The following is a 72,089-nucleotide window of genomic DNA, read 5'->3' as shown; positions in this document are numbered from 1 at the left end:
TTCCTTTTATCGGTCTTCGTTTGACTCACTTTAGGTCTTCTCGTGGCAAATATTTAAAGGGATAAAAAAATCTTAAATTCATAGCTCAAAGTTCAAAATATTATTTATTGTCGTAAAAATATTTAGCGATAATTGAGTGAAATATTTATATATAATACTTTTTACATTATTTTTAAATAATATATGTTATTCTCTTTGTCCCAATTTATGTAATAATGATAAAATTTTGAGAGAACCAAAAATTCAGAAAATTTATAAATCTTTTGAATATTTTAAATTGTTAATTATTGTAATTTATTACATTTTTTTCAAATAATATATGTTACTCCTTATGTCCCAATTTATGCGTCACTGATAAAATTTTGTGAATCAATTAAAAATTTATGTCTTTTTAATATTTTATGTTGTTAATATTGTTATTTATAATACTTTTGTACATTATTTTCAAATAATATATGTTACTCACTTTGTCTCAATTTACGTGACACTGATAGAATTTCAAGAGTCAATCAGATTTTTTATATATCTTTCAGATATTTTTAAGTTGTTAATTACCAATAATTTATTGTACGTCATATGTAATTTCAAGTAAATAAAAGACTAAAAAAAATAAGACAAACATATTAAAATGAAGAAAATATTAAATCGCCCTAGCTAGAAGCGTGCAAGTCGATGGATAGCTATCTCCTGTAGACCACTTAATTATTAATAATGATAATTATAAACTAATAATTGCAACATATAGATAATTTGCATACACATAATTATCACTTAGTTAGCCATTAAGAAGATTGATGTTTGAGATTTCGCTACGTCAATATCAACTGTATTCATTTTAATATTTCGAAAGAAATAATTCACAATCTCGAATACAAATTTCATGGTCTCAGATATTTGTTTAGTACATTTAATATTTTATGTTTTCTTTGTTCTTCTCTTATTCTTGTTGAACACGAAACCTATCCGTCTTTATTTAGTTTTTAATATTTTATTATTATTTACTCTACCTTTTTATAGTAGTTTTACCACGTATCCTACTTTACTTGTACGTTTATCATTCAAATTATTTGATGTGTAACATTATATAATGATTGAGAATGATACAATCTATTCAAATATTATATTCATTAAAATATAATAATATAATACATCACATACAATATATTATGAAATAATATGTAACACCCATCCAAAACAGTATGAAGATTATTATTTTTTTGGAATTTATGATCTAAAATATTATCATAAATACTGCATTATTATTCATAGTCTTATTAAAAGGAAAAAAAATATTTGAAAATTGAGTTATTACTAAATAAAAAATATTTTTTTTGAACGAAAAAAAAAAGAGCTCAAAGTTAGTAATAATAGAAAAGAACAAAGACAAAAGAATGTAAAGGGCCAATGTACTTTATCAAGTCATCAATTACTAATATATATCCCCAAAAAAGGAAAGTGGCAGAGAACAACTAAATCTTAAGTTTTAATTTTTTAATTTATAAAAGGGTCCAGGCAGAGAAGCAAACTCAAGCTATCCAAAAGGTTACTACTTGTTATTTGGACATATTAATCAAACAATAATTACTCATTCTTTATTTTAATTTATTTATAATTACTAAAGTATTTCTTTTCGTCGTTGTCTCTTGTTCTATGATATCAGCAAATAAAACATTTTTGTTTCTCAATCAATATTTAGTAAATTAGACAACTAATAATACAACTAACTCCATTAATTTGCGAGTTTTGACGTCACAAAAATTATATTAGTATAGTTTTATATTTGTCCAAGGTTAAAAATACATATTTATATCATCAGATTATTTAAAAGGTGATTATAAATAACTTTAGCATTGATTCAACAATTTAAATAAATAATAAACAATATGTTGTAACAGATTAAATAAAACTTATAATGTAAAAGATCAATTTTGCCATATTTACATGAGTTTGCGTTGCTGCAATAAAAATGATAGAAATATTTTATTAAAGAGTATGTGTGATTGAATGATACAATTGCTCAAAATTAAAAAAAAAATACTTGTTCATGATTTTAAATAGCTATATTTTTATGTATATTTTTTAAAAATCGACCCTGTTCGTCAGTATTTTTAAAAACCGACAAAAATGAACGAACATGATCAATTGTCCATCGATTTTCATCAATCACGTTTGTCGGTTTCATGAAAGAGGCGAAGGCAAAATCGATGATGTGTCGTGTCCGCCAGGTTATAAATTTTTAGTATTTCTTAATCCCTATTTGTTATAAAGTTTGGAACAAATTCAGGATTAATATTTGTAAACTTTACTTAAATCTCATAATGGAAAAGTCTAATTACTATACATCCCTCATCGTACCAAAATTACCCGATTTTCCCCTTTTTCAGTTTTGCTGATACATTAGTTATGTATCTGATACATCAACTTTAGTTATAGAATAGTTAATGCAGATCATCTATTTATAGATAGTATCTTAATATAAGGTATGATTGGTTTTTTAAATTAATTACTGATCTAATTAATGGGATTAATTGGTTAAAAAAAGTAATGGTTGTGTACATGAAGATTTAAGCCAAAAAATAGAGCATCAATTCAAACCAAAGTCGATTTCAATTTTTTTTCAGTTTTGTTGATACATTAGTTATGTATCTGATACATCATCTTTAGCTGTAGAATAGTTAATGCATATCAGTTATTTATGGATAGTATCTTAATATAAAGTATGATTGGTTCTTTAAATGAATTACTTATCTAATTAATGAGATTAATTTGTTAAAAAAAGCAACGGTTATGTTCATGAAGATTCAAGCCAAAAAACAGAGCATCATCTCGAATGGAAAAAACAGAGCATCAATTCAAACCAAAGTCGATTTCAATTTTTTTTTCCAATTTTGCTGATACATAAGTTATGTATCTGATACATCAACTTTAGCTGTAGAATAGTTAATGCATATCAGTTATTTATGGATAGTATCTTAATATAAAGTATGATTGGTTCTTTAAATGAATTACTTATCTAATTAATGAGATTAATTTGTTAAAAAAAGCAACGGTTATGTTCATGAAGATTCAAGCCAAAAAACAGAGCGTCGTCTCCAATGGAAAAAACAGAGCATCAATTCAAATAAAAGTCGATTTTGACTTTTCTTTCAGTTTTATTGATACATAAGTTATGTATCTGATACATCAACTTTAGCTGTAGAATAGTTAATCCACATCAGCTATTTATGGATAGTAGATTGAGATAAGGTATGATTGACTCTTTAAATCAATTACTGATCTAATTAATGAGATTAATTGGTTAAAAAAGGCAACAGTTATGTACATGAAGTTTCAAGCCAAAAAACAGAGCGTCAATTATATACTGTAGGTTTTGATACATCAATTATATATAAACTGTGTTAATTAGAGACTGATACATCAATTTTGATACATCAGATCTGTAGTTGATACATCAGTTGTGATACATATGTGTGAAGTTTATTTACTGCAGTTTTTTGATACATCAGTTAGGTATAACCTGTGCTAATTAAATACTGATACATCAGTTCTGTAGTTGATACATAAGTTCTGATATATATATATATATATATATATATATATATATATATATATATATATATATATATATATATATATATATGTGGATTTTATTTCCTGCGGGTTTTTAATACATCAGTTATGTATAAACTGTGCTAATTAAAGACTGATACATCAATTCTGATACATCAGATCTGTAGTTGATACATCAGTTATGATACATATGTGTGAAGTTTATTTCCTGCAGTTTTTTGATACATCAGTTAGGTATAACCTGTGCTAATTAAATACTGATACATCAGTTCTGTAGTTGATACATCAGTTGTGATACATATGTGTGAAGTTTATTTTCTGCAGCTTTTTGATACATCAGTTAGGTATAACTTGTGCTAATTAAATACTGATACATCAGTTCTAATACATCAGTTCTGTAGTTGATACATACGTTCTGATACATATATGTGAAATTTATTTCCTGCGGGTTGTTGATTCATCAGTTAGGTATAACATGTTCTAATTATATACTGATACATCAGTATAGATACATTAGTTGTGTAGTTGATACATAAGTTATGATACATATATGTGAAGTTTATTTCCTGCAGGTTGTTGATTAATCAGTTAGGTATAACATGTTCTAATTATATACTGATACATCAGTATAGATACATTAGTTGTGTAGTTGATACATAAGTACTGATACACATATGTGAAGTTTAATTATTACATATATGTGATACAAAGGTATATGTAACAGGTTCATTAAAAAATGATAAATGTTATTGTGATACATAAGCAAAATGCCCCGGGCAGTCAAGTTTGATACGTTAGAATATGATATATAAACTTTGATTTTATAGTCGAGTTTGACAGATGAGAAAAATATACAAATATTTTCAATTGATATATGGAAAGATTATTATATTTCAGTTGCTTACTGATGCTGATACATTACAGTTAATGTATCAGATACATTAAAACAACAGATACATCTAAAATATTTACTATTACAAAAAAAATGGTTACAATCTTCTTGATGGCATACTTCATTCCCTGCATTGACATGAAACATGGTTAAATACAACTTGAACTTTATACATAAATACGATGTATCAGACGCATTAAAATATTTGATACATGAAAATCTGATACATACAGAAGATGTATCAGAAAAAACGATATTTAAAAAAAACACTATGTATCAGAAACGTTAACGCTTGATACATGAGAATCTGATACATAAATAATATGTATCAGAATCAAAAAACCTTCATAAAAACGGCATTAAAAAAACTTAATTGAACTCATACCTTTGGGAGATTAGGGCGTGTTGTAACCTCTTCAATCTTGTTGTCTAGTTCTTTGGGTGCATGTTTAATTGGAGCTTTCGACTTCAATTTCTCACATAGCTTATCCATCACTGCTGGATCGTTACGATGTTTGAATGTAACCTCGTCGTAACCTTCCCAAGATGAATCAGAACCAGGTGAAACAAGAATTTCTTAATTTTTATTCAACTGTGTGAGACCATGAACGAATTCCATATGTATCATTGAAGATATGAGTTAAAAAATAGAAAGATTTACAGAAGAAAGCAAAGGATACCAATTTTAGAAGTTTTTTCAAAGATTTACAGAAGAAATCAAACGATACAAATTTTAGGAGAAATCAGATTGAATGAAGATGAAGTGAGATACCAAATAAGGAAAAATTTAAATATACCTAAGTTAGAACCTTGAAATTGAGTAACAGATGTACTCAGAAATTCAAAATCTCAAAAACTGATGAAGAGGAGCGAATTTAGGCGAGGATTTAGGGAGGAAGAGTGATGTATCAGTGAGGGAGAGAGAGAGTTAAAGGAAAAAGAGGGATTTTGGATATTTTTTGGTATAATAGGGAATACAAGTAAATATGGTATTAGAATATGTGTAAAAGGGTATTTTTTCCTTAATATTTAGTATTGGATATGTTATCCCTACATTTAGGTGGAATAAGAATTCTGAGATAACTGATCCTGAGAGATAAAATAATTAAAATGACAAAAATATCCTCTCAAACTCTTTTTATACATCACTTTCACATCCTTTACACTTATGGAGGATATTTTTATAAACAAACAATTTATTATTAGAAATTATGCAATACATATTATTTTTAATACAACAAGCCATTCACTAAAAAATAATATCAGAATAACTAATTTCAATATAACTAATTCTAACATAACTAATCTCAGCATAACTAGTCTCATTAATAATTGTCTTCAAATCAAACGATCCCTATATTTGATCACTAAGAAGGGTACTAAGAGAGAATATTTTTTTATTTTTTTCATGTTTGATTGGACAAAATATTTTGAAAAAAATTATTTTTTAGAAAATAAGTTCCTAAAAATGAGAAAAATAACTTCCCTAATGAAAGTGGGGGAAACAAGTCTCATAAATAACATTTCAAATTCATTGTCTCATCTCCATCCAAGCAACGTCCCCAACCTAGCGCTAATCATTGACCATCCCACCCCCTCGTCACCTCTAAACACAATTCCTCACCCTATTTTCATTCTTACAGTATTTTACTAGATTAAGTATAAATATTTTTGAAATAATATTTTTTTACTAAGTTACTCAATATTAGAAAATAAGTAAAAAAATTAACTTTGACATTTTTTTCATACCAAACAACCCTAAATAGAAAAAGGGGAGGAGAAAGGCCAAACTCAGTTGGCACCAAGTTTCAGTTAGGTATTTTGACTGAGTGATGTACACTTTAGACATCTCATGTAGGGTTTTGCTGTGTTATTTTGATATTATTTTAATAATCAGCTTAAATTACACAATGTGTATAATACACTCGCGAATGACCTTGCACTACGACTAGTTAAAAAATAACATGTGACATTTGAGTGCAACATAATACTTAAAAATACATTATAAGAAAAAAATAACTAAATTTCAGCCACGAATAATAAACAAAAATACCTATTTCTAAACTCCAACACAACTATCCCACCCCTCCTTCCTCCTTTCTTTTCAAACTTTCCCAGCACCTCCCCTCAACCCCCAATTTCTTCTCTTCTTTTTTCATTTTAGGGTTTTCGTTAAATTTAAATTTTCACTTTTTTTTCATAATTATAATTGTTAGATCTAAATAAAAGAAAGGAGAAGAAGATGATGGTTGATGTGATTTTCAAATCTGAAAAAAATAAAATAAAATTCTACAATAGTGATAAAATTAATGACAATGATAGGAAGAAAAGAGTGAGAAGAAGAAATAAAGAGAGAAGAAATATGAAATATGGATATTGGTATTCATTTTTTCGATAAAAAAGGTGGAGGGAGGTGGTGATAGATTTAAAAAGCAATATAATGAAGAAGGAAAAAAATGGCTCAATAGAGTCTTTCACGCGTTATTGTTGAGTGTATCACACTCACTTCGCCGTGTCAGCAAAAAGTGTCAAAATGACATAGCGAGATCCTACATGAGGTGTCTAAAGTGAATATCTCTCATTTAAGGTGTCTAAATGAAACTTGATACCAACTTTAAGGAATAACCGATGAATTTGACCAAGAAAAAAGGCAAATGAAAGTTGTTCATTTATTTTTCTATTCCCAATGGCAAGGAATGACGTAACAAAAGTTATATTATATACAATTTGAAAAGGTGATCGTATCTTGCAAATACATATTAGATAATATTCCAAGAATAATCTTAATACAAAAAAAAAAAGAGCAGAGGAAAAGTGAAAATATCTGAAATTAGTGGAGCTGTTCGTTAATATATCGTATCTTGCAAATACATATAGTACAAGATATATATTCCAAAAGGATATGAAAATAAATTAAACTAATTAAATGACCAACTCCAAAATGAGAAGAAGATGTTTTTCGTCATTAAAGAACATATATATGTAATATTGTCTTGATGTTGTAGATGTTAGTAACAATCCCACTACAAGAAAACATAAAATTTGCTACGGATAAAATTAAATTTCATGCTAATTTCATTTAGTTATGAATTAGCGATAAATTGTATGAAAATTTGATTAGTTAAGAATTAATTAGCGACATATTAATTTAAAATTATCGATTAATTTTGTAACTAATTTGGAATTTTTTTACATATAGCCATTCAAAAATATTTTATTTATGCTCCATAGCTATCATTTGCTAATTACAATTTGTAGTTATAGTTATAGTAGCATTTGTATAATTTGCGCAACATTTGTATATGTTTGTATAATTCTCTATACAATTTACGATTTTTGTATAACGTTTGTATATTTTACTATACAATTCATGCATAACGTTTGTATAATTCACTATATAATTTGTAGTGTTTGTATATTTTGCTATATAATTCGATTCGCGCACAGCGTTTGGATAAATCGCGCGAATTATACAAAACTCAACTGTATAATTGCGCGAATTATACAAAATTCAAACTATAATTACAGCTAGATATTTGTCGCAAGCTATAATTGATTCAAATTATAGCTATATTAGCTCATTAACTAATATATGTTTGCTTATCCGCATAATTTTTCCTTATATTTTCTAGTAGTAGACTAACTTTTGGTGGATGTCATTTTCCAAATTCAGGAAGATACGTACGTAAAGACCTAGTCAATCTTTGAATTTAATTGGAGTTGGGAGTCAAGTAGTGCTAGTGGATTGAACCTAATTAAACGTTGGAAAAATTACTAGGAAAAATATTTTTTAATAAATAATTACTGATTTTAGCGATATTTTTTATTTATTATCATTTATAGCAATATTATGATATATCTACTATGTATTAAAAGAGAATTATGCATGCAATATAAATATATTATAAGTGTTTCAAAATATATTATACTTGTTTGGTAAGAAATTGATACAATGTATTATAAGTGTATTAAAGTATGTGATAAATAAAGTATCCATGAATAAAACTTGTATTATATGAGTTTTATAAATTTTTCTCGCTAATATGTATTAAAACTGTATTATAATTGTATTATAAATATTTAGTGAAAAAAAATATTAGTGCTACAAAAAGTAAAATATTTCTTAATGTAGTACATTTATATAAATTTCCCTTAAACGTTTACTATAGTACCACTAGTAGAAATATTTGTTTGATCCAAAAGAGGTAATGAATATGGATATTAATATTATTAATATACCTATTTATTTGCTTGTGATTATTTTTATGAGCTTTTATTTTTTGGAATCTTATATTTGGCTTTTAGCTTATGTTTTCATTTGATCATTGGATAATATAGATATTCATATAATTTTGTAAGTTAATTCATTTTTTGTCTATACTAGTTAAATATAAAGTGATTTGAATGTTTTATCAATTTTTATTTAATTCATTTCTATCCTTTCATATTTGAGTCGATTCACCCGTTTGACACTCCTAATTGTAACCTCCAACCACATGTTACAACTGGAATATACTCAGTTATTTCTTCAACCTAGCTAGGTTCAATTGTGTGGACCTGCCACGGTTGGACCAAGACGTTTTCCTCGTCATAGGTATTAAAGAATAAAATATTTTATTTAATTTTAAAAATTATTTTTCCAATATTTTTTTAGCCAGTTCAGATATAGATCGAATATCTTGAGTGACCAATTCCACAGAACAACTCAAATCATTAAAAAAAAAACCTTAATCTCTCCATGCTTGTTTCAAGCTTGAAGTATCATTTATACAAAAGAAAATCCCTTTCGACATGATTTTTTCTTTATATAAATAGATATACAAATTACTTTTTCTCATCTTACTTAGTATTATTTGTTCTTGAAAGTACTAGTAAAAGATTAAAGATATAAAAATGGTAAACTAATTAAAAAGCTTTTTTATAATAAATATTTTTAAAACAAGTGTGTGAAAAACAAACACGATAACTAAAAAAATAAAAAGTGGGAGAAGTAAAAAAGAAGTAAAGTTGACTCTTTTGTTTATCTGTCTGCATTTATTGGTCAAGGTCAATAGAACACTTTGAGTTTGAATGTGATTAAATTATAAATATAGAATATTTTTTTAAAAAAAAAAAAGTAAAAAAATTGTCCCCAGTCTCCATTATATTAGTTGGAATTTTATATATTCTCACTTTTTATAACTTCTATGATGAAATATTTAAAGTTAATATAAAAGCTAAGTGCAAGTATTTACCCAAAAAGGATCATTGTGTAATAAATTTTCAACTGCCATTTAAGAAGTTTGGTCAGATTTGACCACACATAAAATAAGGGCAGGCAATTCTTTTACCGTGTTAGCTAAACAATAATTATTGAAAACTGGAAGATTAATAGTAATAAAAAAGAAAAAATCAATTGGGAATTAATGCATTTTCTAAAAATATATTTAGTGTAAAGTATGAACAACAACCACAAATTAATTAAACACGTCTTCTATATCACGTTCACGTCTTCATCACGTTCCTTCAAAAGTGACAATTTAATAATAATAATAATAATAATAATAATAATAATAATAATAATAATAATAATAATTGTTTCAATTACTATCCTTTCGTTCTTAGAAATTAAGCATAAACTTTCAAAATTAAGGATTGTTAATTATAGGTTAGAGGAATAATTCAAACGAGCACGTAAAAAAACAAATTATGAAACTTAACATCTGATTTTTTTTCCTTTTCATATATATAGAAATATAATATTACAAGGAATAGAATTGTTCACCTTTCTTTAGAATGCTGTTATTTAGATAATTTAACACACAAAGTATTTCGTGTTTACACAGAGTCCTAAAAATGATATTTCTTTTGTTTTGGATAATCTTAAAGTCGTATATATCTTATCTCACTTCTACATTTTATATAACGTCCAAATCACAAAGTATAAGATTTTAAAACTAAATCGAATTATTTGATGGTTATTGAAACCTAATTATAATATAGAATTTGAAAGGGTGCTAACCTACTAACTACTAAGGGGTAAGAAAGACAATATTTTTCGACAAGTTCTATAAAAATATGTTTTTTTCCCAATCACACTAGGTTTATTCTATTTTTGTGCTAGCAAAGGTAAAATGTCATAATTCTGGACTTGTTATAATTAGCAATAACTAATTAGATAAAGTTCCAAATAGAAGCTACAACCTGTTAGGTAACTCAATTAGGTCTTATCCTTTTTTTCTCTGTCCAAGTAAATGTTGGATTTATGTGAAGTATGAATCAGAAAGAAGAATTGGAAAATGTGGGGGAATCAAATGAAGGAAAAATGAAAAGAAGAAATGAAAAGTCTTGTCTTTATATTAGGAAAGACTTATTTTAACTCATAAAGGGTTAAGTAGAAGGTGTCTCCTCGCATCGTTGTCGTCGCCACTCGGCTTTGGCTTTGGCTTTGGTTTTGGCTTTTGATGTGATTAATTGATAATTTTTTAGACAAAATTTATTTACTAATCTCATTAAGTGATTTCCTTTTTCTGAATATTAATTCGAAATTATTGATTATTATGATTAATTAATTCATTGATTAATTTAAATTAATTAAATTCGCGGAATTAACTAAACAATCGAATTAACTAAACGGGATTATTTAAAGTTCGCAGAAATATTTTGGAAAGGACTTGTTCCTTCCGAAAAGACATTCCTTTCCCAAAAGACACTATGCCTATTCTGAACAGATGAGATTGTTCTGAACAGACATATTCTAACCCATTGTTGGCTATAAATAGAGAGGCCTCCTCTCAATTTTCGACGTCGAATTTTCTTCTCTATATATTTTTTTACAAACAAAGTTGTGTCTTTGTATGATTATGTTGTTGCTTTCTGAGTTCACTCAAATTGAAGAAGTTTGAGGTCCCACTACTTCTTTAATCTTCTATTCGTTTTATCCCGGGAGAAAATAATCCATAACCTCGGGTACAGTGAGGGGATTAAATTCCTTAAGGACACACAGTGAATTCTGTGGATTTGGATATTGTTTCTTTCTTTTCATCTTAATTATTTCTGATTTACTAACTTTAATATAGGAAATAACAATAAAGATCTTTATATAACGAATAAAGAATTTTGTGGCAATTAATTGTTGTTATATTAGATTTAGCGGTTACAATAAATATGATATTTATAATTAACATTTTATATAAATGTCGCTAAAGATTTTACCGACTGTAGATGTAATGATATTAACTCAATTATCGCTAAGTATTTTTGTGACTATAAAAATTACCGCTAAAAAAATAATCTATTGTCACTGAATGTCTCATTTGTTGTCGCGGCAAGAGATGTTAGCTTCTGCACCGGATCCATGCATTGTGTGCCTCAAGTCTGATTTGTCACGTGTCTATCCTTGTTTTACCCTATACAATATTAGGTATTTATTTTGAACCTAATTAATTTAGATTTGTATCAAATTTGAAATCTCTAATTAAAAATTAAAAATTAAAAATAATCATATATATCCATCACAACACTTGTGGTAGATTTTACACCTTAATTACCAAGTAATTGGTGTAGTTGCTTTTCTTATTTTTGTTGGAATTGAGTTGGTAAGTTTTGACACGTTACAAGGATCTTGAATAAAGTATTCACCTTTAGTCAACAAAAACAAATAGTGTTTGCCCAGAAGAAAAAGACATTACTATTATTTATTGATGATCCTTATATTTTTTTTTTAAAAAAATCAATTTTAATAAAAGTTGTGATTTATTAAACTATTCAATATATTATTTCTAAATACGTAATTAGTAAAGTCATCTTCAAAATTAATCTAATATGTGTTGATGTTGTGAATGGGTAACCAAAGATCATTGTATTGAAAACCTGATGTAAAAGTATAATGCACATAAAAAGTTATTCATTAACTCTGGAGAAAATTCATGTCAGTTTTTTTTCCTTTTAAAATACTGTATTCATAATGTTTACAAATGAAGAATTCAGTAATAAAATATCCAAAAGGCAGTGAGACTAAACATTTTTGAAGCTATTAAATAAAAGAAATTAAAATTCAAGTAGAAGTTATTATTCTCCCTCTTTGTTCAGAAACATTCAAAAGTTGTGCAAATAATTTCTAGCAATATTTTGGTACATAATTTGATCACCAAAGTATAGTGTGGTAAACAAATATCCAAACGTACTTTAATAATCATAGTTGAGACTAGCAGTAATATTTATTTTTTATCAAACATACTATAAAACTTTTCATTCAATCAAGTAACATACGTACACCGTATCACTAGTTTGTTTTGGACTTTAGAACTAGTCCTCAAGAGATCACCTATTTATCTATCTATAGCATTTAATAGTTGAAACTAGACAGGATAAGTATCTGATTGATCAAGAATTGACTTTCACTTTAGTTTGAACCGTCTCCTAATGCGCAATTGAAGGCAGATTTCCTTTGATATATTGGCAACAAGTGTGTAGTGTTGTGAGAATCGTCTTGAATTTCTTTCATTCCAAATATGATAGACACATGATGCATATAGCCAACCTTGAATTTCTGTGTGTGCTCCACTTTTATGGGCTCTATTCGACACCCATTGTAGTTCCTCCTCCTAACTTTCTATCTGTCTATAGCCATTTCATCCACGTCAAGAGTGAACCACATATCGTGATAGAATAGTCACACTCGAAAAATAGATGGTAGAATAGTTCCATCAAGCCTAACATATAATCATCAAGAACGATAATACCCCATCGGCTGAGTCTATCGATTGTGTGCAAGTCTTGATGGATGGTGAGCCATAATAAATTCGTGTCTTTGATAGCATACCTTGCCCTAGTGTAAGGAACTTTTGGGAATTGTAATTGGAATGACTTGTAATTTTTCTTGATACTTCATTTTAGTCTCGTTTGGTTTCGAAAGCCTCCCTTTCCCTATAAGTCAAGCCTCCTTTTCAGTCACTGTAATGATCTGTTCCCGTCGTTAGGGATAGGCCAATGGGGAAGAATTTCGGGCCAGAAAACTTTGGGTAGTAACTTCAAAAAATTTGAGCCTAGGCCATACTTGGACGAATTCTGAGTCAGGTGAAGTCTAGGGTGATCACGTGAATGATGGGAGGTCAAATCTATAATTTGATTTGGATAGGTTGATAGCCAAGACGATACAGAGTATTTACGACTTCGCGGAATCGCATTCGGGCGAGTAAAATTCTCGAAATCGAATTTGGCGTGAAGGGTATAATTTTAATGTATCTTTGGAATAAGTATATTGAGAAATGGGGGCTTGGAGCACAAACTCCAAGCTCACTATTTTTGCATATCCCGCCAGAGCGGGATTATTCCCGCTAGAGCGGGATCTGTCCCGTCGAAGAGGGACAGTCGTGACTTAAGTCATGAAAAAGATCAGAAACGGTCCTTTCTGCAACAAGTAGTTTCTAAAACCCCAAGAGGTGGCCTAGGGCGATTTTCATTTATTTTCCACGAATTTCCACTCTTAAGATAAGATTTTTACTCACTAGATTCATATTTTGATTCCTAGAAACTAGAAGTATGGGTGATAATTATTGGGGAAGGGTTTGAACTGAAAATCTATGGTGGGAAATACCTCTAGGGTAATGTTAGGATCATGAGTTTGGCCTAAGGAGTGAAATTATATTATTTTTCCTGATAGTTAGGCCATTGTATTGATCCTTGATATGTATTTAATATTTTCTAGACCAAGAACGAGAAGAACGAACCCGGAAAGGGAAGATTCTGAATGTTCTTGTGATTGTAATATCTTGGGATCGGGTGTCATGTTTCGACACATAATTTGATTCGGGTGTCATATTTCGACATTTATTTGGATCGGGTGTCTCGTTTCGATACATACTTGGATCAGGTTTCACGTTTCGACACAAAGTTGATTGTTTGTAGGTCCCTTGAGAGGACCCTTATGTGAAATCATACCATGTGGAAGACATTGAGTTGTGATATTGAGATGTTGTTGACTTATTTTGTATATGTATATGCCTATTGTATTGAATTTACTTGTCTATGATCCGCTTACTGACTAACCGCACAATCTTATCAATACACCGTTGTTTTTGTGTGCTGATACTACTCTTGCTCTGCCTTTTTGTTGAGTATAGGGCATATTCAGCCGACTGCGGGGAGACCTCGGTTAGAAGATTAAGCTTGTTCGAGTTCAAGAATGAGCTGCTTGTTTCAAGATGCTATGCATTCTTCCATATTCTAGTCTCTTTTCTAGGATTAAGACTTTAGACACTGTTTTATTATTATGTTTTCTTGTGGGAGTGTTTCCCTTTTCTTTTCAGATTTAGTTAGAGTTTTGGTACAGACGACTTTCAGTTTCCTAGGATGTTTCTGCACTTCTTAATATTTGATTTTTTTGCTGAGTTTATGGGGACTCAGTCATTATTCTAGTTTATATCCTGCTTCTGCATATCAAAGCTTGTGCACATATTTTGATTTTTATTGTTGGGCTATTAGAATGGTTCTCCCACCAGAGAGTTAGAGTGGATGTTAGTCACGGTAGGTTGGGGTCATGACAAACTTGGTATCGGAGTCTAGGTTCGTTGATCTCATCGTACCAAAATGAGTCTAGTAGAGTCTTGCAAAATAGTACGGAGACGTCTGTACTTTTCTTCGAGAAGCTACAAAATTTTAGGAAAAGTTTCATTGTCTTCCTTTCTTCGTCCTATAACTTGATTCCAATTGGTATCTGGTGATCCAAAATTGATATTTAATCTCTATCACTCTCTTGTCCGTAGATGGTTAACATGCATTACAACAGTGTCAGGCTAGTTGAGCCCGAAGAAGAGCTAGCCATTCGAGGGCATGTCAAAGGGAGAGGTAGGCGAGGCAGGGAAAGAGGGAGGGAAACACCTGCCAGAGTAGAGGTCCCTATTGAGAAGGTGCTGGCAGGTGAGGCTCCTCCGTCTCCCCAGAATGAGTTTGAGGGGGAGGTAGAAGCTAGAGAGAAACATGAGCAGGCAGAACAAAAGGAGGGTACCCAAACTGAGGTTGCTACTATCCCCCATCTGGATCCAATCTTGGCTCAGCAGATCATGGCATTCTTGAGTGGGCTAGCTGGCAATGGTTCCATCCCCACCATGCCCGCAGCACCAACTCCTATTGACCGTCTTTTTGCTGTTGCAGTTCAGCCAACAGATGAAGTGGTAGGCACAAATGCATTCTTCAGGCCACTAATGGGTACTGTGATGACTGGTACTGAGCATGACATGCTCATCAAATTACTCAAGCTCAAACCTCTAGTTTTCCATAGTACTAAAAATGAGGATGCCTACGAGTTTATTCTTGATTGCTATGAAAGTCTACACAAGCTAGGCATAGTGTATCTGCATGGAGTGGAGTTTGTGACTTTCCAGCTATAGGGAGAGGCCAAGCAGTGGTGGAGGGCCTATGTGGAGTATCGTTCGCCTGTGTTGGCCCCTCTCACTTGGGCTCAGTTCAATGCTCTATTTTTAGAAAAGTATGTGCCCAGCACCTTGAGGGATAGAAAGAAGGACAAGTTTATGGCCCTTGAGCAGGAAGGATTATCAGTGACTACTTATGAGGCCAAATTTTATAAACTGTCTAGGTACGCTACTCAGCTGGTCACTACTGAAGAGGAGAAGATCAGGTTGTTCGTGAAGGGGTTGAACCCCGAGTTGCAGGTACTTTCTGTTCATATGACTTCGTCCGACAGGAGCATCAACGAGGTAACATATATTGTTAAGAAAGTTGAAGGTGTGAGGAAGGATGGGCAAGCCAAGGCTTTAGCTAAAACGCCCAAGAGTGCAGGTAACTTCCAGGGGTCTTATTCTAGAGGGTCAAGCAGGCCAGTGATTGCTGCCCGGCCAATTCAGTCAGACTTGCCCGCTTCCATTAGCAACTTTTCAGGTACTCTGCAATAGCATCAGGTCCATGAGGGCTAGGGAGCATCATTTCCAAATAGCCGCCCATCTTTTAATCGCGACTGTTTTACTGTGGAGAGCCAATCCATATATGGAGGGAGTGCCCTTACCCTCGTAGGATAGTTTCAGCACCCCAGCAGACCAGAGCAGTAGTCCCAGTAGATGGAGGGAACGGTGCCAGATGACGTCCACAAAGTTGGCGAGGAGGAAATATAAGAGGCCGTGGGGGTCGGGGCAGTAGTAGTGTAGGTCAGGGAGCAGTCCAGCCAGGAAGGAAGGTGGCCCATCAGGATGACCGAGCTCAGTTTTATACATTCCCAGGCAAGACTGAGGCAGAGGCATTTGACGTAGTTATCACAAGTACTATTCTTGTCTATGACCGGATGGCTATTATTTTATTTGATATGGGTTCCACTTATTCCTATGTGTCTATAAGATATGCCTTGAGGTTTGATGCATTGTGTGATATATTGTATGCCACTGTTCATGTTTCTATCCTTGTTGGAGAGTCAATCATAGTCACCCATGTGTATCGTTCTTGTTCTGTTGTGTTTATGGGATACCAGACTTGGGTTGACTTAGTGATCCTAGACATGACATATATTAATGTGATCTTAGGCATGACTTGGTTGTCCCCCTATTTTGTTGTACTTAATTTCAATGTAAAGACTGTGGCTTTAGAGATTCTAGGGAGGGAAATGTTAGAGTGGGAAGAGGTGTACAAACCTAAGCCAGCTAAGGTCATATCCTTTCTCCAGGCTAGAAAAATAATGGGGCAGGGTTGTTTGGCCTATTTGGACCATATCCAGAATGTGAAGGTAGAGTCTCCTTCTATTGAGTCTATTCTAGTAGTGTGTGAATTTCTGAAAGTTTTTTCTTCAGACTTGCATGGTATGCCTCCTAACCGAGACATATGTTTCTACATTGATTTAGAGTCGGGTACTCATCAAATTTCCATTCCTCCCTACCGTATGGCTCCAGCAGAGTTGAGAAAGCTTAAGACTCAGATTCAAGAGCTTTTTGATAAGAGGTTCATTCATCCTAGTGCTTCTCCTTGGGGTTCTCCGGTGTTGTTTGTCAAAAAAAGATGGTAGTATGAGAATGTGCATTGACTACCGACGGCTGAATAAGGTCACCATCAGAAATAAATACCCTTTACGTTGTATTGATGACCTGTTTGACCAGTTATAAGGTGCTTCAGTCTTCTCAAAGATTGATCTCAGATCTGGGTATCATTAGTTGAAAATTAGACTTAAGGATGTGCCCAAAACAGCTAGGTATAGGCACTATGAATTTTTAGTAATATCCTTTGGGTTGACCAATACACCTGCAGCATTCATGAGTTTGATGAATGGGGTGTTCAAACCGTTCCTGGATTCGTTCGTGATAGTGTTTATATATGATATATTGGTGTATTCAAAGAGTGAACAAGAACATACAGATCATCTTCGAATTGTTTTGGGAGTTTTGGGAAGACAAATGTTGTATGCGAAATTGTCTAACTGTGAATTTTGGATGCCTTCAGTTGCCTTTTTAGGCCATGTTGTTTCAAAAGAAGGAGTAATGGTGGACCCACAAAATATTGAGACAGTTAAGAATTAGGCTAGGCCTAGTTCTGTGACAGAGGTTAGAAATTTTATGGGACTTGACCAATTACTATCATTGGTTTGTGAAAAACTTTGCTTTTATTGCTACTCACTTGACCTGATTGACTAAAAATAATGTACCTTTCGAGTGGACTGACAAGTGTGAAGAGAGCTTCCAAAAGCTCAAGACCTTCCTGACCACAGCACCAATCCTGACCCTACCGGTCGAAGATAAAGACTTTATTGTTTATTGTGATGCTTCACATTCTGATTTGGGTAGTGTGTTGATGTAGGATAAGAATGTTGTGACATACGCTTTGCGATAATTGAAGGTGCATGAGAGGAACTATCCGACTCAAGACTTGGAGTTAGCAGCGGTAGTGTTTGCACTAAAAATCTGGAGACATTATTTGTACAGGTTCAAGTGTGAGGTGTTTACTAATCATCGCAGCTTACAGCATGTGTTCACCCAGAAGGACTTGAATCTAAGACAGCGAAGGTGGATGGAGTTACTTAAAGACTATGATGTCACCATCCAGTACCATCCAGGTAAGGCCAATGTGGTGGCAGATGCATTGAGCCAGAAACCAGTGAGCATGGGCAGTTTAGCTTGTTTGGAGGTTCTTAAGTGGCCTCTGGCTAGAGAGATTCAGGCCTTGGAGGCCAAGTTCATGAGGCTGGTGAGCAAGTACTTCTACAGGTATCACCTATTAAATGGGTGATGAGGTTTGGCAAGAAGGGCAAACTCAGTCCTCAATATATTGGTTCTTTTGAAATTCTTGATTGTATAGGGCTAGTGGCGTACAAGTTGGCCTTACCACCTAGCTTATCTAGGGTACACCCGATATTCCATGTGTCTATGTTGAAAAAGTACAATGGGGATGGAGACTATATCATTAAATGGGACTTGGTATTATTAGATAAGGAACTTCAGTATGAGGAAGAGCCAGTTGCAATTCTTGATCGTGACGTCCAAAAATTGAGGACTAAGGAGATCAATATGGTTAAATTACAATAGAAACAACATTCGGTAGAGGAATCTACTTGGGAGACTGAGTAACACATGCGAGACAAATATCCACAACTGTTCGACGAAACAGGTACTATTCTATCTTTCCTTTAGCCCTGTTTTCCCTAGTTAGTCACTTAGGGATGAGTCATGGATATATTGGTATATATTGTAATGACCTATTTCCATCGTTAGAGAGAGGTCAATGGGGAAGGATTTTAGGCCAAAAAACTTCAGGTAGTAACTTTAAAAAATTTGAGCTTAGGCTAGATTTGGATGAATTCTGAGTCAGATGAAGTCTACGGTAATCACGTGAATAATGGAAGGTCAAATCTATAATTTAATTTGGACAGAATGATATCCAAGACAATACAAAGTATTAACGGCTTCGCAGAATCGCATTCGGGCAAGTAACACTCTCGGAATCTAATTTAGCGTAAAGGGTATAATTTTAATGCATCTTTGGAAGGGGTGTGTAGAAAAATGGGGGCTTGAGCACAAACTACGAGCTCACTATTTCTGCATATCCCATAAAAGCGGGATTATTCCTGCCAGAGTGGGGCCTCCAGAGTAGAATTTATCTCACCAGAGCGGAATTTGTCTCACCAGAGCGGGACAGTCGCAACTTAAGTCGTGAAAAAGGCCAAAAATAGTCTTTTTGGCAAAAATCAGTTTCTAAAACCCTAAGAGATGACCTAGGGCAATTTACATTGATTTTACATGGATTTTCATGCTTAAGGTAAGGTTTTTACTCCCTAGATTCATATTTTGATTCCTAGAAACTAAAAGTATGGGTGATAATCATTAGGGGAGGGTTTGAACTAAAAATTATATGGTGGAAATTAGCCCTAGGGTAAGGTTAGGATAATGAGTTTGGCCTAGGGAGTGAAATTGTATTATATTTTCTGATAGTTAGGCCATTGTATTGATACTTGATATGTATTTAATGTTTTCTAGACCAAGAACGAGAAGAACGGACCCGAAAAGAGAAGGCTCTTGCATTGTAAGGTTGTGAAAGCTTGAATTTGAGGTAAGTGATGGTCTAGTTTCCCATATGTGTTTTATATACTTGTTAAATTACTTCATGATATGCATGCGTGTATATGAATAGGTAAACATGCTAGATTATATATAAAATGACCATTTGCTGGCTTGTTATTCTGATGAACCTATTTTTGGTGGTATAAATATTGTAAACATTGAATGTTCTTGTGATTGTGATATTTCAGGATCGGGTGTCACATTCTGACATATAATTTGAATCGGGTATCATATTCCAACATGTATTTAGATCGGGTGTCACATTTCGAGATATACTTGGATCAGGTATCACGTTCCGATACAAAGTTGATTGTTTTAGGTCCCTTGAGAGTTACCTTGTATGAAATTATAGCATGTGGAAGACATTAAGTAATAATATTGAGTTGTTGTTGACTAATTCAACATATGTATATGCCTATTGTGTTGAATTTACTTGTCTATGATCCGCTTACTGGCTAACCTCGTGATCCTACCAGTACACCGTTATTTTTGTGTACTAATACTACTCTTGCTCTGCCTTTTTGTTGAGTATAGGGCATATTCAGCCAACTGTGAAGAGACCTCGGTTAGAAGATTAAGCTTGTTCGAGGGTGATCTGTTTGTTTTAAATTGCCATGGATTCTTCCATGTTCTAGTCCTTTTCCTGGACTAAGACATTATACACTATTTTATTATTATGCTTTCTTATGGGAGTGTTTCCCTTTCCTTTTCAGACGTTGTTAGAGTTTTGATACAGACGACTTTCAGTTTCCTAGGGTGTTTCCACACTTCTTGATATTTGATTTTTTTTGCTGAGTTTATGGGGACTCAATCATTATTATAGTTTATATCCTACTTCTGCATGTCTAAGCTTGTGTATATATTTCAATTTTTATTTTTGGTCTATTAGAATGGTTCTCCTATCAGAGAGTTAGAGTGAGTGCCAGTCACGGTAGGTTAGGGTCGTGACAGTCACCTTCTCCCCTCTCTTACTTGTCTTTTGAAAGCCATTATCCTAGATTTTCTTTTTGTATGCCGGGAAAAATACCTCACCCACACCCTTCTATATTTATTATTATATAGAATTTCATTAGATCTCGGTGAGCTAGTGTGATTCAAGTATGAATTGGAATTTTCTTCGATCCAAACTAATTACCTTTATCAATTCACTACCAGTGCCTCATGTGCTGAGTTTTTCCTTAAGCGGGTCACCCCGATGCCTGTAATGAAAGGACAGACTTTCAAGAGCTTTCTGTGGAAATAGATTTTTGGTTCGTTAATCGAATGTCTCACCTGGTGACTCTAGACTTGAGTCCTAAAATCACAGTTACCGCCCAAAGGTGCTCATAGAGTCATTCCTCGATAGGCTAAGATCATCTTAGAGCGTAATTCCAGCATCTCTTGATGTGTATATTTTCTTAACTCTTCAATAGTATATACATTCACAAATCATTTTCTAGCCTAAAGGATCTTTCTAACAAGCTAATATGCATGTTTAGGATCCAGTATTTCATTCAGGGATCTACTCTTGTTGTAGAAGTTGTGGATCCAACAAATCCATAATTTATCTTTCTTTAGAGCCACAACTCACAAAAATTTACATATGGTTGTCCTGTTTCATATGTGATAGTATATCAAGCTTAGGCCTCTAGAAAATTAGCTTACACAGGGTCTCCAAAGCTGCCAAAGCCCTTTTAGACTTCTCAGTGCTCCTAGTCTACAAGAAGATCCGACAAATATTGGTGAACAACTGAATCATTATTTTGGTAGGAAGAAAACTTGAGCCTAGTAAGTTTTCATCTCGAATAGCATGGTCTTAATTAGTTAGACTTGACCATTATATGACAAGAATTTTATTGTCCAATATTAAATCCATTTTGTCATCCTCTCCGCCAGGGGCATGCATAGTTGTACATTCACCTTTCTTGAAGAAAAGGGAACCCAAGGTATTTGAAGAAAATTTCTTCAAGGCTAAAATGCAATTCGTCCAAGCTTTGATGTTATCGAATATATATAGACTTCATTCCTAGTAAAGTACATAGCCTTATTTAGATAGTAGATTTGCAGTAATTAGCAGATTTGTAGGAATCATTTTTTATTTCTTTCCTAAGTTAGAACACAATCTATTGTATTTATACATTGCTTACCTGTTAGAATAAGACATCTTTTTCTCTCTGATTACATGGTATCATAGCCTATAGGACTCAATTCAAATTCAGAAATTGGAAACTGGGAACTCTCCTCTAGTTATTGGAGAAATAATTGATCATTTGGGTCTTCTCTAAAGAGTGACTGGTTTGTCTCACCACCACCGTAGTAGGAGGTAGAAGAGTATTTTTGGCCGGGAAAATCTTCCTCAATGTTAGGGTGGGAAGAAAGTGTGTCGAACGCGTGACCTCCATCTCTTACACTTTGACACGTGACTCGACAGTTTCAGATCGTATGTTTTATCTCTAGCGTCGCTTTATCAGTTTCAGCGCATCCCAGGTTTTCTCTGGTATTTAAGACACTGTTTGGAGAGCTTTAATTTCCAGGTTACTCTCTTCCTTGTAGCTTCTCAAAATTTAATTTGGTATTCATTTTATGTGCTTCTGTGTTTTCTATCTTTTTCTATAGTTTGAAATATTATTAGATTTATAGGTTGCTTATGGTGGTATCCCTGGTTTATTTGTTCTTTGTTGGTGCTGCTAGTGATTGGGATCCGTGACTCTAGGCTACATGCCTTTCAGATTATTTTCTTGGATACTGCCTCAACATTTTTCTTCATTTAACTGTTGAAGTTAAAACTAAAAATGAATGAAATCGAAAGAAAAAGCAACGAGAGAACTCAAACAATTTATGTTGCTGCTAGTCAGTTTTATGATAATATGGCTTTGGTTTTACAGAGAAATTTTAACATAAAAAATCACTAATGAGATCCACTTTAGCTAATGCATTTTCTGGATTGGATAAAATATGCCTTATTACCTCTTTAAATAAATGGGTGATTGATTTAGGAGACACAAATCACATGATAGGTAATTCTAATATTTTTTCTAGCTTTCGACCACACAATGAACCATCTTCAGTTACTATGGTTGATGGTTTAACTTGCAATAGTGTTAGATCTGGGACCGTTAAAGCAACCTTCTCTATTACCATGTCATCAATGTTAAGTCTATCAAAGGTGGTCTTTAATTTGATTTCTATTAGCAAAGTTACTTGAGATCTAAATTATTTTATCTCGTTCTTTCTAGATTATTATTTATTTTGTAATCTTACTACAAATCAGGTTATTGGTAAAAGATACGTATCTGGTGATCTCTACATCATTGATGAATGAAATTTTTGATTTATTGTCTGCTCTAGTATTGTGTGTCCATTTGAAGCACATTGTCGATTGGGACATCCTTCTCAACCTTTCTGGAAGAAGCTTTATCCTTAGTTTTAGAATATTCCTTCATTAGAATGTGAGTCATGTCGATTTACAAAATATCATCGCAGCTCAACGGATCCAAGGGTTAATAAGTGAGCTGAGTCAACTTTTGAGTTAGTTCATTCTAATGTTTGGGGACCATGTCCTGTCATTTTTTAAACTGGCATAAGTATTTTGTCACTTTTGTGGATGATTTCTCTCGAATGACTTGGGCTTTTTTTATGAAGAGTTCCTCAGAAAAGTTTACCCATTTTTGTACCTTCTATGCTAAAGTCAATGTTTCAGTACGTATTCGAAGGAATGACAATGATAAAGAATATATGTCAGAATTATTTCAGTCATACATGAGACAAAATGGTATTCTTCACTAGTCTTTATGTGTTGATACAACCTCTCAAAATGGAGTGCTGAGAGGAAGAATAGGCACCTATTTGAAATAGCTTGGACACTCTTATTCCAAAATAAAGGTTTCTAAGCAATTTTGGGCCGATGCGGTCTCTATGACTTATTTTATGATAAATCACATGTCATCTATTGTTCTTGTTGGTAATGTGCCTTACAGTGTTATTTTTCCAAACAAGGCACTATTTTCAGTGGAACCTAAGGTGTTTGAAAGTACATGTTATGTTGAAGATGTTCGACCATCTGTTTTCAAGTTAGATCCCAAGTCATTAAAGTGTGTTTTTCTAGGCTATTCTCACCTTCAGAAAGGATATTGGTGTTATCTATAGAACTTGGCAGATATCTTGTGTCAACTGATGTGGTATTTTCAGAGACTACACTATTTTTCTATGCATCTTATATTTTTACAATTTAGGTGGAGGAAGATGAGTGGTTAGTCTATCAAGTTACTCATTCTATGACAAAACAATCAGATGAGGTGGTTCTCTCTCTCCTAGTTTTTCTATTGAGTAGGAATTGACTATTGTGCCTTTAACACCTCCAGAAAAATCACCAATTGTTCATGTTTACCCAAGGAGGCAAGAGACCGACGATACATGTCCATCACTCATCATCAGATATGAATCTCCCTATTATTCTTCGCAAAGGTACACAGACTTGTAAATTCACATATTCCATTGTTAATTTTATTTTCTATGACCATTTATCCTCGACGTCTAGATCCTTGATTGTTTTTCTATATTTTATCTCTGTACCTAAAATAGTGAGGGGTGCTTTGAATTATCCTGGATGGTCTGATGTGATGATTGAGGAAATACACGCATTAGAGGAAAATTGCACATGAATTTTGGTGGATTTGCCCAACAGAAAAAAATAGTGGGATGTAAGTGGGAGTTCACGGTTAAAGTTAATGCAGTTGGTTCTGTGGCAAGACTTAAGGTCAGGTTTGTGGATAAAGGATATGTTCAGACACATGGAGTGTATTATTCAGACACTTTTTCTTCGATTGCTAAACTCACTTTTATTCGCTTATTCATTTCTCTAGCTGCTTCAAAGAATTGACCTTTACATTAGTTGGATATCAAAAATATTTTCCTTCATGGTGATTTTCAAGAGGAAGTATATATGGAGCAACCACATGGTTTTCCTGCTCAGGGAGAGTATGAGAACGTATTTTATTTGAAGAAATTCTTGTATGGCTTGAAGCAGAGTACCCGAACTTGGTTGGCAAGTTCAATGAGGAAGTTCAAGAGTTTGGGTTGAAAATGAGCAAATGTTATCACTCCATTTTCTATCGGCAATCAGCAGATGGCACTATCCTTCTTGTTGTATATGTTGATGACATTGTCATCACAGGAAGTGATTATATGGGGATTTCTTTCCTTCAGCATTTTCTGCATTCTAGGTTTCATAAGAAAGACTTAGGTCAACTAAGATACTTTTTGGGAGTAGAAGTAAATAAAAGCAAGAAGGAAATTTTTCTCTCTCAGAGAAAGTATATTCTTGACCTGCTTATAGACACCGAAAAGTTTGCAGTCAAACCTTCCAGTACTCCAATGGTTCCCAACATGCATCTTATGAAAGATGATGGTGCTCCTTTTGATGATCCAGAGAAATATTGAAGGTTAGTTGGGAAATTAAACTATCTTACTGTGATTCGTCCGGATATTGCTTTTGCAGTAAGTGTTGTTAGCCAATTCATGTTCGCACCTAGGATCAAACATTGGGAAGCTTTGATACAGATTCTATGTTACTTGAAAGGTACCCCTGGACTTGACATATTGTATAGAAATCACGATCATACCCATGTTGAGTGTTTTGCAGATGCGGACTATATAGAGCAAAATCTGAGTATATAGAGCTATGTCACAGTCTACTTGCGAGATTATGTAGATACACCATCTTTTAGCAAAAATTGGCCTACAGTATCATACTTGTGAGATTACGTGGATACATCATCTTTTAGCAGAAATTGGCTTACAGTATCATACACCAACAAAACTTTGATGTGTTAATCAAGATGCTCTTCATATCGCCTCAAATCCGGTGTATCATGAAAGAATTCTAGTAAAGAGCTATGTCACAATTTAATTGTGAGATTATGTGGATACATCATCTTTTAGCAGAAATTGGCCTACAGTATCATACACCAACAAAACTTTGGTGTGATAATCAAGCTGCTCTTCATATTGCCTCAAATCCGGTGTATCATGAAAGAACTAAACATATTGAGGCTGACTGTCATTTTATTCATGAGAAAATTCAAGAGAACTTGATTTCCATTGGCCATGTGAAGACAGGAGAGCAACTGGCTGATTTGCTCACAAAGGCGTTGCATGAAACTCGAGTTAATTACCTTTATAACATTTGGCATGATCAATATATATGCTTCAACTTGAGCGGGAGTGTTATAGAATGTATATAGACTTCATTCCTAGTAAAGTACATAGCCTTATTTAATTAGCAGATTTGTAGGAATCATCTTCTATTTCTTTCCTAAGTTAGAACACAATCTATTATATTTATACATTGCTTACCTATTGGAATAAGACATCTTCTTCCATCTGATTACAATTTTTTAATTTCTGGGATACCTAGTGATGTATAAGAAACTCTTATCCAGATTAGAGTGCAAATCAGAACCTCCAAGAAGTGGTTGAAAGCCTGCAGTAATAGCTAGATAGAGATTTTGTCTATCCTACAAAACAATAGTAAATCATCATCAAGAGTCAAGACAGATATGTACAAAAAATTCCACTCTAAGAAATTCGTAGGTTTTTCTAATGTCAATCTAAATTAAACATCTAGTATAACTAATGCTATATATGTTTGATAGCATTTTAGCTGCCTATATAAAATTTAACACATTAAATATGATGTTTAATTATTATAAAAAAATATTCATTTATTCTTAAAAAATTTTAAAAATATCTTTTTTCATACCAAACACACCTTATAAGTATATTGCTAAGAGTAGTTAATTGCAAAAACTAGTATTCAATCTTTACGACCAATTAAAGGGATGGTATGGGAAGCACAAGAAACAAAAGGGAATAAACTATAGGGGGGGGGGGATTTTTGGGAATTGAGGAATGTGACTGACTTGTAGAAATGTATCAAGTTATAATTCCTTCGATATGAATTTTAGACCGTGACAAATCTTTTTCAAAAAGTTAGTTAAAAAAATTAATTAAAAATAACTTTTAAGTATCATTATTTTTTCTTTTTTCTTTTTTCTTTTTTTTCTTAAAATTGAAGATAGACACAATAAAAAATTCATCATTAAAAAAGAAGGATAATTATTTTCTTAAATGAAGTGAAAATTTAGCACATAACACACATATTAAATGAAAAAATGAGGATAGATACACAAGTCATTTCCGAAAGAGAAATATTTGAATATATTCGGTCTATATTCCAAGGTACTAGAGGGATGAACAATGATGTTACTCATCGTATTGCAGAAGCATGGGTAGATGAAATGGAGGCTTACATCTGGTATTTTGTATGATAAGAATGTTCCATCAAAATCCTTAATTAAATGCAAGTTTTATAAAGTGGTTGTTAGACCAACTCTATAATTTGTATGGGGCAGAGGTTGATTGGTTAAGAACTCGTATGTCCTGAAGATGAAAGTAGTGGAAATGGAGATGTTGGGATGGATGTGTGGGCACAAGAAGAGATAGGATTAGAAATGAAAATGTTTGGAACAAGGTGACATTGCTACTAACAATGCAAAATTTGACGGACAAGGTCGTCCCAAAAGCTCGAAGAAAAATCGATCATGTTCGTCAATTTTATTTTTTTAATAGAAAATCGATGGATTTTGAGAAAATTGATGGACGCCCGTCGAGGTTTTTTTCATGCAAAAATGTGTGAAACTTTTAATTTTTGAAAAATTATCTTTTTAAAGAAAACCTATGTAGTCCTTCTATCTTTTTTTTAAAACAAGAATCGACAGATAAGGTTAATTTTTAAAGTGAAAAATTACAAATGAAGAATATATATAAAATCGACGAAAATATTTCATCAAATAGCATGTTGAATAATAGATTGTCCATAGTCATAAGAAATATCTGGGTTTGATTTCAAATACCTACATTTTTATGAATATTTTTGAAAAGCTGATTTTGTCCAATTAATTTTTTAAAATCGACAAAAATCGACGGACTAGATCTGCTGTCTCTCGATTTTAATCGATTTTGTCCATCGATTTCACGAAAGCGCCGAGGGAAAAATCGATGATGTACAGTCCATCGATTTGACATCAATTCCTTTAAGAATTGACCTTATCCGTCGATTTTGGCCCTCAATTTTGATCCAATTAGTAGTAGTGTGGGGTCAGTGACCTACGTTGTGGATAAGATGAGGGAGACGAGATTGAGGTGATTTAGGCATATAAAAAGGATGTGCATATATGTACCAATAAAGAGGTGTGAAAGGTAGGCAGAACATGACACACCTGCAACTTATCGAGAACATGACCTAAGATAGAATGATTTAGAGGTCGAGAATTATGATAGAAGATTAGTAGATAGTCAAGTATTGTCTAGTTTCTCTTATTAGTACTCTTATAATTATACTCTCCTATTGTCTTATTTATTTGATTTTATTGCTGTCAATTGTTTTCATTGCCTCAATTATTATATTATTTTATTATTGCTACTGCTCTCATATAGATTATTGTCAACATGATTTACTATTGTATTTTCTTTTTATATGTTATTTTGATATATTACATTTGAACTCAAGTTCTATCAAAAATATTATATCTTCACCGAACAGAAACAAGATTGCATACACCACCTTTCTTAGATCCACTTCACTTTTGTTTGGTGAGTAGTAGTAGTATAATCCATTAATTGCATATCATGACACAATATTAGTATCAACTAATTGTGAGTGGCTTGTTATCATTTTAATCTAGTTTCTTAGTATAAGATAAGTAAGATTACACCTCTCTATATGTTTATTCAGTTTTAGTTAATCAAGAATTATATAACTAAGGTTTACCTGTAAGTTCACCCAACCAATTGCTTTGGATTGATAAGGCATGCACTTAATTATGTCATGGTGGTTAGTTGGTCATTGTTTTACTTTCTTCTTTATCATGTCAGGCCATACTTCCCAAACAATACTTGTAGATGCTCCATTTGACACTTTTTCAATTTTTAGTTATGTTTATTGGTGTTATTTGACTTTAGATAACATTCGGTATTGTATTAGTTTTTTTAATTAAAAAAAATTGGAGGAAGGGGATTATTTTTTCCGTTACATATTATTTGATTATGATCTGACACACTTTTAAAGAAAATTTTAATAAGATGTGTATTTTGTTAAACTAACCTTATTAAGGATGGTTTGAAACTTTAAATTTGACTTTTACTACTTTATATAATTACTATTTAATACTAAGGATAGTATGAGGGGGAAAAACTCTCTTAATTTGCTAAAATGGATTTGTAAAATAAAATATATAATGTTTTTTGGTATAGGGCCCAAGTAAAAAAGGAACAGAAGACGTATATTTCTTTATGTTCTATCTTTAGATCATGTTTGATTGGTTTCAATGTTTAGAGGATTTATATTTTTTTGGTTCTGTATATTCTTGAACTTTGAAAAAATAATTCCTTTTGAACTATAAAAAAAGTGTCATCATTTTGTATTTGATTAATTGAATCGTTTCTTTATGGATTCCTTTCATTTATATTGAAAGTATTTTATTTATTACTTCACTCTGTTCCAAAATAAGTGTAACATTAACAAACAAAAAACGTTCCTAAATAAGTGTTACCTTAGAAATTCAAGACAAAAATTAGAATATTTTTCTAACTATACCCTTATACATTTTCTTAGTAGTGTTCAGTTTCATGAAACATTTATTAAACATGAATAATTTAATAAACTACATATTATATGTATATTAATTTTTTAATATACATAATTTTGCTAAGATGACACTTAATTTAAAATGCTGAAAGTAATTTTTTTTATAAAAAATGTATCAAATCAAACATGAACGAAGGAACAATTAATTAGTTTTGATTCTCTCGCCGTATTAGATGCCGTTTGCTGATTACGGCCTTCTTAATTTAATTTATACCCAAACTATGATAATTAGACTGATATTTAGTCAATTTCTACACTGATATTTATTTATATACAAACTAAGATAAAATATATCGTCATATTTTTGTCTTTACCAATTGGAATTGGTACATTTATTAATATACTTCTCCCTATGTCTCAATTAAATTTTGAGAATCAAATAATTTAATTTTAATTGTGAATTTGAATATAAAATATTTATACTTTTTAAAAATAAATTTGATATATTTAAAAAATAAGTAAATATATTATAAATTATAATAATAAGAATTAATAATTTAAAATATTTAAAAAATAAGTGAAAGAATTATAATAAAAAATAAATTTATTTAAATGCCAAATCCAAAAGGTATCAATCAAATTGAAATCGATGTAATTATTTTATTATTAACCTCATTGAGACTTATAAGTATCCGGCTTCATGTGTTATGTGTATAAAAACAAACTACCTAATGCATTATATATATATATATATTGTATTTTTGTCTTCACCTATATGGAACTTCTTTTCTAATACGGAAAAGGCCTAAAATGCCCTCAAGATATTGTAAATGATATAAAAATGTCCTTCATCCATCTATTGGCCTAAAATGTCTTTGACATCCACCTTTAGATTCAAAAATGATCATTTTCTTTAATGAAAAAAGGTATTTTAGGCCCAATAGATGGATGAGGGCATTTTTGTACAATTTTCAATAGTTCAAGGGCATTTTAAGCCTTTTTCTTTAATTAAAATTCTGTAAAATAAATTTTGATTTATAATTAATTTTAAATAATTAAATTGTAACCAATAGATGGTGGACATGTGTTTTAAAAAAATATTCAAATTATTTAATTAAAATTCTTTTAAATAAATTTTGATTTATAATTAATTTTAAATAATTAAATTGTAACCAATAGATGGCAGACATGTGTTTTAAAAAATTATTCAAATTATTTAATTAAAATTCTTTTAAAAAAATTTTGATTTATAATTAATTTTAAATAATTAAATTGTAACCAATAGATGACCACCACGAGTTTAAAAAAATTATTTAATTAAAATTCTGTTAAGTAAATTTTGATTTATAATTAATTTTAAATAATTAAATTGCAACCAATAGATGACCGCCACGTGTTTAAAAAAATTATTCAAATTATTGAATTAAAATTCTGTTAAATAAATTTTGATTTTTAAATAATTAAATTATAACCAATAGATGGCCGCCACATATATTATTATTATTATTATTATTATTATTATTATTATTATTATTATTATTATTATTATTATTATTATTATTATTTATGTAAAAGTATTTGAATTTCAAGAGTCAAATGAGTTATTTTTTTATCATAATTTTTACATGTCTATTAAAACTTTTAAACTATTAACTCACAACTTAAATAATATTTCTTTTGTACGTAATTAAATATGTTAATTTTATTTTTTAAAATTCTATATTCAAACACAGGTTAAAATAAAAAAGTTTGAATCAAGAAAAATAACGTAAATTGGAGCAGAAAATATTTTTTTTGTCTTCATTTTTGTTAAATTATCTCTTAATTTTTTTAAATTTGACAATTAAAATTGAACATGTATTTTTAGTACACTATAAACTACTTCTGTTCACTTTTATTTATCTACTATTTCAAAAATAAAAATTTCACTTTTATTTATCATTTTTAACTTTTCAAGAAAATAATAATAATTTTTTTTATTTTACTCTCAATATTTATTAATTATTTTCAAATTATTTCATAAGATATAAGACTATACATTAATTAATATGCATATTGTGATAGAATACGACGAGTATTTTTTGAGTCCACTTTCTGTGTAACTCCCAGATAGAACAACAAAGAGAAGACCAAGACCAGAAATGGAAGTATCCACCCGTTATATTCTTGGGAAAATTTTCCCGCTAAAAGCTAAAACAAAGGCAATACATGAATACAACATCAATTTCTTCACCTTTTAATTTTTTTTTTATGTGAACTGCTCAATTTGCAATTTTAATTAGGACAATTATTATTATGTGATGTCAATTTGTATTCTTTCAAGGAATATAATTTATACTGAAAATTTTAGAGTTTATACAAAGTCAAACCCATGAGAGAGAAGGAAGATCCAAGTCATTGTTCAAATGCTATTAAGCCAAAGGAAGATCAACTAACATTTTCTTGTCATATTGTCTTTCTTACCACTATTCCACCTTGTACCATAATAATAATACTCAAGTCAAAAAGTTTCCTTTTCATTTCTTCATTTTCACCTTTGGTTTTTTGCTTTCTCAAAGTTGAACTTAGAAATGTTTGTTTGTGTCTTTGGGTCATTGGTATTTGCATAAAGATTGAAGCTTTTTGAGTTTATGATAAGTTTTCTTGAATCTTTGAGGCCTATGACACCCTTTTGAGCTCTTTAAAAGGGTGAACTTAGAAATGTTTATTTGTGTTTTTGGGTCATTGGAATTTGCATAAAGATTGAAACTTTTTGAGTGTATGATTAATTATCTTGAATGTTTGAGGCCTATGTGACACTCTTTGAGCTCTTTAAAAGGGTGAACTTCTCTTTTTCTTCATTCTCGTCTTGTTTGTGTAAGCTCTAGTGGTCTGGTGTTTTGTTCTTTTTCTGGGGTTTCAAGCTTTTTTATGGGAATTCTTTATCTGGGGTTCTGTTATTTGGATATATTATTCATTTATTCTTTGGTGGGTGTGAGAAAGTTTTGATTTTCAAGGAGTTTTTCTGTTTCTGGGCAATTGAAAAAGGGTTCTTCTTGAAAAACTCCATTTGCCTTGTTCCAAAGAATATATATATTTTTTTGTTTTGGCCTTATTCTTGGTACTTTATTTTGGGTTTGGGGTTGAGGAGTTTGCAAAAAAATATGAAGACAGGTAGAAGAAGGAAATTACATTTTAGCAAGATTTACACATTTAAATGTGGAAGAGAATCATTTTTAGGTGATGTTGATCATTCACAAATTGGAGGTCCAGGATATTCAAGAGTTGTTTATTGTAATGAACCAAGTAGTTTTGAGGCTGTAATCAGAGACTATGTTGGAAATTATGTAAGCACAACAAAGTACAGTGCTGCAACTTTCTTGCCAAAGTCTTTGTTTGAGCAGTTTAGGAGGGTGGCTAACTTTTACTTTCTTGTCATTGCCATATTGTCCTTTACACCACTAACTCCTTATTCTCCTGCCACTGCTGTTATTCCTCTTGTTATTGTTATTGGAGTCACCATGTTGAAAGAAGGTATTGAGGATTGGCAGAGAAAACAACAGGTATTTACTCTTCTTTCTTCTGAGTAATTAAGTATACAGCTCCTCGGGAACGGAAAACCACTAGGTAACGAGGGCTATGCCCTCTTATTGAGCCTTCCTGGAACGAATTTGGATTAGTCAGGCTATTCGGGAAAAAAAAAGGTTTCATGCTTTCCCTATTGATTGTTGAATGGGCTACTTAAAGTGGAAGAGAATAAACTTGCAAAACCTCTCTTGATTGTCCAAGCTAATCCTTTAGTTTATATGATTATCATTTGTGTTTTCATTTTCTCTCATTCAGGATATTGAGATGAATAATAGGAAGGTTAAAGTACATCAAGAAAATGGAGTTTTTAACCAAACAGAATGGAAAAACTTGAGAGTTGGTGACATTGTTAAGGTGGAGAAGGATGAGTTCTTCCCGGCAGACTTACTGTTGCTTTCCTCTAGTTATGAAGATGCAGTGTGCTATGTTGAAACCATGAATCTTGACGGGGAGACTAATTTAAAGCTTAAACAGGCATTGGAGGTGACTTCGTCGTTGCACGGAGATTCCCACTTTAAAGACTTTAAAGCTTTTGTTAAATGTGAAGATCCTAATGCTAATTTATATGCTTTTGTTGGAACAATGGAATATGAAGAAAAGCAGAATCATCTTTCTCCCCAGCAATTACTTCTCAGAGATTCTAAATTGCGGAACACGGATTACATATATGGGGCTGTTATCTTCACTGGTCACGACACAAAGGTCATGCAGAATGCTACTGACCCCCCTTCGAAAAGAAGCAACGTTGAGAGGAGAATGGATAAAATCATTTACTTCTTATTTGGACTTTTGGTCACTTTGTCCTTAGTTGGATCAGTCTGCTTTGGATTTCTGACTAAGGAGGATTTAGATGATGGACATAAAAGGTGGTATCTACGACCTGATCAATCTAACATATATTTTGATCCTAATAGAGCTTTTTCTGCTTCCGTTTACCATTTTCTGACAGCCGTGATGTTGTATAGCTACTTGATTCCAATATCCTTATATGTGTCAATAGAAATTGTTAAAGTTCTTCAGAGTATGTTCATTAATCAGGACATTCTTATGTATCATGAAGAAACTGATAAACCAGCACATGCCCGCACCTCAAATTTAAATGAGGAACTTGGCCAGGTTGACACAATACTTTCAGATAAAACTGGTACATTAACTTGTAACTCAATGGAGTTTGTCAAGTGTTCAGTGGCTGGAACGGCTTATGGACGTGGTATTACGGAAGTCGAGAGGGCTATGGCTAAAAGAAATGGTTCTCCATTGATTGAGGATTCTGCTGTTAGTCTAAAGAAGTCCTCAATAAAAGGCTTCAACTTTAATGACGAGCGAATCATGAATGGGAGTTGGATGCATGAGCCTCATTTAGATGTCATACAGAAGTTTTTCCGTTTATTAGCAGTCTGTCATACTGTCATACCTGAAGTGGATGAAGAAACAAGCAAGATTTCATATGAAGCTGAATCTCCAGACGAGGCAGCCTTTGTAGTTGCAGCTAAAGAAATTGGCTTTGAATTATTTAGGAGGACACAAACAAGTGTGTCAGTGCATGAGTTGGATCTGGTATCTGGCAAGAAAGTCGAGAGGTTAGTTAACATCAAACATGTCTCTTAAGTGTGGTTTTTCAGGAATTTAATTTTTTTGAAAGAATAGTACATTTGAGACTTTGCTGCTTCTTGATAAAGACAAGTTAAAATGCATAATAACATACCAAGTATTTTGCAAATATTACAAAGCATACTCCTGGAACTAGATCCTTTTATATTTATATTCCTAGACAGTAACAAGTGAAAAAATTGGTCTGATCTTTTGTTATGTTCTCATTTGGTGCTTCCTTTGATCCCACTGCTCATCTGTGTCTTTTAGATTGAATACTTTGCCAAGAAAGATTATATGTTCAAGATTGTGTAATGAAAAACAGCCTAGTATCAGTGACATTCTAAATTTTGTGCATACATTAAGAATGACATTTTTGTTAGGACCGAAATAATCAAGAGACATGCAGAAGCTAACAAAGCAAACCTCGAAATTGCTAAATATGAAGAAGAATGAGAAATATATCTAAAGAGTAATCATAGATTTCTTTGTTTGCAGGTTATATACAATTTTGAATGTGTTGGAATTTAATAGTGCAAGAAAAAGGATGTCCGTAATAGTAAAGGATGAGGAGGGAAAGATATTGCTACTCTGCAAAGGTGCTGATAGGTTAGTAAAATTACAACTTAACAAGCGCCATACATTCCTTGAATTCTTAAATTAGTTGCTGACTTTGTTTTTATTTTCCTTCTTCCATATGGCCTTCATGCAGTGTCATGTTTGAAAGGCTCGCGAAAAGTGGAAGGGAATTTGAAGAGATAACAAGGGAACATGTACATGAGTATGCTGATGCAGGCTTGAGGACCTTGATACTGGCTTATCGAGAAATCACCAAGGACGAATATCAAGTGTTCAATGAGCAATTTTTAGAGGCCAAGAATTCAGTCACTGCAGACCGTGATGTGTTGATTGATGAAGCAATTGAAAAGATTGAAAAGGAGTTGATTCTACTAGGCGCCACTGCTGTTGAGGATAAACTCCAACAAGGGGTAAGTTTAATAAAGTCACATGTCTTCTTACCACCAATCACCACTTGGATGTGTTGTATGACTCTTGTCCTGTCATTTATGGTGTTAGGTTCCTGAATGCATTGACAAACTTGCGCAAGCAGGTATTAAGATATGGGTTTTGACCGGGGATAAGATGGAAACAGCCATTAATATCGGGTATAATATTTGGTTATGAGTTTTTATTACTTTTTTGATTCAATCGGCTCTAGTCTAAACACATTTTTTTCCATAATATCTACTTCAGTTATGCCTGTAGTTTGCTTAGACAAGGAATGAAGCAAATTATCATAAACTTGGAAACACCTGATATTATAGCAACCGAGAAAGGAGGAGACAAAGGTGCTATTGCCAGGGTAACTACCTATCCTGTTGTTTCCTCTTTATTGGAATGCTTGAGTTATTTTTCAGGCTAATACATACTCTTTCCTTGTCACATTTCTTGTTAGGAGTTACTTGATTGAAATATTACCTAGAACTTTCTAATAGTGCATGCTTTATGTTACACAATTTCATCAACTTCTGATATTTTTCTCTTGATAGCTCCCTTGTCATTGAAATATGGATATTCTCCCTCTCGGTTTCTCTGTACACTCGTGTATCACATGCTGTCTCCCTCTAAACACCATTCGATTTCCACGCAATAACCCCCAAAAAATAGATAATGCCTCATGGAATCCCCTTAGGAGATTTTCTATCAATAATTATTAAGGTTTAGTATTGATGGAGTAGTATGTTATTTCTTCTTTGTTATAGGCGTCAAAGGAAGGTGTTGTACGACAAATTATAGAAGGGAAGGCTTTACTTACGGCTTCAAGCACCGAGGCATTTGCTTTGATCATTGATGGGAAATCACTTACATATGCTCTAGAAGATGACACAAAAAGATTGCTTTTAGACCTTGCAATTGGATGTGCCTCTGTTATATGCTGTCGTTCATCACCTAAACAAAAGGCATTGGTTAGTACAACTTGTCTTCACTCCCAAACTGTTGCTATTAAATTGTGGGCCCTTTGACGTTCTCTTTTTCACTACAGAATAATCCTCTCTTGTATTCTGTCTGCAATTTGATTTATCATCTTACGGTGCTTAGTTTGATTTGCTCTAAGCATACCGGTCTTTGGAATATATAGGTAACAAGACTTGTTAAGTTTGGTACTGGAAAGACAACTTTAGCCATTGGAGATGGAGCTAATGATGTAGGAATGCTTCAAGAAGCTGATATTGGAATCGGAATCAGTGGTGTTGAAGGAATGCAGGTGAGAGCTTTGTACATTTCTCTTGCCTTTTGCAGCAACACACAATTCTACATCTTGTATCTATCCTTGTCGTTTGTTTCTTAATATTCTTTTCACTGTTTTACACTTCTTAGGCTGTTATGTCAAGTGATGTTGCGATTGCTCAGTTCCGATTTTTGGAACGCTTGCTTTTAGTGCATGGTCATTGGTGTTACAGAAGGATCTCTTCAATGGTAAACTATATGCTACTGGTTTCCTTCTGGGGAATTGTTTGAAATTATTTCAGTTTTTATTTGTGGAGTATTTCTGTAACTGGCTTTTCTTTTCCTTGCAGATATGCTACTTTTTCTACAAAAACGTTGCATTTGGCTTTACTCTCTTCTTATACGAGACATATACATCATTTTCTGCACAACTTGCATATAACGATTGGTTTCTGTCGCTTTACAATGTCTTCTTCACATCATTACCAGTGATTGCTTTGGGAGTTTTTGATCAAGATGTATCCGCCCGATATTGTCTTAAGGTATGTCGGACTTCACACACTGTTGATCGAGATGTGTCTATCATTATTTGAAGTACTTGACCCTATGTATATTGTTGCAGTTTCCCATACTATATCAAGAAGGTATACAAAACGTCCTTTTCAGCTGGCGTCGTATAATTGGCTGGATGTTGAATGGTGTCTGCAGTGCAGCTATTATCTTCTTCATCTGCATAACAGCGGTAGATCCTCAGGCCTTCAATAAAGATGGTAAAACTGGTGACTACGCGATTGTGGGAGCAACAATGTACACATGTGTGGTTTGGGTTGTGAACTGTCAAATGGCTCTTGCTGTTAGTTATTTCACCTTAATCCAACATATCTTCATCTGGGGTGGAATCGCTCTCTGGTATATCTTCCTTCTAATGTATGGATCCATGCCTACGACACTTTCCACCAACGCATACCAAGTCTTCGTGGAAGCTCTTGTTCCTTCCCCATTATACTGGTTAGTCACACTGTTAGTGGTTGTTTCAGCTCTAGCTCCCTATTTTACATACGAAGCAATTCAGTTCCGATTCTTCCCAATGTACCATGGGATGATTCAATGGATAAGGTATGAGGGGAACTCAAATGACCCTGAGTTCTGCAATGATGTGAGGCAGAGGTCAATAAAACTAACAACTGTAGGTTTCACTGCTCGTTCGATAGCAAGATCTAATTCTAGTCTAAAACGACATGAATGGTATTCACGGATAATATTTGATTAGATCTATCTCAGCAGGATCAGACTTCAGACCAACAAAAACACAGTTTTTCGAACTAGAATCTCCTCAGCTAAGAGGTGCAACAGAAGCAAAATTCTGCCATGACATGTCTTAAACAGACGAAAATGTTGCCTCAGAAGTTTGTAAATTTTCCCAGAGCAAGCAACATGTGTATAGTAATTCTTTTATATCTTGTAGAATTATGAGATCTTCTTTGTTGAATACAGGAAGAAGTACAGTAGATAGAATAGGCAAAGGTATAGCTATCATCTTGTGTAAATTTTCTAGCATGCACTGAAGAATGATCATTTCCATATGAAATGTGTGTTTACACTGCAATACAGAAATTTACTTCCCTATATGCACTCTCTTTGAGTTTTAAATTGCAGTCAACAACATATTCGGTGTAATCCCACAAGTACAGTATGGAGAGATAAGATGTAGCAAACTTTACCCCTACCCTGGTGAGTAGAGAGGTTGTTTCTGATAGACCCTCAGCTTAAAAAATGTGTAATCATAACAGGATAAAAAGGAAAATACCAATAGCAAAATATAAACTTTACCCCTATCTTTGTGAATAGAGAGGTTATTTCCGATAGACCTTAAGCTTAAAAGAAGCGTAATCACAACAAGATATAAAGGAAAATAACAATAGCAAAATATTAGGATAAATAAGATAATCGATGTAACAGTTAGTAGTAAAACTGAAGAAAAGAATACTATGCAAATGCTAGGTAAGAGTTTTAAATTGCAATCCAAGCTGCAAAGTTTCCTTGTTCTTTAGCTTCAATCACCTATCTGAAAAAGAAATAAGCAATTTGTAGATAAAATGTCACATAAATTAAAACAGTGAAAGTACTATTGTAGATTACGACTATAATAAGAAGACATGCCCATAAAAATATTTACTATATAAGAGTCAAAAAGACATTAAAACTTCGTCAATTGTCCTTCTCCTCCTTAAATCAAATACATCGAGGGATATAAAAGGACAGTCTTATACACGAAGCATCTAGTATTGACGCAGGATCCACCGGAGATGATCATAAAATGTCCTATAATCTGACCTTAACAAATGGCAAATATAAATACAATACAACAAATGGTCCATCCCCAATCCTTATAAACATTACTTCCAACGTCTCAATTTGAATGTCTTGAGTCTTGAAAATTCAAAAGGTGTCACATAAATTGGGACGACTGTAACACTGAAAATTATCAATTATTCAATTTAAGCAACGGATTCGGATACAGTATTTATTCCAAGAAAATCCGTAGCAGATTTGCCAAGAATATTAGCAAATTCCTTGAAACTTATAACACCATCTCCATTGGTATCAGCTTCTTGCATTAAATTGGACAATTCTCTATACGTTAACGGATGACCCATTTTGGCCATTTGTCCGGCGAGTTCAGCGGCGGTAATGTAACCATTACCGTCGCGATCGAACGATCGGAAAAGCTCCATTAGCTGATCTTGATTCATTAATATATCTTCATCCATATCAGGCATAATTGCATCAACGAGTTCGTCGAATTCAATGGATCCGTTGCCATTGTTATCGATTTTAGCGAGTAAGATGTGGAGTTGATCGCCGCATCCGGGTTTGAGGCCGAGGGAACGGAGGAGTGCGGCGAGTTCTAGCTGTGTTAGGCTGCCATCTCCGTCGAGATCGAAACGCATGAATATTTCTTTTAGCTGTTTGAGTTGATCAGATTTGAGAGTTGTCATCATGGTGGAGAAGAAAGGGAAGGAAAATGTGGAAGTTTTTTTAGTTATGGAAGATTGGAATTGGTGGAGGAAAAGAGGAAGGAGAAACAGAGGACTAGTGGAGAAAAAAATGAAAGAAAGGAGGGATCGAGGGGGTGGGGGGAATGAGGGGTAGGGTATTGAAGATTTTTTTTTTTTGTTTTCTGGCTTGGTGTGTGGTATCTATATTGGAGTTCGACTAAATTTGAATTTCCGTCGAAAAATTCCACATTAGGAATAAAGCGCTCCTTGATTAAAGCGATTTCGTTCTTAGAAGGACTCAAATCAGAGATATGTGGTTAAGGAGAAAGGAGTACTTATTACTCCACACTTTGTTGGTTGAAGAAACTTGTATTAGAGGTTAGTTATTTATTGTTTGGATGAATATTGTTTCGTAATGTATTTTATTGTATTGTGTTATTTTAATAAATATAATGTTTGACAAATTGCATTATTTTTTGTAGTTATAGAATGTCACACATGAACATTTGAATGATAAATCTACCACAAGAGTAAGGTATTGGGTAGAACTATTATGAAAGAGTAAGGTAAAAAATAAAATAGTATCAAATAATAATTAAAAACAAATGAGAAAAAAATATATTAAGGTAACGACTCATTCAGTACATAAAATGAGACTTTTTGTTGTTACCTCACAATTAATTTAAACAATATGTATAATAAAATTTAAATAATAATCAAAATAAATATAATATTTAAACTAACAATAAATATAATACAACGAGTAACAACCATCCAAACAAGGTGTTAGGTGCTCCTTCCATCCCAATTATGTCATGTAGTTTAATTTGACAAAGAATTTTAAAAAAAACTTTGTAAATTTGTAGTCTAAAGTAAGTTGCAGATATATATTTATGTGATTATAAATGATTTTATTAAAAATAAAATTGATATTTTAAAATTAAATTATAACTAAATATAAAAATGTGTTTTTTTAATATCAGCTAAAAAGAAAAACAACTCATATAAATCCAAAAAAGGGAGTATTAGAAATATATTTTTTAAAACTTTATTTATTTATTTTTATTTTTATTGTACAAGAGATACATATAAACAATGGACAAAAAATGGTCAGCTATTTGTTCGTTAAAATGGTCGGTGAAACGGTTAGAGAGAATAGAAAAAGAAATGCCAGGTGGACCTAATAATCATTAAGGACCATCTCTTGTTTAGGAAAGTTTTAAATATGCATGGAATCTAAAAAAAAAACAATGTGAGCTAAAATATCTTTTGAACTATTAGAATTAATATAAAACTATTCTTTAGCTTTCAAATATATCTTCAAGACCTATAATATCCTTATTCTTAACGATCAATTCTAATTTTAATTAATAATTTCATTAATGATGTATCACTCATCTATTAATAGATGGAGGATATTTTTTTTTAACATTTTCAACAGTTTAAAATTAATTTTCTTTTTTAAAGAAAATTAGCCAATCGTTGAATTTGAAATTTAAAATAAATTGTCAATGATAAAAAAAAAAGAAGGTGAGAATGAAGTTAAGTCATCATGTTCCTTAATTATGTCCTTGGCAATACACATTGTACAATGGTCAAGACAACCATATATCATTCTTGAGAATGTCAACTAACCCCAAAAATCCATCCTCGATTTGAATTGCAAGTTGCAATTCACTTGCATGAAGTCTTACCTAGTAATCACTAGTCAGCCACAAGGTTGTGAAGTTGTTCTCAGGCATTGTATTGTATATACTACCCGTTGCATTATAGGATTTGATCATGTCTAAAGTCGTATTTTTAACTAGAAAGAGGGAGATATCAAAGGTAGAATTAGTGGCTGAAGGATAGAGTGAAGTCGTGACAAATAACATTTGTGTGATTATTATATAAGTATTATCGGTGAATTTCAAATATTTAAGTACTATTTAGATTAGTTTACGTTGTTAAAAATATATTATATTTATTCTAGAATACAAACTATCAAAATTCATAACAATGTATGATATTGAATTCGAACTGTATTACAGCTATCGTTTATATTTAATACAATTTTAATATAATTTTTCAAAATTTCACCTCTTCTTCTCTGTGAATCACCACCATCAAATCGTCACGAGACTACCAATAGCTCCAACCAACCAAAAAGCAACCACCACGCAGTCCACCCACCCTCAAAGTAGCCACCAAACTCCCTTTTCTCCATTTTTTTTCGGTGCAAACACCACCACCACTACTACCGTACTCCATCATTTCCTTTCTTTCTTATCTTCTCCGAAAAACTCATGACGTAGGAGTGACCAACAAACGATGCCACAACAACCTATGTCGGCCATTGTTTCTCCTTGGCTTCACTGAACGAAGTCGGAGAGAATTTTTCTGATCAGATCTGAATGCCAATGGAGTTTTAACATGAAAAATAAAATAAATATAACATGAAAGGATAAGGAGAATAGGAACAGGACGTCGATGATTTTCATGAAGCTCGTCGAAATCAGTGGCGGAGTCAGAATTTTTAGTAAGAGGGTTCGAAATAAAAAGTAGACACATGAACTAGTCGAAGAGGGCTCGACTTCTACTATATATACATAAAAATATTTTAACCATGCATAAATAGTATAAGTTTCCACCGATGAGGGTTCGTATGAACTCCCTCGTTGTAAGGTGGCTCCGCCCCTGCTCTTAACTCGTGATTTTTGGTTGGAGTTTGGTGGGTTTCCACTTTGGTTACCGAGTTGTTTGTTGTTGTTGGATCTATTTGGTGGTGTTGTGGAGGTGAGAAAGGAAAATAGAAATTGGGGTGGTTTTTATTTGTTGTTTTTTTCGTCAGAGAAGCCATCTTCGGTCAGTGCTGACTCTATGCTTTGATAATTAAGGCATATTCCTTAGGCCCCCAATTTTTGGGGGCCTCAAATTTTTATCAAGGAGAAATTATGTGTTAATTTTTTCATAGACAAAATTAATTATTTATAATAAAAAATATATTTTAAAAAGAATTTTGTTCTCTTTAACACCATTTTGTTCTAATTCTTATCTTTATTTAAAATTTGTCAACTTATTACTTATAGAATTATGTTAACAATTCATATAATAATTGTCTCAGTAAAAAAATACTTTTCAATGTTGAATTGATAAAATCTTATCTAAATCTGATAATTAAAATAAAGATCGAACAAATCATTTATAAAAAGTAATAATTTACATTTAAAAAGTGTAAGAAAAATAAATTTTAAATAAATACATATAAAGTTTGTTTAGATTTTAAGCCTCTAATGAAATTTCGCTTTAGGCCTCCAATTACGTTGAGCCTCCCCCGTCTCCGGTGAGGTTGAAAGCCGGGAAGGAGAAGTAGAGAGATGAGGAGAGTAATGAGGTGATTTTAATTATTGAAGATAAATAGGGTATAAACAGTAATAAAAAAATATCCCCAAAAAGAGTAATAATTATATGTAAAAATGCCAAAAATATATATTAGCAGCAAATTTGTATAACTTCAGCCCAAAGAATATTTACCTTAGTTGGCTTGAATCGGTTTCTTTTGTGCTTGTGAATACAACTTGGCTAATGACTAGTTGACGGCTGATATCTACGATTTACTTTACTACTTATATATATAAATATATATATATTTTTAACCATACTCCGGATATGGCCTATGTAACAAATACGTCCTTTTAATTCAAGCAGACTTTAAGCCAACCCTTCAAAAAATTTTCTAGGAATTTATAAGTTAAATCCTCGTTATTAAGAGGTTAACCATATACTATGGGTAATACATAATTCAAACAAAAATATACAATAAGTAAACTTAACATAATCAAATAAAAACATATATTTTTTTGGGGGAGAGTATAGGAAAATTAACAATTGTCACGACCTAACCCACTGGGCCGTGCGGGTACCCACTATACACCCTAAGTAGGAGAACCCTTAACCATTCTAGAAAAATATTGCGGAAATTAAAATCAAAGACTTGAATAAATTAACCAAAATTTCTAAGGAAAACTATATTTAATCTGGCTTATACAAGGTTATACAAAACCCCCAAGAATGCTGGTCTAAATAGGTACTAGAGCTGCTAAGAGTACAAATAAATTCAAGACCAATGACCCAGCTTTTACCAAGAGAAGGGAAAAATAGAAGCTGCTGGAGGATCGCCTTCGTCTTTACCTAAGAGACATTACTGACCCTGCAACCAGACTATACCAAGTGGCATAACAAATGTAGTATCAGTACAAATAACACGTACTGGCCCAACATCGAGGGTATCACTAGCACCAATTGGTCTGACTATGCCAAGAGATGGCGACACTTGGTGGCCAGGAGGATCCTCCCTTCCAACAACCATACAGATATGACCCTAGTGGTGGCTTGTGTTATTCAGGGGATAGGCCTGAATGTGGGGGTCAGATTGTGACATAGTAGAAGACATTCTACCACGGAAACAAGAAGGCATTCATCCTGCCGGGCCTGATCATTGTCCTATGCAAGACAGCTGGGTTGCCACTGTTGGACTCCGATGAGGTACTCCCCATGGATCCTCCTTTCCACCCCTTTTTTATCAGGAGAGCCTCCTCTTGGGTACTGAAGAAGTGGAGGGTTGATGGATCCGAGAGCAGCCGGGCAGCAGCAGGCGATGACAAGGATGCTTCCCCTCCCACTCAGTCACAACCACCAGTTGACCCTCGCTTGAAGGAGGACTTAGCGGCGTTTCGGCGGCGACTAGGAGGCCACTTTGCCCATACCCCTGCTCTAATGCCACCAGCTACTGCCATGGAGGTGAAGATGCTTCATCGTTAGTTGCGGTGGGAGAGGAGGAAGAGCATAGGGAGGGACTGCCTCATGAGTGGATGTGAAAGACTATCAAGACTATCTTCTCCTGTATTGCTCCCCAGAGGGAATTTCCCAGGTTGGAACTCGACGATTTTCACGAGTTCCCCTTCCTAAATGAGGCCTGGGCAGGAGAGTACTCCCCGGAGGACATAGATTCAGATGTCGACACTTCCCCTCGCCCCCATTAGGATTTGTTATATTTGGGAAAGGAACAAATAATTTATCGCTTTCCCTTACTATTTCTCTTATTTTTGTAAGCACCGAATGCTTTTTAATTCCTTCACATCTCCGTACATATCATACTACCGTTTTCATGGCTATTCGGTCTTAGTTGATCACTACTTAACCTTAGATCTAGCTATTGCGTTTAAAAGATCAATGCCAAAAACAAGGGAACAATAGGGGACCTCTTTCTGAGGATTCTGTCTCGTAAGATCCTGCCCTAGTCGGATATTCTTGCTCTGGCGGAATATTCCCGTTGGTGCGGAATTCGCCAAGACAGTAGCCTTAGAGAATTTCCTTAGTCATTCTTCCTTCCCCTTATTCCCTCTTAGACTCCCAAGGTTAAACTTAACCCTTCTGACTCTTTTTTCCACGAGAATTTTGACATGGACTGTCCTAGAGTTGAACCCAACACTATACATAGGGGATTATCGCTCTCCTTAGAACAAAGGACATCAAGATAAACAAGGCATTATTTAAACCAACTTATGACATCAAGTTCTTATTAACTCAAGCCAATGGTTCAATCCATTATATCAGATAGACACAATTCAGTAACACCTTGTTTTAATTTAGTTACGAAATATGCTAAGGATCTTTTGAGATCACCATTAGACTAGTGTACAACACTTGATCTTTTTCTCACGTGATTTCAAACCAAATTTTGACTGCCCCAAAACTAGAGTTTCTGCACAGTCCTCACTATTTAAATTCCCTTACCAATTACCACAAACGGTAACTCCATGCACCATGGCTGCATTCCCACACATGAGACTATCATTCGACACATTAGGACTCATCCCTTAATAGTCATGGGTCTTACAAAGTTCAAAGCACATTATATAGTTATGACTCCTCCCTGACATCTAGTTCATAGAACTTATTAGAAAACATATACCACACAAATTCAACACACAAGCAAAGGTATTTCACACTTTAAATCAGGGGTCACTATGCACATAATCAAATGTTCAGTTACATAACTCAAGCAAGTAAAGTAATTTAGTTCACTCCATGGATGAACGTTAGTTGATCATCTATGCATTCTGACCGCCTCTAAGGAAAGATACCTATTGGAACCTTCTTGGTTCCAAATTTCTTACTTGTGTTCCTTCAACCGTGACAACAACATCCAATTTACCTCGTTGAGATACCAATTGGAATCCAGAGATATCAATTGGACTCAGCCCATACCACAAGTGTTAGACTATACGAATAAGAGAGAAGGAATGGAACTACTTCTTAAAATGCTTCATAGCTTCCTAAAGATTAGAAGTGGACGTCAACACACTAATCCATAGAAGTCTATTCCATACTTGCTCTTGTACTGGGAGATCGGCAACTTGAGCTCTGATATCAAATTGTCATGACCCAACCCACCAAGTAGTGCGCGCACCCACTATACACCATAAGTAGGAGAACCCTTAACCATTTTAGGAAAATATTTCGGAAGTTAAAATCAAAGACTTGAATAATTTAACCAAAATTTCTAAGGAAAACTATATTTAATTTGGCTTATACAAGGTTATACAAAACCACCAAGGATGCTGGTCTAAACACGTACAAGAGCTACTAAGAGTAGAAATAAATTCAAGACCAATGACCTAACTTCCACCAAGAGAAGGGAGAAATAGAAGCTGCTGGAGGATCGCCTCCGTCTTCACCTAAGAGATATAACTGACCCTGCAACTAGACTATGCCAATTGACATAACAAGAGTAGTATCAGTACAAATAACACGTATTGGTAGACATCATCGTTCAATCTGCTACCCACCACATAATATATGAACAAAATAATAAGAGATATCATAATAATTAAACTTTATCATATTGTTCATCCCAACCAAATAAGTACACTCTTTACTCCCACCTTAAGGTGTTCCCCACTCTAAATTTCAGAGTTCCACAACTATTCTAGTTACAATTTAATAACCATGGGTTTAAGCCCACCATATAACCACTCAATGATTTCACCCACCCATCACTAGTCCTAATCCAACTGTCTTACAACATAAAACATATCTCTCTCACAACCATACTATTCCAACTCACATGAGTTATAGGTAGACATTATCCCTATCCCAGTTATTCATAGACATCATAATGGTAAAACTCTCTGGCAAATAGAAACCACAACTTCTATGTGTACAATTATAGATAATGATTGTACCATGTAGATCACATCTAGGCCTAATAGGGCCCATTCTCTTATCCACAAATCAGTTTGTTTCAAGATCATCACCCCTAATAACCAATACCCCTCAACTAAAGTTTCGTTTACAGGTTCTTAGTCCAGGGTTCATTTACCACTAACCTTATTAGTTCATGGAGGTATAGATAACACCAAGTCCAACCATATTTAGTAATATCACAACTCAATAATTTCCACATGTTATAGCTTCACACAAGAGTCCTCTCACGGGACCTACAAACAATTAATTTTGTATCAGAGCGTGACACCTGATTTAAATATGTGTCGGAACATGACACTTGATCCAATTATGTGTCGGAATATGACACCTGATTCAAATATATGTCGGAACATGACATACCACAATCATAATCATATTCAGTATTTATAATATTTAAATCACCAAGAACAAGTTCATCACCAAAAACAGGCCAGGAAGTGATCATTTCATACATAATCTAGCATGTTTCCCTATTCATATACACATATACATATCATGAAGCAATTTAATAAGTATATGAACACATACGAGAAACTAGACCATCACCTAAACTACCAAACCTATAAGGTTTATCAACAATCTCTACTTAGTTTATAGTCCTATATACAACACTATGCCCATTATCAAATAACCATCTATATGCAATAATGTCACCACTAAAATACTTTTCCGAATCATTACATCACCTTTTTACCAGGTCACATTCGAATCAGACACCCACACGACCAAATTTCTACTTGTGACCTGTGACCCACAGCTTAGTTATATGATTTTTCATTAAATTCATTTCTACACTACGCAGTAGGTATAGACTTACTATTTAAAAAAGAGAAGTCTAGCCTACCTGGGTACCAAGCTATCCATGGAGAGATACTGCTGTTGAAACCATTGATCCCCAATGTCCTACGATAAGACTGGAATGAATTCCACCAGTTGATGCCTTCCGAATGCAGAGATTCCCTTCCCTCTTCTCCCCAGGTTAAGAGCAGCCTTTTTGGAGGGTTTTGCAGAAATCATTGCCTCTAACCTCCACTTGGGAGAAGTGGGAAAAATAAGAAAATTTGCGACTTAAGTTCTGGCGGCCTTAATCCCGCTCTGGCGGCGCGGCCCTGGCGCGACCATCCCGCTTTGGCAGGGTGGTGGGACCCAATCATGCCAAATTCTTGTGAATCTCTTTTTAATCATGATTAACTACGACTCAGATCGTTACAACAATCTTTTAAAGACTTACATGATTAAACTGAGAGAGGTTTCCCTTCAAAACCCCTCGAAGAACTTTCACAAAATTGAAAAACTTTATTAAACAAACTTAGATATTACACAAGGATTGATTATACAAAGAGGGTAGTTAGTTTTTGGATAGTAGTTGAAAACATGAAGGAAAGGGGAATATGTTGTGTGTTTGGATTTGTTTTCTTCCTAAGTCCTCTTTATTCTATCTTCCTTCTAGTGACTTATTGCATCTTATATAGACCTAAGATAAAGAAAGTAGTGGTTAAAAAACAATAAACGTGGCCTAAAAATAATTGGCTGACAAAAATCAGATAAGATTCCATATAATGCAAGTTGGGTGCATATTGGGCCCCATCGTCACAATACAAAAAGATATTTTATAGCATGTAGAACACAAGATACTGATTCTATATACACTTTCTCTGATAATGAAGACATAGAGATGAATTCTATTGCAAGTCAAAAAAAACTAATGGAATAAACTAGTTGTTCTAGTACTAGTCCTTTTCAGAGAACTTCCCCTACTCAGCTAGTAGAAACTGGTACAGAAAATATACCTAGAAGGAAAATAAATAGGTTAGATCCAAATACTGAAATAAAGATAGAAAACCTAAAACCAATGGCAAAAGAATGTCGTTAGAAGAACCTATTAGATTACAAGAAGGAGAAAATAAAGGAAAAATATTAAATATAGCTGCACATAATCCATAAATGTGGAATACAGTTATAGATTTGTGAAAAGGAATAGTAGTTGCAGATTATATAAAAACCTATACTGAGTCAGATACTGAGACAATGTATAAATTCTTGGAAACTTTCCTAGGAGAATCTGCAAAAGCCGTATGGAAAGCATTTAAATCAGACTTTCCTTATTTGTTCAAAGCCTTAATAAGTTTGGGACCAAATCCTTATAATTTCACAAATAAAATACACAGTTTACTTACATGAGAAGACCCAAATATTGGTTTAATAATATTAAAAAGAAATGTTTTAATCAAGTTAGAACAATTAAGAATTTCAAATTGGTTTTATATAAAGAACTTTTTAAAAGACTATTTTTACTATTGTAAAATTAGTGAAAATACCTTTGATGAAGAATTAGGAAAGAAATTATTTAATAAATTACTAGGAATTTTAGGAAGAGAAATAGAAGATAGATGGTATAAAAGAGAAGGAGTGGTTCAGAATCCAACGGCTAAATGGTCTATTGGGCAAAATATACTACATGTAATGAAAATATTAACAGAAAAATGTACAAATATAAAAATACAGAAACAACGAAAACAAAATGAGATGAATTTTCTGCAAAACTATGATATATACAACACAAAGTTATGATAAAGAACAACGTAAACCAAAAAGATATAAAAGAAGATCTAATTATAACCAACATCCATATAATCGTAGGAAATATTACTTACGTAAATCATCAGCTAAGAAATCATATTTAAATAAAGACAGACATGTTAGAAAATATAGAAATGATAGAAATTTTAAGAATAAATTAGAATGTTCTACTTGTGGAAGTATAGAACACTTAACAAACATATGTCCCAAAAGAAATAATAGTTGAACTGGAAATTCTCAACTAATAGAAGATTTTCAAGAAACTTTACTAAATGTAGACGAATATATGTCTAATAATGAGAGTATATATATTCTATTATGAGTATAGAAGTAGAATACATAACTCAATCGGATTCTTCTGATTCCGAAAAAGATGATTTAGTCAACGATATAGGATTAGAAATAAATGGGTTAGAATTAGAAGATCTACAGGTTAGTACTATGATGAATATTACACAAGAATGTAATCATGACTTTGAGAGACAAAAAGGAATAGATAATAATCAATGTAGTATATGTAAATGGTACCCTAGCAAGATAAACAGAGCAAAATGTAAATTAGGTTATATGGAAGCATGCATTAGTTGCATAGAAAATAAATTAAAAATAGAAGTTACAAAAAAACAAAAAAAAATACACAAGTAGGTAATCAAACCACTAATCTAAGGTTGTTAACATTAGAAACACGAATAAATGAATTAGAACAAAGATTAGTACTATTAGAAAAAGGGAAAGAAAAGGTAGAAGAAGAAGAAGACATATCTACAGAAGGAACAATACATCTAGAACAATTGTATCAGGAAATAAAATTAATGAGTATAGAAAGAAGTGGTACTAGTTTAATATGTAACGAAGACAAAAAATTTGGCACAATAAAAATATTGGTGAGAATTAGAATAAAAGACATCGAAATAGAAACTTTGGCTTTGGTAGATACAGGATGCTCAAGTTGCCTAATAAATAAAAAGATAGTTCTACAAGATTTATAAATTTTTTTACCTAAACCAGTTGCAGCAATGCAAATGGATGGATCTCATAATATATATGAATATTATATAGATAAGGCAAAAGTTAGTTTTATAAATACATGTAGTGAGTTTTATAAATCAACATACACTATGTGCAAGATATACAGACAGATTTGGTAATAGGATTATAATTTATATTGCAAAATACTAGAAGCTGTTAAATATCTAGAGATGGAGTAGTGTTCTTCAAAAAGACTACATATACACTGGTGCAAACCATTAAACTCAAAAATAAAAGGAAGATACCCTATAGACAATGAAGTAACAGATACGTCCTCTAAACCATCAACATCAGCTCAAAACCCACCATCGTGCTGTGACGACTATTGTTACACTCCGTACTTTTGAAGATTGAAATGTGTTCCTAACCTTCTTGAAAGTGGCCATGAGACCTCTACTATCCACACCCATCAAACAACCCTAAGGAAAGAAGAAGGCGACACCCCACAGTAGAGAAGGTTGGAAATAGAGTTATAAGAATTTGAAAGGCGTTGGAGGCCCAGTAATGAGTCATAGGACTCGATTTACCTACGTAAGCTACTAACTTAGAAGCCTTACATACTTAAGCTACTTGAGGATATACCAAGATTGCGTAGCATGAATTACATAGGCTCTTAAAATAAGACAAGATTATGAACCCACAAGGAAGGGGAAAAGATGACACATGGCAGCCAATGAAGGAGTGACACATGGCAGAACCTCAAGCAAGAAGGTCACCCACCTGCTTGGGGGGAGGTGGGGCCCACTGCCACGTGGCAGCCTCTCCTTGAGTGCATGGATACAGTGGCCTAATAGAGGCTAGACACGTATCCCCGTTAGGGGATGAAAAGTGTCACCTCCTAGGACCACCCATATATATATATGTATATGTAACATATACTTTAGTTCATATCCTTAAACTTCAGCAAAAGCCAAGGAAAACAAACCCTAACCTAGAGAGAAAAATGTGACGGCTTAGGGAGAAAATAAGGTAAGTCCCGATTTTATTTCATAAATTAATTATCTAGAATATACCACGATGATATGGAGATATTAGTAGTATAAAATCATGTCTTGGTGCAGCACAAATCTGACAGCAAGCAGCCACGGCGTTTAAATAGCGCTAGAGAAGTTCCGAGAAGCAATTTTGGCAAGTTTTAGCCAATTTCGGGTAAGGTAAGGTTTCTCCTTTCAATTTGGATTTTATGGGGTTGTTATGAAATTTATTATACACCTTATACATGTCTGAAAGTATAAAAAAATCCTTGGAAATGCCCAACGTTCGAAACAATCTAAATTGAAGTCGTTGTAGCTAAATTGAAGTCGGATAGTGCATTGTGTGGATGCTGGTCGTGTGGTGGTGTGTGAAGGTGATGGAAGGTGGTTTAATTATGGTGTGGGATCTTCTGATTGTAGCCACACGACCCTCCATTTCATACAATTAAAGATTCACGAAAAAAGGTTAAAAACACTATTTTGGTATCGTAGTTTCGAGCGAGTCGTTTGGAGTTTATGTTGTATAAGGTTGATGTGAATTGCATATATATATGCTGCAGGTTATTATTGTTGGTTGTATGTATCTATTAGTAGTGTAATTGGAAATACAGATAGGGCACATTATAGGGGAGATGCTGCCTGATTTTCGTTAACTCTTTAACTAGTTAAGGAACTAGTCGAGAAGGCGAGGTAGGGGATGAGTTCTATAAATACTCATGTATAACCTAAGGTGATGGAAAGCCAAGGGTTGTTAATATTCGTGTTGCTTTTATGTTACTTAATTTCAAATAATGACGAGACGAACGGGATAAGAAGTAACCCATAACAGGTATGTGAATCTTTCTCTTGTCATGTTTTCGACATAAGTATGTGAAACTATCTCTTCTTTATTTTGGCATGTCTTAGATGTAGGATATGGATGATGTAAGCTTTGGGGCAATTTCATTCTTAGATTCTGAATGTGACTTCAAGACTCTTGATCACTTCTAGATGTTAAGACTCTTAAAGTAGTTAAACTCCTATTCCTCGAGTCTTCTCTGCGACTGGATAGTGATTGATTAGACGAAACCCTTCTTTTGTTAAAGGCTATGAGATAACTAATGCTCGGACTTCTATAAGATATTTCATAATGGTATATGTCCGAGATTTCCACAACTCCTTTTTACATAGTCCTTAGTGACATTTAGAGGGTATACGTCAGATACTTCCTACCCTGATCTCCAAGTGATGGTTCGCTTGATGACTTCATCGAATCTCAGATAATGATTTAAACTATGTTTTGTTTCCCACTACTTTACTCGTGTATACTGTAACACTTCTTCTCCGAGTCCCAGGCTGGTTATCGGATTCATGCAAAATTCCACTTCATTGTTCATCGCACCCTCACTAGAGTGCCGGATATGTATGTATGTATGTGATGATGTGATGATGTGTTGTAATAAAGAGGTGATGGTTCTATAGATATGATTAATCGGATCCCTGATAGGGCCGGCTATATTGAAAATTTAAGCATGTATGATTTTACTTTCCCAGGTATAGGTTTCTGATTTGATATGTTATCCCCTACCTCTCTGTTTCAGATATGCTTCCGGTCATAATATGTTATGTTTTACATACTCAGTACATATGTCGTACTAACCCTCTTTCTTCGGGGGGAGGCATTTCATGCCTGCAGGTACATGTACAGGTTTTGGGAGTTTGCCAGCTTAGGATTCGGCTCAGCCAATTTGGAAGAAGCTCTATTAGATCGGAGCCCAGTTTTGGTGCTGACCCTTGATGTACATATTATTTTCAATTGTACAGAGGTACGACGGGGGACTTTTCCCGCCATATGTTAGCGTCACTACTCTTAGAGGTCTATAGACATGTATATGTGAGTTGTATGTGTAAGTTTTGTTCAGCTGGGTCTACATGAAATATTGTAAAGGTTTATATGTATGGCAGTCTTATCGGCTTACGTGTCCTTCGATGTTATGATGAAAGAAGCTATATGTGTATGAAAATGTTATACCCCTCTAGGGTTCCAATTTGACTTGACCACAGCTAATAGATATGTATACGGGGGTCCAGGTCTGACCCCAGTTGCAGCCTATGGGGTTGGGTCATGATAGAAGTGGTATCAGAGCAGTTCCCTTGGTATGTCTACAGACCGTGTCTAGTAGAGTCTTATGTATCGATGTGTTGCACGCCACATAGATAGACAGGAAGGTACAGGGCATTTAGGATGTTTCCTTTCTTTCATATCTAAGATCGTGCGATAGAGCCGAGTCATAAGAAATGAAATTCCTCATACTAACTAGTGATTTCAGCAGAAGAACAACATCGATAAAAGAAAGTAATTGACGATATTGAAAGTTACACAACACACATATAAGTAAAGGCACGAAAGATATGTGTTAGGTAAGACATTGAAGTGTGATTAACATAGAGAAGTAGACGGGGCAGTTCGAGTTGGACATATGAGGTAAGTCCATCATTTCATATTGACGTTAATATTGGGTGCCCCATGTAGCTGCGATATGGATGTATATATATGTTGGCCCTGTGTGGCATTGTTGGCATTTTCTGCATCCAGGTTGGGATAGTAAGAAATACAGAGGAAACTCTGCTCAAATTTTTCTTAGAAATAAAAAGGAGAAGGAGGTATAAGATTAAAATAGGCCTTAAAAGGTAGTGCCCATCGTAACGATAAGAGTTGATGAACCTACGAGTGTAGATGACCCTGAGGAATAAGCTAATTATTGAATTAATGGTAATAGCAGTTAGGATAATTTCTCCCTAACAAACCATTATATTTGTAGCGATGTTTCCAAGGAAAGCAACAACCGCCCAGAAGGGCAAGTCAATAGCGGAAGAAATGGGTCAGGCCCCGAAGGTTACTAGGACTCGTGCCCAGTCTATGCCGGGGATTGTGTTTCAGTTGGCAAGCTCTATTATGCCGCCACTTCCAGAAGGGCCAGGGGCTGCAATAGTCGCAGAACCTGAGGCCCCAGTATTTGAACCTTCAGACCCACAACCAGGGCCAGAGGATAGGGAAATGAGAGGTGTAGTTTTATTACTGACCAGATTAGTGGCAGGGCAGGCTCGAAGGAATGGGCGAGGGAGAAAGGGGCAATACAGAGGGCAACAGCCCGATAGAGATTATGACAGAGGCTAATATAAGAAAGCTAGGTCGGCTGGTGATTTGAGGGAATTCTAAGGCGGACACCCTCAATGGTATAGTAGATACCCTTCCCAACCAACCTGGAGTGCACCCCCTCAGTTCCCAAGTTGGAGACTCCATAGCATGGGATGTCCAGGAGTCGGTCAGAATTCTAGGGTGCCAGGTCCATAGATGGGCAACAGTTTGTGTCAGACAAGGATATCTTTTCCTTAGTGTCCTCGTTGTGATAGGACTCATCTCAGGAAATGCCGTTTTGGGACAGGTGCTTATTTTACGTATGGCTGTCAAGGCCATTTCACGAGAACATGTCCATTTAGAAGTAAGTTTAGTGGTATAGCTCCGCCTATAGGAACAGTTGCGGGTTCTTCTTCTTCAGTGGCTACGCGCCCTATGGGGTGGGGTACTTATATATCAGCGGGCCGTGGTAGAGACCATGGTGGACCTTCTAGTTTTAGCGGTCCTTCAAGTCGTATTCATGCTTTAGCTAGCAGACATGACCGGGAGCCGTCACTAAATATGACTACAGGTATATTACAAATCTTCTTCCAGGATACATGTGCATTAATAAACCCAGATTCCACTTTATTGTATATGCATCTCCTTTTGTTGCTGGTAGGGCCCGAATGAAACCCGAATTAACGGACTCGTTTGAGGTAACAACACCAACATGAGACTTTATTGTAGGAAAGCAAGGTGAGAATAAATAGCTGTCATACCTGGGTTGGCTTGCGGGGGAGATGTTAAGGAAATTCTAATGGAGGCACCCAAGATAGACATAAGTAATTGAATATGAGAGCCGAACGAGAGAAGAATGTATAGTTGTAAATTTAAAGGTATAAGTGTAACGACATGGCGATAGGATTGACCTACTGTTAGGAAAACTTGATATGTTGCTGAGAAGGAAAGCATCGGGTGCATGACAAGGGTGAAAGCTCTTGAGGCATAAAGAAGGATTGTGTATATATGACGCCATCTTAGAGAATAGTGAGATCCTTCAAGGATAAGGAATGTAGGGTTGTAGAACAACCGTTGCACTACGAAGTTATTAAGAGAATAAATGGTATCCCTTTAGGATTAAGATAGTATTATGACCAAGTTTGAAACATGTGTCATCAGAATATAAGTGCCCTATAAGGGGAAATTTAAAACGATGATAAGCACCTTCTGATTGTGTTAAAGTCTCGTATGTAGGTAACCTAAGGTATAGGTATGGTGCAGTATATTAAATGTATTGGAAAAGATTCATATGTACTTAAAAGGCTGAAAGTAAACAAATAATGGCATGGCTACACCTTAAAGGGGGAAAGTGGATATGAGACATACAAGTATGAGGTAAAACCAACTGACACTACAACGTGTTAATGTGAACACTTAAAACTTCAAAGGAAATCCCATACTGGGATGAGCTAGCAAGATTTAAAAGCCAGCCATAATGGATAGAAGCCATGATATTTAAGACCGTACAAGAAACTATTAGCAGAGACCCTAATAAATGGGTGTATATGAAAAGGGGTGAATACAATAGGAGAAGTTAAATCAAATGACCAAAAAGGGATATGGTCATGGTGGAACTAAAGATCTACCTTTATATCGGTTGCAAGATAACAGGGGAAAGGGCAGGGTGAAACATGAAGACTAGCAAGACCATTAAGGTAAATCTTGTACTAAGTTGAGTGCCTCGCACATTATTTCAAGAATTGCAATGAAACGCGACACAAAGACTTCCTAGGGAGGTCACCCATCCCAGTATTACTCTCGCCCAAGCATGCTTAACTTCGAAATTCTGATGAACCTTAGTGCGTCAGTACTGGTATGATCGCGCGAGATGGAAGAATCTGAACTAGCGGCGGAGGAAAAACATGAGATTATGTACCTAGAGTATTATACGTTACGTTAAGGGAATTGTAAAAAGGGCTTGAGCAACACAAGCAGGATTAGTTGATTACTAACCGATGACGCACTTGTATGCCATAGTTTTTCAACGTAGCACCAGTTAATGATAGGCAAACCACGGAACGGCTATATGGGACGATGGGCAAGGGAGTTTCGACACCACTTGGCAACCACCTATGAGGGGAAAAAAAGCAAAACCCAAAAGGTAAGGGTACCGGTTGATGCAATTTAATGAAGGCAGGAAGTAATACATGAGGTCGAAGATTCCACAATACGAGACTTTGTGTGGCAGATAGTGTAGGTCGTCAATTGGTTGGTTTAATGTTAGTATAGCACGACTAATAAGCCCAGACATGGTTCACTAAGCGGTACAGAAGGTAAAGCCTATTCAGGGAAAGTTATTAACCGCTCAAAGTCGACAGAAGCTATAAACAGACAATCAACATCACTCTTTGGAAATTTAAGTGAGCGATTGGGTGTCTTTGAAGGTGTCGCCCATGAAAGGAGTAATGAGGTTTGGCAGGGAGGAAGAAGTTAAGCCCGACATACATTGGTATTTACCAGACCATATGTGGAATAGGAAAGTTACCTATGAAGTGACCCTACTATCTGATTTAAAAACAGTACCCCTAGTTTTCCACCCGTCAATGTCCCATAACTGTATAACCGAACCCTTCCAAAATATTCTCCATGGATAAAATCAATGTAATAAAGGAGTTATCCTGCGAAGAGCAACCTACCGCTATCCTGGATCGACAGATTAGACGACCATGGATTAAGACGTGACTTCCGTCAAAATATTGTGGCAAACAAAAACTAGGAAGAGCATGATCTGAGAAGTCAAAAAGGAGGTAGAAAAAATATCCATCCTTGTTCACCATATACCAAAGGTAATCTAACTTCCTAACTGAATTGGGAGACGACGATTATACAAAACCCCCGAAATCCTCGTAAAACCCTATAAGCCGAGTTAACATTCGAGGACGAATATTCTAAAGGGGGAAGAATGTTACACCCCATACTTTTGAACCTTGAAACGTGTTACTAACCTTCTTGAAAGTGTCCATGAGACCTATACTATCCACACACTTCAAACAACCCTAAGGAAAGAAGAAGGCGACACCTCACAGTAGAGAAGGTTGGAAATAGAGTTATAGGAATTCGAAAGGAGTTGGAGGCCCAGTAATGAGTCGTAGGACTCGATTTACCTATGTAAGCTACTAACTTAGAAGCCTTACATACTTAAGCTACTTGAGGATATAACAATATTGTGTAGCACGGATTATATAAGCTCTTAAAATAAGACGAGATTATGAACCCACAAGAAAGAGAAAAAGATGACACATGGCAGCCAAAGAAGGAGTGACACATGGAAGCACCTCAAGCAATAAGGTGACCCACCTGCTTGGGGTCAAGTAGGTGACCCACCTGCTTGGGGGGAGGTGGGCTCCACTGCCACATGACAGCCTCTCCTTGAGTGCATGGATACGGTGGTCCAATAGGAGTTGCACATGTGTCCCCCTTAGGGGCTGAAACATGTAACCTCCTAGGACTACCCATATATATGTATATGTAACATATACTTCAGTTCATATCCTTAAACTTCAGCAAAAGCCAAGGAAAACAAATCCTAACCTAGAGAGAAAAACATGACGGCTTAGGGAGAAAACAAGGTATGTCCCGATTTTATTTCATAAATTAATTATATACCATATACCACAATGATATGGAGATATTAGAAGTATAAAATCATGGCTTGGTGCAGCACAAATCAGACAGCAAGCAGCCACGGCGTTTAAATCACGCTAGAGAAGTTCCGAGGCGCAATTTTGGCAAAGTTTAGCCAATTTTGGGTAAGGTAATGTTTCTTCTTTAAATTTGGACTTTATGGGGTTGTTATGAAGTGTATTATACACCTTATACATGGCTTAAAGTATAAAAAAATCCGTGGAAATGCCCGACATTCGAAACAATCTAAATTGAAATCGTCGTAGCTAAATTGAAGTCGGATAGTGCATTGTGTTTGTGGTGTGTGTCTGCTGGTCATGTTGTGGTATGTGAAGGTGAGTGAATATGGTTTAATTAGGGTGTGGTATATGCTTATTTTATCCACACGACCCTCCATTTTGTACAATTAAATATTTCACGAAATAAAGGTTAAAAACCCTATTTTGGTATCGTAGTTTCGAGCGAATCGTTTGGAGTTTATGTTGTATAAGGTTGATGTGAATTGAATATATATATGCTGAAGGTTATTTTTTTTGGTTGGCTGTATCTATTAGGAGTGTAATTGGAAATACAGATAGGGCACATTATAGGGGAGATGCTGCCCGATTTTCGTTAACTCTTTAACTAGTTAAGGAACTAGTCGAGAAGGCGAGCAAAGGGATGAGTTCTATAAATACTCATGTGTAACCTAAGGTGCTGGAAAGACAAGGGTTTTTAATATTCGTGTTGCTTTTATGTTACTTAGGTTTAAAGAACGACGAGATGAACGGGATAAGAAGTAACCCATAACAGGTATGTGAAGCTTTTTCTTGACACGTTTTTGACATAAGTATGTGGAACTATCTCTTCTTTCTTTTTACATGTCTTAGATGTAGGCTATGGATGATGTAAGCTTTGGGGAAATTTCATTCTTAGATTCTGACAGGACTCTTGATCACTTCTAGATGTTAAGACTCTTAAAGTAGTTAAACTCCTATTCCTCGAGTCTTCTCTGCGACTGGATAGTGATTGATTAGACGAAACCCTTCTTTTGTTAAAGGCTATGAGATAACTAATGCTTGGAATTCTATAAGATATTTCATAATGGTATATGTCCGAGATTTCCACAACTCCTTTTTACATAGTCCTTAGTGACATTTAGAGGGTATACGTCAGATACTTCCTACCTTGATCTCCAAGTGATGGTTCGCTTGATGACTTTATCGAATCTCAGATAATGATTTAAACTATGTTTTGTTTCCCACTACTCTACTCGTGTATACTGTAACACTTCTTCTCCGAGTCCCAGGCCGGTTATCGGATTCGTTTAAAATTCCACTACATTGTTCATCGCGCCCTCACTAGAGGGCCGGGTACGTATGTATATATGTGATGATGTGATGATGTGTTGTAATAAGGAGGTGATGGTTCTATAGATATGATTCACTGGATCCCTGATAGGGCCGGCTATATTGAAAATTTGAGCATGTATGATTTTACTTTCCTAAGTATAGGTTTCTGATTTGATATTTTATCCCCTACCTCTCTGTTTCAGATATGCTTCTGGTCATATTATGGTATGTTTTACATACTCAGTACATATGTTGTACTGATCCTCCTTCTTCGGGGGGGATGGGTTTCATGCCTGCAGGTACATGTACAGATTTTGGGAGTCCGCCAGCCTAGAATTCTGCTCAGCCAATTTGGAAGAAGCTCCATTAGATTGGAGCCCAGTTTTGGTGCTGACCCTTGATGTACATATTATTTTTGGTTGTACAGAAGTACGGCGGGGACTTGTCCCGCCATATGTTAGCGTCACTACTCTTAGAGGTCTATAGACATGTATATGTGGGTTGTATGTGTAAGTTTTGTTTAGCTGGGTTTATATGAAATATTGTAAAGGTTTATATGTATGGAAGCTTTATCGACTTACGTGCCCTTCCATGTTATGATGAAAGAAGCTATATGTGTATGAAAATGTTATAACCTACTGGGGTTCCGATTTGACTTGACCACAGCTGATAGATATGTATACAGGGGTCCAGGTCGGACCCCAATCGCGGCCTACGGGGTTGGATAATGACAACTGTGCTAATGTAAATAGTTGTTGTCAAGATAAGAATCTATATGAAGAAGAAGAAATAAATTATGAGGAAGATGAAACATTATAAAAAGACTATACAGTAATAAATATTGAAATGGAGTTTTATAATTTCCAAACAGGAGTTAATAAAATAGGAGTAATAAAAGGTCCAAAAGTTCTAGAAAATATAGTGGCAAACTAGACGAAATGGAGATAATTGGCGAATAACCCTTAATACATTGGGGAGCTAATAAAATAATGTGTAAATTAGATATTATAAATTCAGAATACACAATAAAGACAGCATCTATAGAAGCAACTAGTCAAGATATAGAAGAATTTAGTACACAGATTAAAGAATTATTAAAACTAAGAGTAATTAGAAAATCTACCTCTAAACATAGATATACTACCTTTAAGGTAAGAAATCATAATGAACAGGTTAGAGGAAAAGGTAGAATGGTAATAAATTATAAAAGATTAAATGATAATACTAGAACAGATACATACACAATAAAGACAGCACCTACCAAAGTGAAAAATATAAAGGAAAAGGAAATATGAGTAGTATAGACGCGGAAGTATTAGAAATCATATATGGATTAAATAGTTTCAAATTATATATCTTAAATAAACTAGAATTATAAGTAAGAACTAATTGTGAGGCTATAATTAAATTTTATCAAAAATTAAATGATAAAGCTAGCAGCAAAAGACGATGGTTTAATTTTATAGATACAATATCTATATATAATAATATTGTATTTGAATATATAAAAGCTAAAGAGAATAATTTAGCAGATCAATTAAGTAGATTAAAAATAAAAACTAAAACAAACTAATATCTATTTCAACATGAGACCTACAGACATGAGACTACCTGGTCCAACACCAGTAGACAAAGACAAAGAAGTAGCTCAGCACCAGACTCATATGCTTAGACATTATTAGATAATATAAATTTTAGTCCTCAGACTTCAGTAGACATGATGGAATGCATGTGTTTTGATAAACATAATCTAATTTCTTATCAACAATGTAATTTATCTTTTAGAATACTCCCAGAATGTAGTATAGATAAACCCAAAAATCCTTAGCAGATAATATATGGATGACATATAACAAAAAAAATACTAAATATTTTATAGCAGCATGCAATGCATTATCAATATTTCACCAAAAAAGTAGGGATAATAAGTTTAAATATTACGTAGTTGTACGTGGAAGAACTAATGATGTTTTTTAGACATGAATTGAAGTAGTAGACTCTATAAATAGTGTAAAATATCCACTTTTTGAAGGTTTTATTGATTTTAATGAGGCCCTAGATTACGCAGGAGGAGTACTAGGTCCAAATTACTATATCTCTCCACCATTCAGACAAAATCCAGACAAGACCTCTCAATATAGCATCCGAAAAAACACCGATAAGATAATTATCTGTGACCATTGTTCTTCAATGACCGAAGCTTTTAAGATACTTAATGCTAAAAATGAATCCCAACTTCAAGAAAATACCAACCTAATGGAGCAGGTGGAGATACTCAAGGGCAAGGTCACCCCTCAGAAGGTTAATGTTAGTACACAGATGACAGAATCAGGTTTTCCATCTCAAGAAAAAATGGATGAGAAGGGTGTGCATTCCCCATTGAATGCAAAAAAATCCATTGTATCGGATGTTGATACAGCTAGTCCGGTTCAAATGGTAGCCGATAAAGACTCATCAAATCTATTAATGACTGTCACTTTGCCAAAAAGTGAAGATGAAGGTTCTTCATCACGAAGACAATTACCAAAATTCTTTACTCAAGAAGACGTAAAAAAGAAAAACATACTTTCAAAAAAGAAAAAAACTAAAAAAATAGAATCCATAATTAAACAACAATTAAAATAGTTTTTCCAAAATAGTGGACAAGATAAACATATAATTAGCAAAAATGATCCAAGTCCAGTTCAGATAGATTGGTATCAGACCTAACTAATCTTAATAAAAATAGCAGTCTCAGCCTCAGTCCAAATAGAACTAGATCTCCAAGTCCAGAAGATGAAGACTATTATGGAGAACATTTGTATTACCATGATACTCAAGATCCTAACGAAGATGATGATTCGGGTATGAGTTTTGACTCCATAGCATTACATAATTTAGATACATGAAAAATAAGAAGATAAAGACATTGCAATAATGGCGCAAGACTAGATGGGGACCTCAACACTAATGGAGGAAGACTAGATGGAGACATTAGTAATAATGGAGAGAATGAATGATAGAGATTTATTGTAAGGAGATAAGAAGATAAGGTAGGAGACGTGGAAAAATTAGTATCACTTACTATGTAAATAAATAAAGTGTGTCATATGAGTATGTCCACATTTGTCATGTGAGTGCTTATTTTATCACTATCCTCCAAAAAAGAAAAAAACTGATAAGTATGCTTCTCTCAATGACAGAAAAGAACAAATAATGCATGTGACGATGGGGCCAAATGTGCATCCGACTTGCATTATATGTAATCTTATCTGATTTTTGTCTTGCATTATATATATATATATATATATATATATATATATATATATATTAGTATTAGTATTAGTACTTATATATAAGAGAATAACTCAACATCTTTCGATTGTACTGCTTACTTGAGCAGCTTTCGGTTGTCTTGTCTGCTTTAGCTGCTTGAAGCAGGCAGCTGGTCATTGACGTGTCTATTCATATTCATTTTTGTATTTTTTTATTTTAATTTCTTTTTTACTTTTTTGGAATATATTATATATTAAAAAATTAAGTGTGAAGTATTATATATTACAGTGATTAGCAATTTCAAAATTTTATGTAAAAAGTACTATAAATCACAATAATTAGCAATTTAAATTGGGACCAATGAAGTAACATATATTATTTGAAATGATGTAAATGGTATAATAAATCATAATAATTATCAATTTAAAAATTTAAAACGCATAGACAAGTCTAAATGATTTTTGAAATTTTATCAGTGCCACATAAATTGAGACAGAGAAAGTAATATACATTATTTGAAATTTATGAAAAAGATATTATAAACCACAATAATTAATAATCTAAAATATTTAAATGGCAAATAAAATTTTGATGAGATATAAAATGGAACAAAATAAATAATATGTATTAATCAAAATGACATAAAATGCATAAATCATAATAAATACCAATTTATTAAAAATATAAAAAAATAATTTTGAATATTACATAAATCGGAAGAAAAGAATAACATATATTGATTCCTGATTTTTTTATGACTAGTTATATATAAGGCAATAAGTGAGCAGCTTTCGATAGTAGCCAGGGGCTTTTTTGGAATATTCTTAGAATAAGTGAGTAGCACTAAGGAGAGCTGCTTCTGATCGTAGGGCCATTTCGGGAAATTCAAATAATTATTCCATTTAGGTACTTGCAGTCCTGACGCGTGTTATTCCCTTCAATTCCACCAAACTTCTCCAAAATTTGAAAACCAGCAAATCCATTGAAGAGCTCTTCATGATTTCCCCCTTTCCTCCCTGTCTCTTTTATTCTTCTTCCCTTACAGTGGCTTATTGGGTGAGCTTTCCTGCTGAAACCTTTGTTTGACCACCAAAAGATTTGGAAAAAATTAAAATCTTCTTCAACTGCTTAGCTTTGATTTTGCTGAAGTTAATGCCTTTTCTCTTCCCTGTTTTTTTATAGTGTTTTCCGGGTTAGATTTTGCCGAAATTTACTTAGAAGTTATTTCAAGTGTCAATTTGATTTTTATTTAGTTGTTATTGTGTATCTAAGTTACCATTGTTGTTCTTTTGCCTACTTGTACCAAAATTTTCCAGTAGACTCTGTATTTTCTATTTTAATACGGGGGCTATTTATCGTTATTCTGAACACCAGCATATGATGCTACTCAAATAACTTGACTCATTTTATCTGCAGCTGATGTCAATATATAGACATCATGCGTGCCATAAAAGTTAAATGATGTGTAACCACTCTTCTAATCTTCTTGAATTCGCGAATTCACCTTAATTTGCCAAGTGTTGCTTCTATATTTATATTGGAGCCCAGCCAAATTCAGTCTCATATCGAAGGGTTAAGTCCTCTCTAATAAAGGTAACTCCATATCCATGTGTACTTCAATTTGTAACCTCTGAAAATATTGTTATTTCTGTATCAAAGTTAGCAAATCAAAATAATAAAAATGCAAATAAAAAAAAATATGTAAGTCCACAGAATTTACTGTGTATCCTTAACGAATTTAATTTCTTCACTGTATCCGAGATTATGGATTATTTTCTCCTAAGATAAAACGGATAAACTATTAAAGAAGTAGCGGTACTTCAAACTTCAATAATTTCAGCGAACTGAAAAAGCAGCAACTAATTCACACAAAGACTCAACTTTGTTTGTAAGAAAATATATATGCAGAAGAGGGATAAATTTGATGTTTTAAAAATGAGAGAAAAATTCTCTATTTATAGACAACAAAGGGCAGTGTGAATAGGTGCTTATTATAGCTTATCCGAAAAGTCATTACCCTTCGCAAAAGTCACAACATTTCAGAAAAGTCGCAACTCTTCAAAAAAGTCACAGCCTTTCGGAAAGTCACAACCTTTCAGAATAGTCACAACCTTTCGAAACGATCACAATCTTTTGAAAAAAGCACAACTTTTTATTTTCCATTCACACTTTTGAAACCCAACAAATAAAACATTTATAAGATTACATATAAATGTTTGATCGTAGCTTAGCATAGTTGTTTCACTTGGATCACTACCAGCTACAGTTCCAACTGTGCTTCTTGTTGTACTATTAACTACGACAATAGTTTTAAAACCTAAACTGGAAGACCCGACTCCATTGCCCTGCTTCGCGTTCTCTTCATTTGAAGTAGATGAAGATATAATGACTATTTTAAATGCAAATGAGTAGCTCTTAAGCTATTTGCATCAACATAATAATAAAGTTTGATCTGTACTTTAATCTTGACTTGGTTTACCATACTAGCTATTGAACCAGCTAAATCAAATTAGTGCGTAATATAGCCAGCATAATCGCTCCTCCAATCTTTCCATTTGTTCTTTTCCCCAAATATATATTTACTTGATAACTTTAGGTCTGAAAATATAGCATACCACTTTTTTTTACTACCTAAGACTTCGATACATTTAGAAATTAGGTAGAAGAATATCCAATTTTAGATAGAAATCTATTGTTGATCGCACTTGATTAAAAAAAAATTAAAGAACCGATGATCCATTGATACTCATCTAAGACACCCCAACTCATGAGTCTATCCTGCGTGTTTATCCTTCCCACTCCAGCTATTCCGAGTATAAAAATCCATTTAGATGGATCAAGGTTGTTGCAAATAACCTTGCTTCATTGGGATTTTTGGAAGTTACTGTTTGATTAAATGTGCAGTTCCATATATTCCTGTCTTCGATGTAGTAGCTACGTACCCCTTCAACCCACAAGCTATCATTTTTTCCTACATATGTTCCACTGTAGCTTGCTAATAGTTGCTCAGTTCCACAAAGTGGTGTCACATAGGCTATATCTTTTTCCCCTACATAGATATGTTCCACTGTAGATTGCTAACAGCTTCTCAGTCACAGTGTTGTTTGGACACCAACTTTAAGAAAGAAAGACACTTCAAATTTGGGTTTAAAAAAAAATCTGAGATTATAAATCATTTTATTAGGGTAAAAGAGAAACTTTAAGATTAAGTTATTTCTAAATATTAAAAGATGATATTCCTTTTTAGAAAAACTGAAATAGAAAATGTGTCACAAAATTAGAATAGAGAGGACCATTCTTAGATGAGTATAAATATCCATTTAAGTAGATCAAAATTGTTGCAAATAAGCTTGCTCCACTGGACTTTTTGGAAGTTACCCTACGTTGTTGCATATATCTTCTCAGTTAACTATTGCTGCATGTTAAAAAGTTTAGTCTCCTTCATTCCCACAACTTTTAGATGTTCTTTACACTTTCATATCCTTCTTATCAGTCTCATACCTCAATTATACACATATCCATATTGAGTTAGCCAAATATTTGCTTCCAACCGACACAATAATACTTTCACAATGAGAGAAAAGATAAAGTTGCTCCTTAATTATATTGTAGAATAATTAATTAAGAGAGGTAAAATAATTAGTCCTTAAAAATATGATACATTCAATTCGTCCAGGTTTCGACCTTGTCCAATTCAACCAAAAGTTTGGTTATATCTATAATCAAAGTTGATCCATGAAAAATCTTCTAATTTTGGTTACCTGTTGTATTTATTTGCTGTGACGAAATTTGGCAGCTCATTGTTAAAGATTTCTGATTGTGTTTCAATATAAATCAGCAGCGATTTACACATAGTGTAGCAGGTGATTGTCTCGCTGACTCCTTCAGGTTATTGCAACCTAGAGCTGCAACTTACACACCAGGTTTCTATAATAATGAATCCTGAATAAACAAGAAAACATCCTCGCACAACAAAAGAGGCTAATGAAAAGAATGCCAAACAATGTCAAATATATCATGATATGCCGTCAGCTGAAAAGAATGCACTTCTGCTGCAACGACGCCTTAAAAATAGAGAGCAACAATTACATGTCACGATCCCGACCCGCCGTGACTGGCACCCACAATAATCATTCAATGGGAGAACCATTTTTACAGCTCAACTTACCAAACTTAAGAGATAACAATTAAGGACATGCAGAAGCAGGAATAAAACAAGAAAAAATATTGAGTTCCCATAAACTCAGCCAACAATTTTAATAACAACGAAATGCGGAAACATCCTAGGAACTGAAAGTCTTTCGTACCAAAATTCTAACTAATAGTCAATATAAGAAGGGAAACACTCCCAAAAACCAAGTCATAGTACTAAAACAGTGTTTGGAATCTTAGTCCTGAAAAAGGGACTAGAACATAGAAGAGCCCATGACAGCTTGAAATAAACAGCTAATCCTTGAACTTTAACAAGCTCACTCTTCTAACCAAGGTCTCTCCGCAGCCGGCTGAATATGTCATGTACTCAATAAAAGGCAGAGCAAGAATAGTATTAGTACACAAAAACAACGGTGTACTGGTAAGATCACACAATTAGCCAGTAAGCGGATCATAGACAAGTAAATTCTATATAATAGACATATACATATACAGAATAAGTCAACTAATCTCAAGTTCAACTATATTCAACAATATCACAACTCAATATATTCCACATGCTATAATTTTACACAAGGATCCACTCAAGGGACTAACAAACAATCAACTTTGTGTCGGAACGTGACACCCGATCCAAGCATACCACACTCATAAATACATTCTGTATTTACAGTATTTATATCACCAAGAACAGGTTCATCACAAAAATAGGTCAGCAAGTGATCATTTCACACATAATCTAGCATGTTTCCATATTCATATACACACATGAATATCATGAAGCAATTTAACAAGTATATGAAACACATATAGAAAACTAGACCATCACCTACCTCAAATTCAAGCTTCAGCAACTTTACAATGTAAGAGTCTTCTCTTTTCGAGTTTGTTCTTCTCGTTCTTGGTCTAGAAAATAGTAAATACATATAAAGGATCAAAACAATGGCCTAACTATCATGAAATATAACACAATTTACACCCTAGGCCAAATCCATGATTCTAGCCCCACCCTAGGACTATTTTTTACAATTAGTTTTTAGTTCAAACCCTCCCCCAATGATTACCAACCATAGTTCTACGTTCTAGGAATCAAAGAATGAATTTAGGGAGAAATATTCTTACCTTAAGTGTGGAAATATGTGGGTAATTGATAGAAATCGCCCTAGGTCGCCTCTTAAAGTTTTTGGAGCAGTTTTTGCAGAAAAAGACTGTTCTAAGGTTTTTCCCCCACTTAAGTCACGTCTGCCCCGCTCTGGCGAGCGAAATCCTACCTTAGCGGGTTGCGCGGAAATAGAGAGCTCAGAGTTTGAGCTCCAATCCCCTATTTCACAACATACCCTACTTCCAAGACGTACTAAAATATACCATTTACGCTAAATTCAATTTCAAGAGTTTTACTCGTCCGAATGCGATTCTGTAAAGTCGTAAATACTCCGCAGCGTCTTGGATATCAGCCTATCCAATAAAATTTCACATTATCACCCTAGACTTCACCTAACTCAAAATTCATCCAAGTCTGGCTTAGGCTAAATTTTTCTGAGGTTACTACCCGAAGTTTTTTTGGACTAAAATCTTTCCCTATTGGTCTATTCTTAACGACGGAGATAGGTCGTTAAAATAGATACCAATTTATCCATCATATCAATTTACCCATCGCTTGTTCCTAAGAGAATAATTAAGGAAAAAAGGGCTAAAGTAAAGATAGAGTAGTAGCAGTTTTGTCGAAAGGTTGAGGATACTTGTCTCGCATGTCCTTTTCAGTTTCCTAAGTTGCTTTCTCCATCGAACGATGTTTTCATTGCACTTTAACCATATTGATCTCCTTAGTCCTAAAATTTTGGACATCATAATCAAAAATCGCAACTGGATCCTATTATGGATACAATTGCACATGCAAGTATACGTAGTCTCTCAAGTAGCAAAATGGCTCTTTCAAGCCAGATATCAAACCCACAGGAACCTTAATGAGGTGAATTATTTCTTTCTAACAAACTACACTAATTGTGATTGTGTGATGGATTTGAGATAACTTGTTAATGGTTTTGGATGTAAGAAAATTTTCTTCAAATAAAAATAATATAATATTTATGTATATTAATCATATTACGAGAAATTCCTGGGCTATAACATAATGTGAAGTCAAGCTTACTATTCTTCGATCTCAATCTCTGATGGGTTATTTAATTATTAATCAAAAAAGGTTATAAATCCAATCATGGTCTCCCGATCTATAATTGCCTATATTTATCGTCAACCTAACTACATCATTGAGCGATGATAGGCATGAAACTATAAAGACGCATTTAAACTATCATCCTTTATCATAACCAAACGTGGTATAAAGGTATGTATCACGAGCATCCTATATACGAATCATCCTAGATTATTATAGTATGAACACATCCCTTCCATTCTTTGATCTATCTACTTGTCCTCTTCCAAATTCAAAATAGACAATACATATAGTCTAATGCTGGCCAAACATTAAAATGATAACCATAAGAATGCAAGAGTAATTAAAATTAATAACCCATTATCAAACAAGCTCAAATAATATTAAACTACGACTTTGTAGCTATAGCCCCAGATTTTGGGTGCTTAGCTACTCATTTTTAAATGATAAAAACAAGTGCTTAACTTCATACGAATTAATGAGAACAAGAAAAGAAGAAGAAATGGAACCTAAAAATGCTTGTGAACTTCTTGCTCTTACTTTTTTTTCAAATCCAAAACACGACTGCTGGCTCTTACCAGCCCTAAAAAATCTATTCAAAAGCCCAACTTCAATTATTGTCGAACCCAGAACAATAAAAAAATCAAAATCTCTTGGAGCTGCAGTGGCGCGGCGCGCCACTATGGCGCCTAGAATATGTCTTTAAAGTTTGCATGTTGGCGCGGCGCACCCTTATAGTGCCTGTAGAGAATTTGTTGTTTTCCTCCTGGCACGGCGCGCCACTACAGCGCCTGAAACATGTCTTTGAAGTTTGCATGCTGGCGCAGCGAGCCCTTATAGCCCCTGTAAAGAAAACTTCTTCCTTCTATCTTGTGCTTCTCCAAACTTCCTGCATTTACTTAAACACATACCTTAGTTCACACTTGATTGGTATTTCATTCAAAACACACCTTTTAGATCCAATATCTTCTCGAAATGCCTATAAATATGGGTAAATGTGGCACAGGCTCATAAAGCGCCCAAGATCACCACCCCACATTTAGACTTTTGTTCGTTCTCGAATAAACACGTGACTTAGGCATAGAAATTGACCCAATCATAAACATAAGGTAGTCCGTCTCGAATATACAATGAGCACCTAGCTAAGCATGTTCACATCCTCATGACTAGTTCAACACCCTTTAATCTCAAGGACTGACTCTATAACACAACAAACCCATATATATCATTTAGTTGGACATCATATAAATTATCAAATACGTACAATTGAACATGTGCCTCTCACTACAATCGAATCACCCACAAGCACTCAATTAGCATTTTTAACCTTAGTGGGTATATAGCAACCGAGTCACTCACTCTCTTAAACAATTTCATGTGCGACACAAGAATTTTCATAAGCTTGCCATTAGTGTTTTGCTCCATTAATACAAGAATGTAATAGTTTTGGGATCACTAGGTCTTCATGGGTTATAATGTAGGGTGATGGACGGGTAGGAACTATTATCTGTTAACGTTCCCAAGCACTTCGATACATTACACTTTTCAATTGCTCCACTTCAACCACCCATTTAAGCTTACCCCTCCTTCTTGCTTATCCCTTCTTACTTACATTGTTTCTCAAAATTTTTCTATTTTATATTTATTACAAAGATTAAGTCTATTTCAACATCAATACCCTATTTTATAAGCTTCATATTCTCTTATCCCTTTGTTCCACATTTATCTCTTTTTCAAAGCTCTTAGCATTTTGGATCAGATTAATGGTAGATAATATGGGAATAGGCTACATAACGAGGCTACCAAAGAGAATTTCAAGGCTTAATAGGACTAACTAGGGATTAAGCATTTGAGTTAGGTGTGAAACAAGGGGAAACACAAACAAGGCTATCAAAGACATGCCTACTTCATTTTCCAAACTCTACAATCTTTATTTCATTTTGCATACACATCGGGCAAGTTCTAGCTATCAATATGTACGCACATAGTACATCAAATCCTCACACACACACATGGCACATGCACAACTGAAGATTGATAACTATTGGTTACCAACTACATAATTATATGAATTTAATATTAAGCTTTCACTTGAGTCAAATACAAGAGCTTAGGTGTCTTAAACTAGTCATTTCATTTCATTCCATGCTTTCATTCACGTGCGCAACCTATTCCCACACTTTATATACACACAGACACAACTTAGGCCTAAGACACAAAATATATATTTTTTATACGATTCAAAAGGGACTCTCCTTGGCTAAAGAACCAAAAACAACAACCAAGAAACCCAAAATAAAAATGCACTCAATAGAATCTATACAAAAACAAAATGAGAATTCCAACTCCCACCCCACACTTAAACAAAGCACTGTCCCCAGTGCACCCTTTTAATGCACGATCTAAGAGTGAAAGAAATAACTCCCTAAACCACTTAGTCGTCCTCTCCGCCAATAGTGGAGGCAGTGTCATCCACCACTATAAGAGCAGTGGTAGCGGTATCCTCTGGTTCTTCATCGTCCTCATCATCTTCCATTTCCTCCATCGTGGGTTCATTATCATCC

The 72,089-nt window shown here is 33.9% G+C and overlaps 2 protein-coding genes and 1 pseudogene across 2 annotated transcripts; 1 reads left to right on the top strand and 2 right to left on the bottom strand.

Annotated features, from left to right (window-relative positions):
• Positions 1-32,132: 32,132 nt before the first annotated feature.
• Positions 32,133-38,619, top strand: LOC129871248 (putative phospholipid-transporting ATPase 9). The gene is made up of 11 exons (XM_055946149.1): positions 32,133-33,156; positions 33,437-34,761; positions 35,270-35,380; positions 35,484-35,760; positions 35,849-35,937; positions 36,026-36,134; positions 36,535-36,738; positions 36,912-37,037; positions 37,151-37,249; positions 37,351-37,542; positions 37,623-38,619. The coding sequence occupies exons 1-11, from the start codon at positions 32,758-32,760 to the stop codon at positions 38,268-38,270; spliced, it is 3,579 nt and encodes a 1,192-aa protein (XP_055802124.1). The 5' UTR covers positions 32,133-32,757; the 3' UTR covers positions 38,271-38,619.
• Positions 38,620-39,163: 544 nt separating this feature from the next.
• On the bottom strand, positions 39,164-40,106 carry LOC129871181 (probable calcium-binding protein CML16). The gene has a single exon (XM_055946061.1). It carries the CDS (start codon positions 40,000-40,002, stop codon positions 39,499-39,501), a length of 504 nt encoding a protein of 167 aa, XP_055802036.1. The 5' UTR covers positions 40,003-40,106; the 3' UTR covers positions 39,164-39,498.
• A 16,591-nt stretch (positions 40,107-56,697) lies between these two features.
• LOC129871777 (5S ribosomal RNA) lies at positions 56,698-56,817 on the bottom strand (annotated as a pseudogene).
• Between the last annotated feature and the right edge of the window lie 15,272 nt (positions 56,818-72,089).

The sequence above is a fragment of the Solanum dulcamara genome, chromosome 10, assembly GCF_947179165.1.
Source record: "Solanum dulcamara chromosome 10, daSolDulc1.2, whole genome shotgun sequence".
Lineage (NCBI taxonomy): Eukaryota > Viridiplantae > Streptophyta > Magnoliopsida > Solanales > Solanaceae > Solanum > Solanum dulcamara.
The sequence above is the reverse complement of the archived record's forward strand: the minus strand, read 5'-3'. Positions and strand labels throughout refer to the sequence as shown.

Coding starts and splice junctions, on each gene's coding strand:
- LOC129871248 (XM_055946149.1), top strand. CDS start 32,758: ATGAAGACAGGTAGAAGAAGGAAATTACATTTTAGCAAGATTTACACA. Junction 34,762..35,269: donor TCTGGCAAGAAAGTCGAGAG/GTTAGTTAACAT, acceptor CTTTGTTTGCAG/GTTATATACAATTTTGAATG. Junction 35,761..35,848: donor AGGATAAACTCCAACAAGGG/GTAAGTTTAATA, acceptor TTATGGTGTTAG/GTTCCTGAATGCATTGACAA.
- LOC129871181 (XM_055946061.1), bottom strand. CDS start 40,002: ATGATGACAACTCTCAAATCTGATCAACTCAAACAGCTAAAAGAAATA.